General features: G+C 44.1%; 1 protein-coding gene and 1 pseudogene across 2 annotated transcripts; both read right to left on the bottom strand.

Annotated features, from left to right (window-relative positions):
* Positions 1-7,038: 7,038 nt before the first annotated feature.
* On the bottom strand, positions 7,039-24,515 carry LOC311136243 (magnesium transporter NIPA2-like; annotated as a pseudogene). The gene is made up of 6 exons (XR_014615444.1): positions 24,478-24,515; positions 24,120-24,377; positions 23,592-23,648; positions 22,900-22,990; positions 8,035-8,169; positions 7,039-7,777 (listed from the first exon to the last, which is right to left on the bottom strand). The product of XR_014615444.1 is annotated as a magnesium transporter NIPA2-like (transcript).
* Positions 24,516-43,265: 18,750 nt separating this feature from the next.
* Positions 43,266-47,094, bottom strand: LOC311136441 (insulin). Its single transcript, XM_084170568.1, has 3 exons — positions 47,037-47,094; positions 45,496-45,682; positions 43,266-43,556 (listed from the first exon to the last, which is right to left on the bottom strand). Exons 2-3 carry the CDS (start codon positions 45,668-45,670, stop codon positions 43,414-43,416), a joined length of 318 nt encoding a protein of 105 aa, XP_084026694.1. The 5' UTR covers positions 45,671-45,682; positions 47,037-47,094; the 3' UTR covers positions 43,266-43,413.
* Positions 47,095-67,068: the final 19,974 nt, after the last annotated feature.

Here is a 67,068-nt window from a genome sequence, read left to right as displayed (position 1 = left end):
TTCTATAACATCCACAAAGGATGTATATGACATGCATTGCAACTATCCTTACTGCCTTTATCATATACTGTAGTTGCAGTGCCTTCTGAAAGTATTCACACCCCTTTACTTTTTCCACACTTTGTTGTGTTACAGCCTGAATTTCAAATTGATTAAATTGAGATTGTGTGTGACTGGCCTACACACAACATAGTTGTATTATGTTTGATTATTATTATTTTATTTTTTACAAATGTATAAAACATGAAAGGCTGAAATGTCTTGAGTCAATAAGTTTTCAACCTCTTTGTTATGGCAAGCCTAAATAAATTCAGGAGTAAAAATATGCTTAACAAGTCACATAATAAGTTGCATGGACTTTTGAATGACTACCTCATCTCTGTACCCCACACATACAATTATCTGTAAGGTCCTTCAATCGAGCAGTGAATTTCAAACACAGATTCAACCACAAAGATCAGGGAGGTTTTCCAATGCCTCGCAAAGAAGGGAACCTATTGGTGAGAAAAAAAAATCTATATACCTATTCACTACAAAGATACAGGTGTCGTCCCTAACTCAGTCACCGTAGAGGAAGGAAACCGCTCAGGGATTTCACCATGAGGCCAATGGTGTAAAACAGTTACAGAGTTTAATGACTGTGATAGGAGAAATTTGAGGATGGACCAACAACATTGTAGTTACTCCACAATACTAACCTAATTGACAGAGTGAAAAGAAGTAATCTTGTACAGAATAAAAATATTCCAAAACATGCATCCTGTTTGCTACAAGGTCCTAAAGTAATACTGCAATAAATGTGGCAAAGCACTTCACTTTTGATCCTGAATACAAAGTGTTATGTTTGGGGCAAATCCAGCACAACACATATTGAGTACCACTCTCCATTTTTTCAATCATAGTGGTGGCTGCATCATGTTATGGGTAAACCTGATTCAGCCTGCAATAAATGTGGCAAAGCAATTCACTTTTTATCCTGAATACAAAGCATAATTTATTTGGCAAATCCAACACAACACATCACTGAGTACCACTCTTCATATTTTCAAGCATGGTGGTGGCTGCATAAGGTTATGGGTATGTCATCGGCAAGGACTAGGGAGTTTTTTGTGATAAAAAGAAACATAATAAAGGTAAGCACAGGCAAAATCCTAGAGGAAAACCTGGTTCAGTCTGCTTTCCAACAGACACTGGGAGACAAATTCACCTTTCAGCAGTACAATAACCTAAAACACAAGGCCAAATATACACTGGAGTTGCTTTCCAAAACGACATTGAGTGTTCCTTAGTGGCCTAGTTACAGTTGTCACTTAAATCGGCTTGAAAATCAATGGCAAGACTTGAAAATGACTGTCTGGCAATGACCAACAATCAACTTGACATAGCTTGAAGAATTTCAAAAATAATAATGTGCAATCCAGGTGTAAAGCTCTTAGAGACTTACCCAGAAAGACTCATAGCTGTAATAGCTGCCAAAGGTGATTCTAACATGTATTGAATCAGGGTGTGAATACTTCTGTGAATGGGATATTTCTGTATTTCATTTTCAATAAATTAGCAAACAGTTCTAAAAACATGTTTTCACTTTGTCATTATGGGGTATTGTGTGTAGATGGGTGAGATAATGTTTTATTCAGGCTGTGACACAACACAATGTAATAAATCAAGGAATATGAATACTTTCTGAAGACTCCGTATATACAGTGCATTCGGGAAATATTCAGACCCTTAACTTCTTCCACATTTTGTTATGTTACAGTCTTATTCTAAAATGGATTAAATTGTATTTTTTTCCTCATCAATCAACACACAATACCCCAAAATGACAAAGCAAAAACTGGTTTTTAGAAATGTTTACAAATGTATAAAATAAAATAAAACTGAAATATCACATTTACATAAGTATTCAGGCACTTTACTCAGTACTTTGTTGAAACACCTTTGGCAGCGATTACAGCCTTGAGTCTTCTTGGGTATGACGCTACAAGCTAGGCACACCTGTATTTGGGGAGTTTCTCCCATTCTTCTCTGCAGATCCTCTCAAGCTCTGTCAGGTTGGATGTGGAGCGTCGCTGCACAGCTATTTTCAGGTCTCTCCAGAGATGTTCAGTCCGGGATCTGACTGGTCCACTCAAGGTCATTCAGAGACTTGTCCTGAAGCCACTCCTGCATTGTCTTGGCTGTGTGCTTAGGGTCATTGTCCTGTTGGAAGGTGAACCTTCAGCCCAGTCTTAGGTCCTGAGCACTCTGGAGCAGGTTTTCATCAAGGATATATCTGTACTTAGCTCTGTTCATCTTTCCCTCGATCCTGCAAGTCTTCCAGTCCCTGCCGCTGAAAAACATCCCCACACCGTAGGGATGGTGCCAGGTTTCCTCCAGATGTGACGCTTGGCATTCAGGCCAAAGAGTTCAATCTTGGTTTCCACTCTATGATAAAGGCCTGATTGGTGGAGTGCTGCAGAGATGGTTGTCCTTCTGGAAGGTTCTCCCATATCCACAGAGGAACTCTGGAGCTCTGTCAAAGTGACCATCGGGTTCTTGGTCACCTCCCTGACCAAGGCCCTTCTCCCCCGATTGCTCAGTTTGGCCGGGCGGCCAGCTCTAGGAAGAGTCTTGGTGGTTCCAAACTCCATTTAAGAATGATGGAGGCCACTGTTTTCTTGGGGACCTTCAATGCAGCAGAATATTTTTGGTACCCTTCCCCAGATCTGTGCCTCGACACAATCCTGTCTCTGAGCTATACGGACCATTCCTTCGACCTCATGGCTTGGTTTTTTCTCTGACATGGACTGTCAACTGTGGGACCTTATATAGACAGGTGTGTGCCTTTCCAAATCATGTCCAATCAATTGAATTTACCACAGGTGGACTCCAATCAAGTTGTAGAAACATCTCAAGGATGATAAATGGAAACAGGATGCACCTGAGCTCAATTTCGAGTCTCATAGCAAAGGGTCTGAATACTTATGTAAAGAATGTATTTCTGTTTTTCATTTTAATACATTTGCAGAAATGTCTAAAAAACTGTTTTCGCTTTGTCATTATGGGGTATTGTGTTGCTGAGGATTTTTATTTATTTAATCCATTTTAGAATAGGGCTGTAACGTAACAAAATATGGAAAAAGGCAAGGGGTCTGAATACTTTCAAAAGGCACTGTAGGTGTACGATTTTCCACAGTCATGAGACACCAGAGAGAACAAAAGTGCATGTAATGATGGCAAGCTGTGGTAACAGAGAGGTAAGGGTACCTGATAAGGGCTCTGAATTTTACATTTTTAGTCATTTAGCAGATGCTCTTATCCAGAGCGACTTACAGTTAGTGCATACATGTTTTTTTTCTCATACTGGCCCCCCGCGGGAATCGACCCCACAACCCTGGTGTTGCAAGCGCCATGCTCTACCAACTGAGCTACATGGGAATACTTTCCGTGTGCGTCCTTCATTTGCGTGGGAGGCAGCTGAAACCCCGAGTGGGACTCAATGGTGAGTGATCACAGTAATTAACACAACACACAATGAGCGATGAACAAAAGGCATTTTACAAAAAGGGAATGAGCACAGACTTATGAAGGCCAATGCATTTCATCATTTGCCACTTTCAGTTAATAACATGTTTTTGTCACTATATACAACTAGAACGACGAAGGGAGGGAAGCACAACATACTATATTACTGTGACCAAAATGTTGTTTCAAGTTGAGTGGCAGCGAGACAAATCCCTGTGACAAGATTAAGGATTGAAACGGCCATCAAAGGCAGAAACCAACTGGTTGATAAGCACGAGGAGGAACAGGGTGTGATGAGCTCACTGACGCACTGGCTGATGGATGACTGAGCCTAATCAACTCCATCAACACTACATTATGGTCAGTAAAGCAAACAGCTATATCTCCTTCCATGTTCTCTATTACAAAACAGAATGAGTCCTGCTCATCCTCAACCTTCCACATAACCAGCCCTTCTTCATAATCATAATACCGATGATTGGAGTAGAAAAACACAGGATGATCATCTCTTAGCTGTACTGATTGCGAATTTAAGGAACGTTTAGAAAAGTCATATATTTCCGTATTGCTTGTGCGCCACGAAAAGTAATCCTCAAGTGCATACAGTAGTCCTGTAGTTTACTTTTTGTGCCTACGCTTATCAATGTGAGCCTTGTGAATTTATGACTCTTTCTAATCCTTGTCGGATCCCTGCAGGTGATTTATCCCCTCTGATTCCCACAACCCCTTCATTGTGTTTCTCACAGAGGGTGGAACTATCAGACCTTGACAGGTCAGGAAGAGATTCTGGGACATTATCACACAAGGATAAACTCTCTTTACAGTCAAAGAGCTGAATAACTAAATGGTGAACAAGAATTCTATTGACATCTGTGTTGCGGTTAAACTAGACCTTTGACTGATGCTGACTGGTTCATAATGTCTGTCACTAATGTGTAGGCTACTTATGCGTCTATATTACGATAGTACATTAGTCTCTAATACACCCGAAGTAGACATTTCTCTTAAGAGTCTAAGACGTTTTTGTATGATATCTACTAACCTAACACATCTGTTATTCTGCATGCTGGTATTGTGTTCTTGTCGTCTATGGTACTATGTGTGATAAGTAGCCTAAACCAGAGGAGGAATGGTTAGACTTGTCTATAAATGGGTGCATATCTCCATCTAGTGGACATCTTGTGTATTGCTTGTGACATCATCACGTCTTGGTGCTTTTGTTGGAGCTATTAAGCTCGGCTATCAGTCAAGCTTTATTTTCTACTGTGTGCTTAATAGTAAATGCACAATGTGAAACATGAACCATTAATGTTCTAAAACTCCAAGGCAGTCCTTAGATTATCTTTTAAAAGTCATACAATAAATGTGAAGAACAGAACATGACCACGAGTGTTTTAACAAATTATTGGTGGTATTATTTTGAATCTCTCTATCAGATAATTGGATATGATGAGGATTTTCCTAAGGGAACAGGGATTGAAGTGTGATGACGGGGAAACGTGCTCTCCTCTCCACGGTACACCTTGCTGAGACTGGGTTAGTGATACACAAGGAACCAGAGCAGGCTTAGTTTACCATATGATAGAATCAAGCTCTTAGTAACACTAGGCTACCCATTAACCCTTACATGACCTGGGGGTTTTCGATACTTCAGTGATGTTGTAGCCACACTGAAACCTTCATTTGTGTATTTGCATCCCACATTGCTATAGTATACTGTAGTATTAATGATCTATTTTTTTTCTTTTTGGGGCTTTCTCCTTGATGAAACTTACTGTACAAACACTAAAAGAGCGAATTTTCCATAGCATGTAGGTAGGTGGGATGGTGGTCTGACCGGTTAGGTTTAGCACTTCTGCTTTTTTTTCTATAACATGTAGGGAACACAATATATGGTCTATACTTGGCCTGTAGATTTTTCAGTCATGGGTGGCACAAATTGGGTTAAGGGGGAGGGAAACGGGCAGTTGTGGTCCTCTGTAGCTCAGCTGGTAGAGCACGGCGCTTGTAACGCCAAGGTAGTGGGTTCGATCCCCGGGACCACCCATACACAAAAAAAAATGTATGCACGCATGACTGTAAGTCGCTTTGGATAAAAGCGTCTGCTAAATGGCATATTATATTATTATATTATTATGTGATATTAGCATATCAATACAGTGTGTGGTATAGTATTCTATAGTATACTACAATATTATATAGTAAACACTACATGATCGAGGGATACTACAGTGTGTAATATAGTATTCTATAGTATACTACAATATTATATAGTAAACACTACATGATCGAGGGATACTACAGTGTGTAATATAGTATTCTATAGTATACTACAAAATTATATAGTAAGCACTACATGATCGAGGGATACTACAGTGTGTAATATAGTATTCTATAGTATACTACAAAATTATATAGTAAACACTACATGATCGAGGGATACTACAGTGTGTAATATAGTATTCTACAGTATACTACAATATTATATAGTAAACACTACATGATCGAGGGATACTACAGTGTGTAATATAGTATTCTATAGTATACTACAAAATTATATAGTAAGCACTACATGATCGAGGGATACTACAGTGTGTAATATAGTATTCGACAGTATACTATGAAATTATATAGTAAATACTACACATATTGTAGTATATTATTCTGCAGTAAAATGTAGTATTTTTTATGTAGGGTTGATATTATGTTACTCTGTTACCTTTCTGAGGGCTCTATAGCAACCTGACCCATGGCTCTGTCTGAGAGAGTACGGTCCCGCTCTCTCAGCTCAGCAGTTAATAACCAACCCACATAATTAGTCTGCTCTGCTCCTGACAAAGCTCAGTGCTTTGTACACTGAATAACTTACTGAATACTAATTCATGTTCAACTACACTGTTACAGTTTAAGGGGTTCTGTGTTGACATTCGATCAATGGTCCTGTAATAAGGAGCATTGTTGAAAAAGGATAATTACTTCATATTACAGTAATTATTTAGCTTTTAAATGGGACTGGATCCTGTAAACAAAGAGGAATACCATATAGTGTTCATATTGTAGCAAAATGATTAGATCCTACATACTGTGGATTGAATTATTAGACTCCAATTCCTAAAACAAAACACACACACACACGCATTTACAGGCATGCACACAAGTGTGCGCACACACACAGGCACACGCACACACGAACACACACACACACACACACACACACACACACACACACAATGAAGTCACTCAGACAAAAAAATGCCTCCACAAAAGATAAAGGAAGTAGCAAGTAGTTGCTAATTAGCTCAAGTTGTCCACGATGAGATTCGAACACACAACCTTTGAGTTGCTAGACGTTTGGCGTTATACAACCACTCATCCTCCCCAACCACCTCCCTCCTATTGAGATAAAGACAGTAACCTACTGTCTTTATCTGTGATTGAAATGCACTGTATACAACATCGTGTACTGCACACAAATAATTTTCAATAAGCAATTTGTGTCTATTTCACAATAATCTGTGACACTGGGTTTGAAATAACCATAGTATTTTTAAATACCTTGATGCATCATGAACAGGGGTCCTCAGCAGCTGTCTACATGGCCTGCAGGATCATAGCCCAGAGTCATCACCAACCGCTAATATCATTACTTTATCTGTAATTGAGGTTTAAAAAAAAGACCACAACTATAATCAACTGTATAAAAATAAATCTCTTCTCTGGTGCCTTCATAGACAGAGGTCCTCAGCATCAGGCTTCTTTGCAGCATGTAGCATCATAGACCACAGTCACCAGCAGCTTTGGTCACAAATCTATATAAAACAAACATTATAAAAACGAACACATACATATTGACATAAGTTAAAGTGCTAATAGTCCTCTACGGTGCCAGCCTCTCAGCTGATGATGAAGACCCTGGGGGCGTCTTCTCTCAAGGGAGGCAGTCTCTCCATATCCTCAATGAGGATGTGTTTGTCTTCCTGTTTCTCCTCAAGCGGCTGAGACAGGCTGCTGGTCAGGCCCTCCAGGGTGACGATGGAACTCACCAGGGAGGCCAGCAGGATCCAGGTGAGCGGGTGGCGCACCACAGCCGGGTCAGAGAACACTGTGTGGATGGCGATGCCCAGGCCCTTAACGGAGGAGACGGTGAAGGCCCCCAGCAGGGAACAGATGCCGATGTAGACCAGGATGTTGGTCTGGCCCACACGGGGGGAGAAGTAGAAGATGAGCAGCAGGCAGACCACCAGCAGGATACTGGCAAACACAAGGAAGCCTAGAGATACAAAGCAGATACACAGTAGCCATAAAAGTGAGGCTTGGCACAGAGGAGAGAGAGAAGTGTTGCTCTAGGGTGTGGTGGATGGTGGTTAGGGAACAGACAGGTGTTATTCCCTGGTGCAGAAGTATAGTCTGTCATTATGTCTACATATTTGCTCAACAACGACGTTAGCATTCTGTTATCTTTTAAGTTCTCTCCTCTTAATTACATGCTCATTACCTTTTGTACTTCAATGAATATAAATAATGTACCTGGGTCAAGCAGTTTGTCAGTCATCTGCTGCAGGGTAGTGACTTCCTCTTCTTCGGGTGCGTGAATCACCATGAGGGTGCTGCAGATTCAACAGATTCAGTGTCTCCCCCAACAGGTAAGAGGAAAGCACTGCACTGTGTCGAGAGAGAAGCCACAACTACAGTCATTTGAACATCAATGCAAACCACAAACAGCAGATTGCTGTAGAACAATGACTTACACAGAACAGCTCCTGACAGTTAAATAGGTTTTTAGGTCAGTTTTGGCCAGAAATATTCTAAAAACTTTAGACTTTCTGAGTACACGTTAGTTTTTTAAGCAACTAATTGACAAACCATTTTGTTCCGTTTTTTTTCTGTGAGTTCAATATACACGTTTCTCTAGAGATAAATCAGATCAAGTCTGAACTGTGTAATGTCGTAGGGAGCTGTAGTTTCCAACAGGCAAATATTCTACACAGTTTAGCGCAGAAAACATGGTAATTGTAAGGGTTGGTGTGAGGTGTGGCCCAGGTGCGGTGCAGGATAGGCAGTAGGCAGTAGGCAGAGATGGTGAAACAAGGATCTTTACTGGTTGTCCCGAAGCCAGGATACAAAATAATGGACTTATCACGAAAAAGAAAGGCGGAGCAAATAAGACTTCAAAAACAGGCTGACAGCCAAAATACGAAATAATAAAGAAACAGGGAGAACACTTCTCAAGTACCTGTCCATATGTCTCGTGATCAGACACTGCTTGGCATAGTGAAACAAGCAGAGAAAACTGAGCAAGGGAACACAGGGAAGTGAGGGCATCAATACATAGGTGAACAGGTAGACACAGGTGACACCAATAGGATCATGATTAGTCCAGACTGTGAGTGAGGAGGTGCCTAAGGTAGTTGGAGGAGGACACCTAGTGGATCGCTCTGGAACTGCGACCCCCTCCTGTAACAGTGCCCCCCCCCCCCCCAACGAACGACCCCAGCCATTCACTTCGGCACCTCCGAGTGGAGGCGACGGAATGTTGTTATCAGCCCTGGATCCACAATGTCCCTCCTGGGCACCCAGGATCGCTCCTCCGGCCCATAACCCTCCCAGTCCACCAGAAATTGGAGAACCCTCCCCACCTGCCGGCAGTCCAGGAACTGGTCCACAGTAAAAGCTGGCTGCCATCCGACGAGGCGCAGTGGGGGAACAGGACGAGGAGGGGGAGCCAGGGGACAGGTGGCGACGGAATTGAGGAGGGACACATGGAACGTGGGATGCACCCGCATGGTGGGGGGAAGTTGCAGGCCACTGGGTTGACTCGCTGGACCACTCTGAATGGCCAGACAAACCGGGGAAACAGCTTCCTGGACTCCACGCAGAGAGGAAGATCCCGCGTGGAGAGCCACACCCTCTTTCCAGGGCAAAAAAACAGGGCTGGGCAACGCCTGCGGTTGACCTGATGTTGAGACCTGACCGAGGCCCACTTAAGCGCTGCACGTACCTGCCTCCAGGTGCGGCAACAGCGACTGATGTGGGCCTGGAACGACGGGACTGCCGCCTCCTCCTCTAGCTCGGGGAATAGGGGGGGTTGGCACCCGTATTGGCACTGGAAGGGGGACAGGCCGGTGGACGAGCAGAGAAGGGTGTTGTGGGCGTACTCTGCCCACGCCAGTCGCTGACTCCACGTAGCCGGGTTGCTGGAGGCGTAGCACCTCAGCACCCCCTCCAGATCCTGGTTGACATGCTCCGTCTGCCCGTTCAACTGGGGATGGAAGCCGGAAGACAAGCTGACAGAGGCGCCGAGGCAGGTGGAGAACGCCTTCCAGAACCTGATCCGACACCACATCTTAGGGAAGGCTGTGGACAAGGAAAACTTAGCCGTCTCCCTGGCCGACGGGAGTTTGAGAAGGGTAATGAAGTGGACATGTGTATCCATCAGAGGGGGGTAGGGCGGAAATGAAATCCAGCGAGAGGTAGGACCAGGGGCTCTTGGGGATAGGCAGGGGTCGGCGCAGCCCTGCCACGGGCTGATGTGAGCTCTTCATTTGCGCGCACACCGGGCAAGCAGCCACGAAGGCGCGCCACCAGAACCTCCTACGCAGGAACTCCAACATCCTGACGCTGGTGAGGTCGGACACGTGCACCCACTGAAGCAGTCGCGAGCACGCAGCCTTGGGTACGTGCATCCTTCCCGATGGGCCTCCGCCCGGATCGGGCTCCCAACGTAGCGCTGCTCTGACCAGTCTATCGATTCCCCACAAAACTGTGGCAGCAATCAGGGCGTTGGGGACAATGGGGTCGTCCCTCTCCACCAGGTCCATGGGGTCGAACTGCCGGGAGAGTGTGTCAGGCTTGGTGTTCTTCGACCCCGGACAGTATGAGATGGTGAAACGGAACCTGGTAAAGAACAACACCCACCTGGCCTGGCGCGAGTTGAGCCTCTTGGCCCCCTGAATGTAGGCTAAGTTCTTATGGTCAGTCCATACGACGAATGGATGGGTTGCCCCCTCTAGCCAATGTCTCCACTCCCCCAGGGCGAGCTTGACCGCTAGCAGCTCACAGTTCCCCACGTCGTAATTCCGCTCCGCCGGGGACAGCCGACGGGAGAAAAACACGCAGGGGTGAGTCTTACCGTCCGTGAAGAACTGCTGGGACAAGATTGCTCTCACCGCAACGTCTGAAGCACCCCCTCCACAATGAACGGCAGGGAAGGATCAGGATGCCCTAGGACCGGGGCCGATGTAAAGTGCCATTTAAGCGCATCAAATGCGTTCCCCGCTTCTGGGTTCCAGGCGAAGGAGGGCATGTTCGTCTGGGTGAGGGATGTCGGGGGAGCGGCTAGGGAGCTAAATTTGCGAATAAATCGCCTATAAAAGATTTGCGACCCCTAAAAACCGTTGTAGTTGCTTGAGGGAAGACGGTTGGGGCCAATCCAGTATCGCGCTGACCTTGGCTGGGTCCATCCGTAGGTCCCCCTGGGTGATAATGAACCCCAGGAAGGAGACTCTCTCCGTGTGGAACACGCACTTCTCCGCCTTGACGTAGAGCTGGTGACGGAGAAGGCGTTGGAGGACCTGTCGAATGTGCTGCTGGTGTTCACTCATGTCCTTTGAAAATATTAGGATGTCATCCAGATACACAAAGACACGAGGAGGTCCCGGAGCGCGTCATTGATCAATGCCTGGAACACCGCAGGCGCATTGGCTAGACCGTACGGCATGACTTGCTACTCCTAATGCCCACTGGGTGTGTTAAAAGCCGTCTTCCACTCGTCCCCCTCCCGAAACCTCACCAGGTTGTAGGCATTTCATCCAGCTTGGTGAAGACCCGGGCTCCCTGCAACGACTCGAATGCCGTCATCATCAGTGGGAGTGGGTAGCGGTTCTTAACCGTGATGTCGTTGAGCATCCGGTATTCAATGCACGGCCACTGCCCACCGTCCTTTTTCTCCAAGAAGAAGAAGCCTGTGCCCGCGGGTGAGGTAGAGGGGCGGATGATACTCCCTCATGGCCAGCATCTCCGGCCGGGACAAGGAAAACAATCGCCCTCGTGTGGGCATGGCGCCCGGCAGGAGATCTGTAGAGCCTTGGCACGCCTCTTACTAAACACCTCCCCCAGATCCCAATGGGGAAAAGGTGAGGACTGGTAGGTGGTCTGGGACGGTGGTTTGGGCTGATGAGTGGTCGGTGAAGACTGGAACAGAACGGGGACGGATCCTCCCTCCAGGATGAGCCGCCCCGTGGACCAGTCTATCCGGGGTTTGTGGGCGACCTTACAGGGATGTCCAAGGACAAGGGGACACTCCGTAGAGTCCACAATGAAAAACTGGATATCCTCCCATAGCCCCCCTGCCACCCGGACACGCACGGCCGGCCATCCAGGCCCATGACCGGAACCAGCTCGGAGAGGGAGAGTAACGGAACACTCCACCCTTGAGCCAGCCCCGCGTCCATCAGGTTTCAGCGTCCCCAGAATCCACCAGTGCATGCGCCCGACGCGCAGTGCTGGCCCACTGAACACTGACGGGGAGAAAAGTCTGGGAGTCTCTGGAGTTGGCGTTTCGGTTCCGGCTCGCTAGCACCCCTCCCGATACTAGCGAGCCCTCCCGTTTCCCGGCTTCTCCGGGCATAAGTCGCAGTGGTGACCTGCCTTGCCGCAGTACAGGCAATATCCCTGGCACAGATGCCTCTGCCTCTCCAACCTGGACAAGTGCGCCGCACCCAGCTGCATAGCCTCCTCCTGAGGCGTCTCCTCCCTGAATCGGCAGAAAGACTCCAGGCTTATAGGGGGACGCAGAGGCGCGCCTTGCGTCATCCCTCTCTCGTGCGCCCTCTCACGACGCCGATTCTCTATTCACACCGACACAGCTCCCTGAAGGAGAGTTCGTACTTCATCCCCTCCGATAGCCCCTGCGCGTAAAGGACGACCAGGGCAGCCGCCTCCCATCCTGCCTCTCGAGCCCGGGTCTGGAACTCCACGGAGTAGTCCTCCACCGAACGGTCACCCTGCCGACAGGCCGTGAGCCGCCTCCCGGCCTCGTGCCCCGACACCACCCGAGAGGTGTCGAACACCTTGCGTAGCTCCCGGGTGAATTCGTAGGAGTCGGAGCACACCGGAGTTTGGCTTTTCCCACTCCGTGGTAGCACAGGAAAGGGCCTGACCCGTCAACAGAGTGATGATGTAGGTCACCCGGCCCTGCTCCGTCGGGAAGGAGGAGGGTTGTAGGCTGAATACCAGGGAACACTGGGTGAGGAATTCCCTGCAGCCCTCTGGACATCCGTCATACCTCTCCGGAGGTGGTAGGCGTGGTTCCCACAATGTCGCAGTTGAGACTGGAGACGCCGCTGCCGCGGCTTCTGCTCCGCCAGCTGCCGGGGCTGGTCGTGTGTCCTACCGGCTCTGCACGGCGATTCTCCTTTTTCGTAAGGACTTATAAAGGATGCTACCCTCTACATCAAAACCTTCAAACCAAATCAAAATTCCATACCTAAAACCTTGATTTTGGACAAAATTACCTGAATGGATTCTTACTACCAAGGACTATCAAGAAAAAAAACTTCTAACCAACCAAAAACTGCAGAAGAAACACAGCGGAAACCTGGAAATACCATCCAACACAAACTGAGTGAGTAATGTTCAGTCTGAACCTACTTCTGAAGTCAAAAAGTAAAAGACAATAATCTCTAGGTAATTTTGTAATATAAAGCTTAGTAAATAAAATAACCAATCTACTAGGACAGAACAGACCTGGCTGCAACTTCAATTAGCACTGAAGTGTGAAGTGAGATGTTTGAAAACTCTTGAGTCTAACAATGGACACTGAGGTATTGGTAAATTTACAAACATATATAATGACAAATAGATTTGAAACTTGTATCTCATTATGGTATGTGGTGAAATAAGTATAGCCAGTTATAATTGTAATGGCTTAGCAGATAATATCAAAAGAAGAACAATATTTACATGACTCAAAGAGAAGGAATATAATATCTATTGTTTACAGGAAACCCATTCAATAATTCTAGATGAAGTTGGAAACAAATATGACTCATTAACCTTTACGGACCAAATAATGATGATCCACACTTCTTTGAAAATATATATAATAAATTATCGACCTTGCAAGCAATTCAAGACTCTATTATTATGGTGGGAGATTATAATACAGTTTTATAATCTTCGTAAATGATATTATTGGTAGGAATGGTGGAGTTATGTCTTACATGCAGCTAACAAAAACATATGGAAATGTCTGCTCTACCCAAAATTACAACCAAATAATTGCAGCATTACCGCAAAAATGGAAGAGGAAAGTGGAAGGAGGAAAAAGTAAGGAACTTGTCTGTCGGCCTTGCATTAAAGAACATCATTGGTTAAAGAAAATTGTGATAAATAAAAAAGTTTACCAGTTTCATTTCAGGACCAAAAGATTGACAGCAGCCCCATATAGATTGCAAAATAGTTGGGAAGAGATTTTTGACGTACCGATTCCATGGCATAGTGTTCATGAACTGATACGCAAAACGACGCCGGATTCAAAACTTAGAATTTTTCAATTTAAATTATTATATACAATTATTGCTATATACAATCTTCCCAGCTCTGCAGATTTGGCTGTGAAGAGACAGAATCATTAGATCATTTGTTTTGGTAATGTCCATTTGTAGCTTGTTTCTGGACAAAGGTCCAGGAATGGCTGAAGGATTGCAATATTTGCATGGAGCTGACCCTGCAGATAGCACTACTGGGTGATCTGAAAAGTCATACTCAATCGATCAATAATATAATAATACACAAACTGTAGAAACAATGAGAATAGAAAGGTTCAGAACTTTTGTAAAACATCACAGTACAGTTGAAAAATATATGGCAAATAGAAATCCAATATGGATGGTGTTAAGAGATAGATGGGAGGTGTTGAATGGAGCTGAAGGATGGGACTAATAACAACAACTAATAATAACAAGATAACTAGTGTAAGACATGCTGTGTCCATAATAAGTATATAGGTTATATATTGTGAGGTTTTGTGAAAGAGCACAGTTAGAAAGATATGGCATATAGAAGCATAACAGATGGACATCTTGAAAATTATCGGAGGAAGTTCAGGAGTAAAAACAAACAAAATATAATTATTGACCGTGTCCATAAAATGTATATAGTATGTATAAGCATGAAGTAGAGGCCTAAGCATTGTTGTTCACTAGTTTACTCCAATTAGGGAAGGGATGGTGGGGTTGGAAAGTAATAAAGGGAAATATATATATTTTTAAAGGATATGTATGTATATATATATATGTATATGCGTATATGTATGTATGTGTATGTATGTGTGTATATATATATATATATATATATATATATATATATATATATATATATATGCGGAAATAAATTAAGAAAAAAAAAACATATGGGGGATTGGAAGTGATGCAGACAATTACATTGATGGAAGTTACAATCTATCTGCAATATTAAAGCTTATCTACCCCCTAAAAAAAATAATAATACAAAAACAAAATGGCAGGAGAGTTTCACAGCCTCACCCACCCAAATGCAGAGGCCTTTAAAGTTCCCTGTGCAGATGTCATCACAGTACAGTACCCCTTCGATATTAAAAATAACACTTCACGGAGTAAGTACAAAAAGAAGCTCCTCAAGGACAATCCAGACACCATTTGCTGACTGCTATGAAGAGGTGAATGTAAGCAACTTAATTTCCCACACAGACCATCCCCTGGCATGGCACAGTGCTATATGAGCACACTAACCCAATGTCATGAGAGAGGGTATTGGCCCAGGGTGGAAACTCAGAATACTAGACATTGAGGAAATTGAAACAACCTCTGTCAACGTGTACCAGTCTGGGACAGTAATGGTGCAGGGCATCCTCATGCAGTTCCAGCAGGACTTTTACGGGATCAAAGAGAGAGCACAGCAGGAAAAGCTCACACTCTGTGACGAGTCCCCCATCCTGAGTGAATCTGATCACACCTCCTCAAACTGTCCTGCATGCGAGGCTAGTCACACCCCAGCACTGAACACACCCAGGTCTCACAACTGCACTACTCCTCCATCACTGAGAGGGATAAATTCACAGAGCTGGAGAGAGACATGGTGGAGCTCAGAGAGCTAGTCCACACAATCCAGACAGAACAGACCCACAAAACAGACCAGCACAACAACCCCCCCAACAAGACCCGGAGGGCTGAAGGTGGAGATGGACGGCTGTTTGAGAGAGCTGGCTGCACTCCGGACTGAGGTGAGAGAACTTAAGGAGGAGAGAGAGGAACACATGGCACAGCTAACAGCAGTGACGGAGGAGGGAGAGAAACACATGGCACAGCTAACAGTGGTGAAGGAGGAGGAAGAAGCACACATGGCACAGCTAACAGTACTGAAGGAGGAGGTGAGAAAGCTGAGGTGTGACAGAGAGCAGGACACTCCCCCAGAGAATCCAGCAGAACAGCCCACCTAAGACCCGGACTACAACCTCAACACCATAATGGGACAGACAACACAGGACCCACCAACCCAACAGACCCCACCCCCTCCTAACAGCCCCCCTGTCAGCTCCAATGATAGCACTCCTGACAACCCCCACACGTCCACTGAGGACACACAAAAGCCAGAAATTGTGCTCCTCATTGACTCAAATGGCAAATACATTCAAGAGAATAAACCTTTTCCCAAACACGAAGTGGCTAAACTCTGTTGCTCAAACACTAGACATGCCCTGGAGCTGTTGTCAGAGGACATACTAGGGTCCCCCAGCCACATTATAATTCACACAGGCACAAACGACCTGAGGGCCCAGCAGGAAAGGGTGGCCACAGCACTCAAGAGAGTGATTGAAAAAGCTTCTTGCACTTTCCCCAACGCACAAGTGGTTATCTCCACCCTGCTACCACGAAAATACATTCACCTTCCTTGTTCGGGCAGGCTTCGGCGTTCGTCGTCACCGGCCTTCCAGCCACTGCCGCTCCTAATTTCATCATTCCATTGTTTTTTGTTTTTTTTCATTACACACACCTAGTTCATATCCCCTCATCAGTACCTGTATAAGTGTTCCCTCTGCCCCCTTGTCTTTGTGTGTGATTGTTTATTGTGAGGACAGTGAGTTCCTTGTATATTGTATCACCGGGTTATTTTCCCCATGTGCCTTGTTGGTTACAGTGCTCCTGTTTTGCGCACTGGACTGTTTTGACGCATTACTGCGTAACTCTGTTTTCCGGAATAAATCCTATTATTCTGTGATTTACCCTCCTGGGCCTGACTCCTTCAACTCACCCATCACATCTGGGAAAATTGGAACACACTAAACAAACAACAACACAAATAGTTATCTATCCAAAACGGAGATGTGTGGATAAACCACTTCTCCAATCATTTTGGCTCTATAACAAAGAACAAACAGCAAAAACATACATATGATCAATTACTAATCGTAGAATCAGCTATTAAAGACTACCAGAACACACTAGATTCTCCAATTACATTAAATGAACTACAGGACAAAATACAAACCCTCCAACCCAAAAAGGCCTGTGGTGTTGATGGTATCCTACATGAAATGATAAAATATACAGACCACAAATTCCAATTGGCTATAGTTAAACTCTTTAACATCATCCTTAGCTCTGGCATCTTCCCCAATATTTGTAACCAAGGACTGATAACCCCAATCCACAAAAGTGGAGATAGATTTGACCCCAATAACTACCGTGGGATATGCGTCAACAGCGACCTTGGGAAAATCCTCAGCATTATCATGAACAGCATTATCATTACATTTCCTCAGTGACAACAATGTGCTGAGCAAATGTCAAATTGGCTTTTTACCAAATTACCTTATGACAGACTCCTGACCCTGCACACCCTAATTGACAAACAAACAAAACAAAGCAAAGTCTTATCATGCTTTGTTGACTTCAAAAAAGCTTTTGACTCAATTTGGCATGAGGGTCTGCTATAAAAATTGATGGAAAGTGGTGTTGGGGAAAAAGCATACGACATTATAAAATACATGTACACAAACAACAACAAAAAAGTATGCGGTTAAAATTGGCAAAAAACACACACATTTCTTTCCACAGGGCCGTGGGGTGAGACAGGGATGCAGTTTAAGCCCCACCCTCTTCAACATATATATCAACGAATTGGCGAGGGCACTAGAACAGTCTGCAGCACCCGGCCTCACCCTACTAGAATCTGAAGTCAAATGTCTTCTGTTTGCTGATGATCTGGTGCTTCTGTCACCAACCAAGGAGGGCCTACAGCAGCACCTAGATCTTCTGCACAGATTCTGTCAGACCTGGGCCCTGACAGTAAATCTCAGTAAGACAAAAATAATGGTGTTCCAAAAAAGGTCCAGTTGCCAGGACCACAAATACAAATTCCATCTAGACACCGTTGCACTAGAGCATACAAAAAACTATACATACCTCGGCCTAAACATCAGCGCCAGAGGTAACTTCCACAAAGCTGTGAACAATCTTAGAGACAAGGTAAGAAGGGCCTTCTATGCCATCAAAAGGAACATAACATTTGACATACCAATTTGCATGCATTACAATTTTTTAGGTTACAGCCTTTTCTAAAATGGATGAAATTGTTTTTTTTCCCCTCATCAATCTGCACACAATACCCATAATGACAAAGCAAAAACAGGTTTTTAGAAATTGTTGTTAATTTCTTAAAAATAAAAAACGGAAATATCACATTTACATAAGTATTCAGACCGTTTACTCAGTACTATACATACCTCGGCCTAAACATCAGCGCCAGAGGTAACTTCCACAAAGCTGTGAACGATCTTAGAGACAAGGTAAGAAGGGCCTTCTATGCCATCAAAAGAAACATAACATTTGACATACCAATTTGGATCTGGCTAAAAATGCTTGAATCAGTTATAGAACACATTGCCCTTTATGGTTGTGAGGTCTGGGGTCCGCTCACCAACAAATAATTCACAAAATGGGACAAACACCAAACACTCTGCAAGCAGAATTCTGCAAAAATATCCTCTGTGTACAACGTAAAACACCAAATAATGCATGCAGAGCAGAATTAGGCCGATACCCGCTAATTATCAAAATCCAGAAAAGAGCCGTTAAATTCTACAACCACCGAAAAGGGATTCCCAAACCTTCCACAACAAAGCCATCACCTACAGAGAGATTAACCTGGAGAAGAGTCCCCTAAGCAAGCTGGTCCTGGGGCTCTGTTCACAAACACAAACAGACCCCACAGAGCCCCAGGACAGCAACATAATTAGACCCAACCAAATTATGAGAAAACAAAAAGATAATTTCTTGACACATTGGAAAGAATTAACAAAACAGTGCAAACTACAATGCTATTTGGCCCTAAACAGAAAGTACACAGTGGCAGAATACCTGACCACCGTGACTGACCCAAAATTAAGGAAAGCTTTGACTATGTACAGACTCAGTGAGCATAGCCTTGCTATTGAGAAAGGTTGCCTTTGGTAGACCTGGCTCTAAAGAGAAGACTGAGCTGCACTTCCAAACCTCCTGCCAAATGTATGACCATATTAGAGACACATATTTCCCTCAGACTACACAGACCCACAAAGAATTTGAAAACAAATCCAATTTTGATGAACTCCCATATCTATTGGGTGAAATACCACAGTGTGCAATCACAAAAGGAAGATTAGTGACCTGTTGCCACAAGAAAAGGGCAACCAATGAAGAACAAACACCATTGTAAATACAACCCATATTGATGTTTATTTATTTTCCCTTTTGGGCGGCAGGTAGCTTAATGGTTAAGAGCGTTGTGCCAGTAACCGAAAGGTTGCTGGTTCTGATCCCTGAGCCGACTAGGTGAAAAATCTGTCGATGTGCCCTTGAGCAAGGCACTTAACCCTAATTGCTCATGTAAGTCGCTCTGGATAAGAGTGTCTGCTAAATGACTAAAAATAAATACAAATAAATACTATTTACACATCGTTACGACACTGTATATAGACATTTTAAATGTCTTTATTCTTTTGGAACTTGTGTGAGTGTAATATTTACTTTTTATTGTTTATTTCACTTTGTTTATCCATTTCACTTGCTTTGGCAATGTTAACATGTGCTTCCCATGCCAATAAAGCCCCTTGTATTGAATTTAATAGAAAGCAGTTGCTTCGCGAGGTATCTCTACCTGAAAATACATGATCTAAGTGATTGACAGTTTGTATTTAGCAGCCATAAAAGTATGCCTTATTTACTTTGAAGAACTACTAAAATAGTGATTTATTATCAGACAGCAGAGACAGCAGCTCTATAGAGATGAGATGATGACTTCGAATGAAATAATAAAGTCATCAATTAAAACATATGTGAATAAATGATGGTGTCACGGTCGTCTAAGGAGGAGGACCAAAGCGCAGCGTTGAGGGTGAACATATTTATTTAACGAATGATCACACGATCAAAACAACAGACGATAACGTGATGTCTACGGTTTTACACAAACCAAATACGAACAAAAACCCACAACCACAAAGGGAAAGACACAGTTTAAATATGGCTCCCAATCAGACCAACATAGAAATACAAACATAGAACTACACACCCTGGCTCAACATAACAGTGTCCCCAGAGCCAGGGCGTGACAGATGGGTTGATTGGTTTGATGGTTAATAAGTGATTAGCAGTATTGGGCAGTCACTACCATAATGAGACTTGTATTAATTGTTTTATTCTGTGTTGTTACAGCATTCAACCCACATAATGCATAGTGCATTTAATGTAAAATAATAATTGAAACCGAAATCGAAAATCGTGATTATTTTTTAACAATCAAACTGAAACCGAACAGACCACAAAAAGCACTAATCGCTCAGCACTAGTCCACATACACCAAAATAAGGGTACAACATGACAACATTAGCTAGGTTTCCATCTAATTGGCGATAGATTTTAATGCGAAAAATCTGCATAAAAACAATACATGCATTTTCCCACCATCAAATTGCCGTACCGAATAAAAATATTCCATCGCATTTTCAACTCTACTAACGGTTTTCTCACAAAAAAATTTGAATTATACACTGAGTGTACAAAACATTAGGAACATCTCAGAACAGCCTCAATTCATTGGGGCATGGACTCTACAAGGTGTCAAAGCGTTCCACAGGGATGCTGGCCCATGGTGACTCCAATGCTTCCCACAGTTGTGTCAAATTGGCTGGATGTCCTCTGGGTGGTGGACCATTCTTGATACACACGGGAAACTGTTGAGCATGCAAAACCCAGCAGCGTTGCAGTTCTTGACACACTCAAACCGGTGCGCCAGGCACCTACTATCATACCCTGTTCAAAGGCACTTAAATATTTTGTCTTGCTCATTCACCCTCTGAATGGCACACATACACAATCCATGTCTCAGTTGTTTTAAGGCTTAACAATACTTCAACCTGTCTCCTCCCCTTCATCTACACTGATTGACGTGACATCAATAAGTTTACTTCGATATTATGGTTATTATTATTATTATCAATATTTGCACATAAAAGCATTTCCACTGACATTTCTTGCATAATTCATTTTACCGACACAAAAAGATCCCATCTTGTCTAGCATATTTAGTTTTGTCGACATTTGGAAAGTTTACTGACAAATGTTCTGTTTCCATCAGGCCTGTCATGACATGTTTTATCCGACATGTACTTTACTCGCATAAAAAGGTTGGATGGAAACCTGGTTAGTGACATACAGTGCCTTCGGAAAGTATTCAGACCCCTTGACTTTCTCCACAATTCTTTAGGTTACAGCCTTTTCTAAAATGGATGAAATTGTTTTTTTCCCCCTCATCAATCTGCAAACAATACCCATAATGACAAAGCAAAAACAGGTTTTTAGAAATTGTTGTTAATTTATAAAAATAAAAACCCGGAAATATCACATTTACATAAGTATTCAGACCGTTTACTCAGTACTTTGTTGAAGCACCTTTGGCAGCGATTACAGCCTTGAGTCTTCTTGGGTATGATGCTACAAGTTTGGCACAACTGTATTTGGGGAGTTTCTCCCATTCTTCTCTGCAAATCCTCTCAAGCTCTGTCAGGTTGGATGGGGAGCATTGCTGCGCAGCTATTTTCAGGTATCCCCAGGGATGTTCGATCGGGTTCATGTCCAGGCTCTGGCTGGGCCATTCAAGGAAATTAAGAGACCCTTCCCGAAGCCACTCCTGCGTTGTCTTGGCTGTGTGCTTAGGGTCGTTGTCCTGTTGGAAGGTAAACCTTCGCCCCAGTCTGAGGCCCTGAGCTCTCTGGAGCAGGTTTTCATGAAGGATCTCTCTGTACTTTGCTCCGTTAATCTTTTCCTCGAGCCTGACTAGTCTCCCAGTCTCTGCCGCTGAAAAACATCCCCATAGCATGATGCTGCCACCACCATGCTTCACTGTAGGGATGGTGCCAGGTTTCCTCCAGAAGTGACACTTAGCATTCAGGCCAAAGAGTTCAATCTTGGTTTCATCAGACCAGAAAATCTTGATTCTCATGGTCTGAGAGTCTTTTGGCAAACTACAAGCGGGCTGTCATGTGCCTTTTACTGAGGAGTGGCTTCTGTCTGGCCACTCTACCGTAAAGGCCTGATTGGTGGAGTGCTGCAGAGATGGTTGTCCTTCTGGAAGGTTCTCCCATCTCCACAGAGGATCTCTGGAGCTCTGTCAGAGTGACCATCGGGTTCTTGGTCACCTCCCTGACCAAGACCCTTCTCCCCCGATTGCTCTGTTTGGCCGGGCGGCCAGCTCTAGGAAGAGTCTTGGTGGTTCCAAACTTCTTCCATTTAAGAATGATGGAGGCCACTGTTTTCTTGGGGACCTTCAATCCTGTCTCGGAGCTCTACGGACAATTCCTTCGACCTCATGGCTAGGTTCTTTCTCTGACATGCACTGTCAACTGTGGGACCTATATAGACAGGTGTGTGCCTTTCCAAATCATGTCCAATCAATTTAATTTACCACAGGTGGACTCCAATCAAGTTGTAGAAACATCTCAAGGATGATCAATGGAAACAGGATGCACCTGAGCTCAATTTCGAGTCTCATAGCAAAGGGTCTGAATACTTAAGTAAATACGTTTTTTCTGTTTTAAATTTTTAATACATTTGCTAACATTTCTAAAAACCTGTTTTCACTTTGTCATTATGGGTTATTGTGTGTAGCGTGCTGAGGATTTTTATTTCTTTCAGAATAAGGCTGAAACGTAACAAAATGTGGAAAAAGGCAAGGGGTCTGAATACTTTCCGAAGGCACTGTAGGTGTACGATTTTCCACAGTCATGGAAAGTGAGAAACCAGAGAGAACAAAAGTGTGTGTAATGATGGCTAGGTGTGTGTAGATAAAATAAGCCAGGTAACAGAGAGGTAAGGGTACCTGATAAGGACACTCAGAGCACCCAAAGGAGTCACCATAGTAGCTGGGGAAAACATGTATGCTGCAAAGTTGGTCGCTTCGCCAGCACCCACTGTGGGAAGCAGAAAATAACAAACATTTATGTAACCCAACAGAACAATAGTGAAACTACTCATAAAATACAAGTATTCCCACATGACATATAGTTAGTGATGGGGGGGGGGGGGGGGAACATTTCTACAGTTACATATCACAATATTATTTTTGGACAATATTATACTTTGACACCAGGTATCGATTTGTAAAAAAAAAACTAAATTGCTCAGTAGCGTTAGCTGGCACTAGTAGCTAGTCGGCTGTACCTGTGCCAGAACTCATGTATGTTTCATCCTATAGCTTGTTATCCTTTTTAAATAGTGAGCCAATATGTTTTCAGCACTTTTATTTCCATGACATAAAAAAAAAAATCATGCTCTCTCTCATCTCTCTGCAGCAGACATAATGGTGAGCATTATGTTTGGAACATCAAATTGCAATAAAATCGCAGTATCGAATCGCCATACACATAGAATTGTGAGAATCACTATACATATTGTATCGGCACCTAAGTATGGTGATAATATCGTATCTTGAGTTCCCTGGCAATTTCAAGCCCTACAGTGCTTCTGGCGAATATTGAGGATAGATTTTGCTACTTGACAAAACAAACTCACTGGTTAGAAGGCCACCCCACCATAGCCAGTCCTTTAAATATCCATGACCACCTTCACCTGCACAAACAAAGACAAGGCACTCATTAAAGTAGAAGACAAACAAATCAATAACATCAACCAATAACAAATAAAGTTGATTAATTGCTTGACATGAAACATCACTTAAGTTCCAACCTCCTGTGAAGGAAATAAAGTTGTTTCATGCCCTCAGGAAACCTTGATGCCAGTACAGTTTGTTCAATCAAATGTTATATAACTGACTAAGAGAATCCTTTATCAGACAGTGCATTGCTTCGGTCAGGGTTCATGTCCAGTTTCTAGTGCTACAACAACCTTTAAACAGTGGCTGGATGTACTGTTCTATTTCCCTTTTCTTATGGATAGCTGAAATATCATACTGTAAGGTCATAGTGTAAGAACTAATGTCCGTTGACACCACTTCATTTCAATGAACAGGAACAAAGCCCTGTACTGTAGATGTCTTTCTGTTTTTCTACATCCTTAAACATTGTTTCCTGAGAAACTCACCTGCTCTTGTCTATCCATTACAGGCTAGATGAAGCAGAGCCTTCTTCTTCAGCATCACACTTCCTCCAATCAGGAAGGCAGACAGCACAGCCAGAGTCAAACCAATCCAGAAGTTATAGCTGCTCCACTTGTTGCCGACGGCTGATAGCCCTGTCTCAGTGGCATTGTGATTGTCAGTGAACGAGGTGTTGAGGCCTGTCTCCCCATTGACTATACACACAGCAGTCTTAGACCGACACAGCAGCCTTATTATGGAACCTGGAAAAACAAGCAGAGTGCAATAACTTTTAACATTATAGCTTTATAAAAGCTATTATGCTATTATTGTGTATTTATCACGTAAGTTTTAAGTAAATACCTGGCATTTCTGTACAATAAAGTATATTGTTGCTATCAGAATATATGTTGAAAAGAAACCAATCCAAAACACCCAGTTCAAATGGAAATGAACAACAGAGGTAATGGCCTACATACAGTACAGATGCAGATTGCTTAAAGGTCCAATGCAGCCATTTTTATCTGAACATCAAATAATTTCTGGGTAACAAAAAAAGAAACAAAAATAGCTTGGCAAAGAGCAATTTCGTGGTCTGAGTGGGGAGGGGAAAACTGAATATGTGCTGTTATTGGCAGAGAAGTTTGGAACTCTCTTTCTTATTGGTCTATTAACTAATTCAGCACCTGGTGATGTCACACGGCAGGACATGACTCCATCCAACCAAAACAGGCTGACATTTCAGGCATTCTTTTTAATACTTTTTATACTAAAAGGGCATCATCATTTTCACAATTTCACAGTATTATTCCAACTTTATGTAAAACACAGGAAAATTGTGTTTTTGGCTGCACTGGGCCTTTAAAGGTAGAATCCTTAGTTGATGTCCATCTTTGGAATTATAAATTAATTATATATACCCATTGATTCTTGAAGAATATAAATAAATGCCTCATGAGCTTAGTTCAACTGTCGTACCCCATCAGAACCCAAAATATAAGCTTGTTTTACTCCAATGTTTGTAAACAATGTAAATGTAAACAAACATTGTATAGCCTCAAAACATGGTTAAAACTATAATTTGGATATCATGGTCGGTCAGTCATTGCATCCATAGCTCTGTCTATGAATTTGAGAATGGTTACATTTCTCTAGGCCCATCCCTCAGCTTTTTAACGAAACAGGGGCGGGGTGTCCGCATTGTTATAGTTTCAATTAAGGACACTATCTTTACTGAGGTCATTTGATGACTGATTGTTGTTATGTCACACCAGTTATAACCATGACAATTATCAGAATGATATCAGTGTATTCATGTTGTTTGTTATCAACACTAGCCTATCAACACAAAGCCCAATTAAATATTGTAATGATCAAATAAAATTTGGCTCAATTTCTTTGGATTTCATAAGGACAAAAATGTAAGAAGATACTTTAGAAATCCATGTGATATTTAATGTTAGTGAGACTGACAGTTTCTGTCATTCAACACATGACCTCACTATTTGAACAAGGACCACACTTTGGTATCATGATGCAATGACATGTTTGCTCTGTCAACAAAGGTGTTCTTAATCACACGGATTACTATTCTCGTGAGTTTATAAATCACCAATTATATGGACATTTCAAGTGGTATGACCTGAAAAAAACTGGCTTTTGAAATTGGCCTATTAAAATATTTCAAAGACATGAACAACCAAACTTGACATTCAAAACCATTTTTAAAACACTTTTAATATCTTCATAATCATCAATGTAGCTGCTTTTATCGCAAAATGTGTCCTGGTCAAGATTAAGACGTTCTGACAATATCCTTTTTTTTTTCTTCATGTAAGCTATTATGTGCATTCATTTATGTCAACCCAACGGTTCTTCTTGTCTAGGCTCTGCCAATAACGCTCTGCCCAAATAAGGCTACTGTAAATCAAAACCTTACAAGCATTCTAAATACTGTAGGCCTCCATTCGAAAATATAATATAGCCTACATGTAATATAATGATATAGAAGCATTAGCCTGTAAACTTACCGTTTCGGCATGAATCCTCAGATAAATGAATTGCATTGTGTTGATTAAGGCTATTATCCAACAGCTCTCGAAGTAGCAGAACTAATAGTGGGATAAAAAGAGAAAATAATCTGTTCCTATCAAATGTGCTCCTTCTCTATCCATACAGTTCGGATGGACTCTTCATTCCAAGCATAAATGAAATGTTTCACTGAAACAAATCGATGCTACAGGATGTCTTATGGTATCCAGTGTGGACAAACAAAACAAACAAGTCAACCTGACCTGCTCAGGTGTACGTCTGGCCGCCCAATTTTCTCCGTCTGTCACGCTCTGGCTCCGGGACTCTGTATGTTGAGCCAGGGTGTGTTCATTCATTGGGTGTATTTCTATGTTGGTATTTCTGTTGGGTTGTATTTCTTTGTTTGAAGGAGTGACTCCCAATCAGAGGTAACGAGTGTCAGCTGTTGGCTCGTTGTCTCTGATTGGGAGCCATATTTATACTGTCTGTTTTCACCTTGGGGTTGTGGGTTTTTGTTCCTGTACAGTCATTGTCACTGTGGACTTTACGATTCGTCTATTGTTTTGGTACTTTAATTAATAAAGTCTATCATGTTCGCTCAACACGCTGCGTATTGGTCTACTCCTTTGGAAGACGATCGTGACAGAAAAACCCACCATACAAAGACCAAGCAGCGTGTCCAGGAACACACGCAGGAGGTGACGCTGGTAGATGTCCTCCTCTCTTGGGGGCAGATTACCGAGGAGGAGGCCGTCCGGTACCGGAAGGCGATGAAGGGGGAGACCCAGGCAGGAGTGGAGAAGCGGCGTCAACCGGGCCGTGGTCGGAGAGGCGAGAGGCACCCCCAAGAATTTTTTAGGGGGGGGCACACGGCATGGGCGACTGGGCAGCAGGAGGCTGCCACAGGGCGGATTGGGAGATTAGGAGAGGAGGCCACCGGGTTTTGGGGGCCAGAAGGCAGGTTGGCGGAGCCTGGATGGAGAGCAGAGCCAACTCCCCGTACTCAGGCATGGCAGCATGAGACTGGGCAGGTTCCGAGGTATGCGGAGCTGCGTACTGTGCCACGAGTGGTCCGGCACAGTCCTGTACGTCCTGTGCGAGCACCCCGCACGTGTTGTGCGAAGGTGGGCATGCAGCCAGGACGGAGTGTGCCGGATCAGCGCTCGTGGCCTCCAGTGCCTCTCCTCGGTCCCGGATATCCTGCGCCAGTGTCGCGTGCTGTTATGCCAGTACGGGTACACAGCCCTGTACGTCCTGTGCTGATGCCTCACACAGAGTGTGTGAAGGTAGGTATTCAGCCAGGACGGGTTGTGGCAGCTCTTCACTCCAGGTCTCCTATCCGTCTCCATAGCCCGGCCCGGCCTGTTCCTGCTCCACGCACGAAGCCTACGGTGTGCGTCGCCAGCCCAGCCCGGCCTGTTCCTGCTCCACGCACCAAGGTGCCTGTCCCTGCTCCACGCACCAGGTCTGCGGTGTGCGTCGACAGCCCAGTCCGGCCCGTGCCTGCTCCCCGCACCAAGTCTGTGGTGCGTTTCATCAGCCCTGTCCGGCCCAGTCCTGCTCCCCGCACCAAGTCTGTGGTGCGTTTCGTCAGCCCTGTCCGGCCCGTTCCTGCTCCCCGCACCAAGTCTGTGGTGCGTTTCGTCAGCCCTGTCCGGCCCGGTCCCGCTCTCCGCACCAAGTCAGGGGTGCATTTCGTCAGCCCTGTCCGGCCCAGTCCTGCTCCCCGCACCAAGTCTGTGGTGCGTTTCGTCAGCCCTGTCCGGCCCGTTCCTGCTCCCCGCACCAAGTCTGTGGTGCGTTTCGTCAGCCCTGTCCGGCCCGGTCCCGCTCTCCGCACCAAGTCAGGGGTGCGCTTCGTCAGCCCGGTCCGGCCCATTCCTGCTCCCCGCGCCAAGGCAGTGGTGCGCGTCGTCAGCCTGGTAAGGCCCGTTCGTCCTCCACGCACCAAGCCAGGGGCGCGTGTCGTCAGTCCGGCTCCGGCCAGCGGGGCTAGACAGGACCAGGGGTACTTTGGGGGGTTGGAGAGGAGGTGGGGATCAAGGCCGGAGCCAGAGCCACCGCCGAGGAGGTATGCCCGCCCAGCCCTCCCTTGTTTAGCCCGTATTGAGGCGCGGTCGCAGTCCGCGCCTTTAGGGGGGGGTACTGTCACGCTCTGGCTCCGGGACTCTGTATGTTGAGCCAGGGTGTGTTCATTCATTGGGTGTATTTCTATGTTGGTATTTCTGTTGGGTTGTATTTCTTTGTTTGAAGGAGTGACTCCCAATCAGAGGTAACGAGTGTCAGCTGTTGGCTCGTTGTCTCTGATTGGGAGCCATATTTATACTGTCTGTTTTCACCTTGGGGTTGTGGGTTTTTGTTCCTGTACAGTCATTGTCACTGTGGACTTTACGATTCGTCTATTGTTTTGGTACTTTAATTAATAAAGTCTATCATGTTCGCTCAACACGCTGCGTATTGGTCTACTCCTTTGGAAGACGATCGTGACACCGTCAGAATACTGCGCTACTTTGCAGTTGTGGAGTATATTATGTTCAAGAATATATTGAAACATTTTCCAAATCAAAAATGGTATATTTTCAATGTTCATACATTTATGTAAGAATATACTGATATTACAGAGCAAGCTGTAAACCTCCATATGACACCAACTTTTGTTTTGTAGCACCTACAGATGAAACATTATGGTATCTTAAGTGAGACCTACAGTGCTATGAAAAAGTATTTGCCCCCTTTCTAATTTTCTCTACTTTTGCATATTTGTGATACTGAATGTTATCAGATCTTCAACCAAAACCTAATATTAGATAAAGGGAACATAAGTGAACAAATAACACAACAATTACGTATTTATTTCATTAACAAAGTTATGCAACACCCAATTCCCCTGTGTGAAAAAGTAATTGCCCCCTTACACTCAATAACTGGTTTTGCCACCTTTAGCTGCAATGACTCCATCCAAATGCTTCCTGTAGTTGTTGATCAGTCCCTCACGTCGCTGTGGAGGAATTTTGGCCCACTCTTCCATGCAGAACTGCTTTAACTCAGTGACGTGTGGGTTTTCAAGCATGAACTGGTCATTTCAAGTCCTGCCACAACATCTCAATTGGGATTAGGACTGGACTTTGACTAGGCCATTCCAAAACTTCAAATTTGTTGCTTTTTAGCAATTTTCATGTAGACTTGATTGTGTGTTTAGAATCATTGTCCTGCTGCATGACCCAGCTGCGCTTCAGCTTCAGCTCACAGACGGATGGTCTGACATTCTCCTGTAGAATTCTCTGATACAGAGCAGAATTCATAGTTCCTTCTATTAAGGCAAGTCGTCCAGGTCCTGAGGCAGCAAAGCATCCCCAAACCATCACACCACCACCACCATGCTTGACCTTTGGTATGATGTTCTTACTGTGGAATGCAGAGGTTGTTGTTTTTTGTTCCACTAGACGTCATCAGGCAAATGACATTTACAGAGATGTAATCCCAAAATAGTGAAAGAAAGTGCCATGGTTTGTTGCCATGGTGGAGACACCACAGTCTAGTGATGTTTGCCAGGTGCATGATCCAGATACCTTCACAGTGAAATAATACTTTGTGGCATTTATTGCTATGGTGATAAACTGCACTGCCAGAGTGAATAACATTTACATTTACATTTTAGTCATTTAGCAGACACTCTTATCCAGAGTGACTTACAGGAGCAATTAGAGTGCCTTGCTCAAGGGCACAGACAGATTTTTTACCTAGTCGGCTAGAGGATTCGAACCAGCGACCTTTTGGTTACTGGACCAACGCTCTTAACCGCTAGGCTTGTTCCTAACCCATTAGAGACCAACAATCTCAGACTTTCTTTGTGAGGAAACTGGCAGTGAGCCATACAGCCAGATCCACTACTTCTTAATGCAGGGACAATGTTTCAGACAAACTATAGCTAAACGGATGGCATCCCTGGGGCTGAAGAGTGAAAGCATCAGATCATAAATGTATCCATAGACAGTGCCTAAAGAGTCTAATTTAACATGGGGCTCAAAGTAAAGACTGGTGTTTGTGGTATTCCAGTCACAAGCTTGCCTTCCCGCAACACACTGCTTTATAGCATGGGGGCATGTCAATTTGAGTCATTTTGATGCACAAGTATACAACCAACATCTACAACAACACAGAGGAACAAATAAAATACGCCTGATACCATGAGGCAACACAGACAACAGCTGAATCCTGAATCCTAATAGCACCAGTTAGTATTGTGTATAAACCCAGCAGTGAAAAGCGGGACAGGATAACTTTTCAATGCTTATGAAGAGGGATGAAGTGTGACTACCACAGGAAGATGTAATAGAAGTCGTAACATGGGGATTGCTCCGAGGATGAAACTGTGACAGGTGGCAAGTACTCTCAGGAGAACTCAGTGGGGTTTGTTTATCCTTCACAACCTCTTCTTGAATCAAATACATGTACACACACACACACACACACACACACACACATCCCATAACTAGTAACCCAGTGCAAAAAACATTTACAGGCAATGCACTAGAGGATATATTAATATCTATACATTTCTCAATGTATAGATGGTATACAGAACTCAATAAAGATCGATATCATCATATCTGCAGCTGAATGCTTCTTGGGATTGAAGGATGTCATAGACAAGGAGCTGCATCCTCCCATACCCCTACGATGGCTATTTGTCGCTGAAGTTTTCAGGATCAGTAGTAGGTGTAGCAGAGACCATTGAAGCACTTGTGATGGTTTGTCCAGACACGGCCATGGAAGCGGAAGTCTCTATCCTGGTTGGTACAAACATTTATGTGGTAGGAATGCTAATGACGGCCTGCAAAGAGAAAGGAGGTGAAGATTGCCTGAGCACACTATGAGTTCATCCTGCCATCAAAGAGGTTTATGAGCAATGTTCCCTCTAAACTGCTCGTGAAATCAGCCCGTGCAGAGAAGCACGAGATTTAACTTCACTCAACTTTCTAGAGTTTTCCCCGTTAGTTAAGACTATCAACGTTTCCCTTTACTGTAGGAATTGTGATCGAATCAATGCAATATTAGCCACTTTCAATGCAACATACCGAAACAAAACGAACTATGCAAGACTTAGTATGCAAAACGAATAACTATGGAAGAGATTTTGTTGTAGGCAGAGCACATTGGAGTAAGATTCTATTTCATTGACAGGCACCACTCAGTCCCCTACTCTATACAGACCGGTGCATCATAACCAATCAGAGCTGCAGTAGGCCTATATGCAAATAGACCATTGCCATATATGGATTTGTGTCATTCACTTTGAACTGGACTGTTCCCGCATGAGCTGTCGCGATTATTATGCGCTTGTTTTGAGATCAAAGCTGCATGTAGCCACATGTGCACATTTGTTCATATTCTTTGCTAGTAAGTGAGTTATTAGCCCAGTTATAGCTAATTTGTAGTCAGCAATGTGGGAATGATTGCTTCCTACAAGAGCACAAACGTGTAAATTTCTAGCCATCTTTGAAAAGCGAGTCAGGTAAAGAGGTATTTTTTTGTCTTAAAGGGGCAATGTTGTATTTAAGACAGGCTTGAATAAGCTAAGTAGCCAATAGGCAGAGGGTAGCATAATTTGTCTGATTCTCTGTAATAATGGTATGGGAATAATAATACATTATATTCTGTAAAGTGGTTTATTGCATCAAACAACACAACAAAATGTTCAGTCACCTCCTTCTCTGAAGGACAAGTGGATAAATGTGTTAATGTCAAGCCCTGTATCTTTTTTTCAAAAGTCTAATGGAATGTAGGCCTACATTATGGTACTCACAGAAAAAATCTGTAACATTGCCCCCTGATGGACTAGCAAGAGTCACTGGAATTCCGAAGTTTCCTGGATCACCTTGTACCCAGACCATCCTGGTGGATAGGACTAAAGAATCCCAGTTTCCAGAAGATTCCTGTTTTCCAGAAAAATATCTTGTGAGACCTGAAATTCAGACGTCTACGGCTGTGTCGTCTCAAAGAATAACAGTTAGAGCCAGGAATGTGTCGTCGTGGGAAATCAACTTAAAACATGGCATGCCCATTGCTTACCTGTTTCCTGTAGATGCAGCTCCTGCTGCCCCTAAGGGGAGTAAGCGCAACATACCTGAGAAGCTGACTCCTTTTCATTCGACTTGAAGAATGGAAGAAGAGGTTTTAACGGACAAGATGATGGAATGAAAATACTTTTAATAAGTTTAACGTTGTTGTTCCAAGAGTACTCACCATACCATCAGAGTCACTGATGACACACCGTTTAGGATCTCAAAAGCTGGCTCCAGCTGACATGGAAGATGTGAGACAATACCTACTGTTAAAGCTCATCCCACCTAGAGCCCTAGAATTGTGAAATGGCCTTTGAGACACTGAAGGAAAGCCTTACAAAAGCCCTGGTGCTGGCTCTTGCAAGCCATACAGTTGAAGTCGGAAGTTTACATCTTAAACAAATACATTTAAACTCAGTTTTTCACAATTCCTGACATTTAATCCTAGTAAAAATTCCCTGTCTTAGGTCAGTTAGGATCACCACTTTATTTTAAGAATGTGAAATGTCAGAATAATAGTAGAGAGAACGATTTATTTCAGCTTTTATTTCTTTCATCACATTCCCAGTGGGTCAGAAGTTTACATACACTCAATTAGTATTTGGTAGCATTGCCTTTAAATTGTTTAACTTGGGTCAAACGTTTCAGGTAGCCTTCCATAAGCTTCCCACAATAAGTTGGGTGAATTTTGGCCCATTCCTCATGACAGAGCTGGTGTAATTGAGTCAGGTGTGTAGGCCTCCTTGCTCGCACATGCTTTTTCAGTTCTGCCCACACATTTTCAATAGGATTGAGGTCAGGGCTTTGTGATGGCCACACCAATACCTTGACTTTGTTGTCCTTAAGCCATTTTTCCACAACTTTGGAAGTATGCCTGGGGTCACTGTCCATTTGGAAGACCCATTTGCGACCAAGCTTTAACTTCCTGACTGATGTCTTGAGATGTTGCTTCAATATATTCACATAATTTTCCTTCCTCATGATGCCATCTATTTTGTGAAGTGCACCAGACCCTCCTGCAGCAAAACACCCCCACAGCATGATGCTGCCACCCCCGTGCTTCACGGTTGGGATGGTGTTCTTCGGCTTGCAAGCATCCCCCTTTTTCCTCCAAACATAACAATGGTCATTATGGCCAAACAGTTCTATTTTTGTTTCATCAGACCAGAGGACATTTCTCCAAAAAGTACGATCTTTGTCTCCATGTGCAGTTGCAAACCGTAGTCTGGCTTTTTTATGGTGGTATTGGAGCAGCAGTTTCTTCCTTGCTGTGCGGCCTTTCAGGTTATGTCGATATAGGACTCGTTTTACTGTGGATATAGATACTTTTGTACCTGTTTCCTCCAGCAGCTTCACAAGGTCCTTTGCTGTTGTTCTGGGATTGATTTGCACTTTTCGCACCAAAGTACGTTCATCTCTAGGAGACAGAATGCGTCTCCTTCCTGAGCGGTATGATGGCTGCGTGGTCCCATGGTGTTTATACTTGTGTACTATTGCTTGTACAGATTAATGTGGTACCTTCAGGCATTTGGATATTGCTCCCAAGGATGAACCAGACTTGTGGAGGTCTACACATTTTTTTCTGAGGTCTTGGCTGTGGGGTTCTATTTTCTAATAATTGGATCTGTATGTGATGAATAGCTTAGAAGGAATGCATTAATGATAAGCATAGGTTTGTACTGTACTGATATGAATTGTTTCACATAACAGGCTGTGATTCATGTAAGAACGTTAGGGGGAAGGACAGATAAGACTTGTATTTCTTACAGATACGAACACTGCCTCTTTGTTGTCTGTGAACCGTTGTCTGTGAACCATCCTTGGACGTAGGAATGGTGTCTAGGTGAGCTGGCTCTTCTCACCATGACAGGTTGTTATGATAAGAACTTATGCCTGGCAACAGGGATGCGCCAAGGGTCTGGGACAAGCCGGTGCGCCAACGGATTGGCTGAGTAAGTCTAAACCACGCTCAGTCTCTACTCTGATTGGCCAGCAGAGAGCGGGAACTGAGAACTGTCAAGAGTATTTGAAGAACAATCTGAAACAATGGATTAGTTCTCTGTCTGCCCTGCGTGGTATTTCAGGGAGCCCGTATATACGAACATCATATTTACCATTGAATGTTTTGCATTAATTTAAATACTAGTCTGTTTAGAAGACGTGTATTGACCTCTTTTGTTCCTAATACCAGATTTGAATTGACGCAACTTAACATGGCTGATTTCTTTTGATGGAGTGGAGTGGTTTGTGGAGTGGTTGAAAAACTAGTTTTAATGACTCCAACCTAAGTGTATGTAAACTTCCGACTTCAACTGTATATATATATATATATATATATATATATTTTTTTTTTTTTCCCCCTTTATTATTTTCCCCTAACCCTACCATCCCTCCCCTAATTGGAGTAAACTAATGGAGAACAACACTTAGGCTTCGACTTCCATCTTATACATACTGTATACATTTTACGGACATAACAATAGTTATCTTTTGTTTGAATTTAGTCCCATCCTCTATCCATTGGTGAAGTAATTTAATGTCGAGCTAAATTCACAGGTTTAAAAAGGAATAGAAAGGAACAATATAAACTGTTCGAAACGGTTCAGAACTTTATTTTTTTGCTGGTCGGAACAGCGGAACTGAACGGAAAAAAATTATGGTTATTTTCAGAACAAACAATTGAAAATAGATTTTGGTTCCAACCCCTGGATCAGACCGACTCCTCAATCATCTCAAGATAGAGTGGTACTGCAACCTGACTATGTTGAGTGCTCGCTCATCAGTTGCCAAAGATGAGTCCATGTGAGCTGTCAGCGTCTTAACAAGAAGATCCCTGCGTTGGTGAGGTGTGGTCAGCTCTGGCAAAATATGATGTCACGAGAGTCATGAACACAGGACATCCAGACATCTCTCTACTAAGAGAATGGGAGAAACTAAAGATTGAAGACTGAGTGCTATATACTTTACAAATCCTCCAAACAGACCTCATCGAACTCAGCTACTTCTGCCAGAGAAGTTCGGTGTTGAAGTCACTACATGTGTTGAAGTCAATACAAAATGACTCAGGTCATCTAGGATTCGACAACACTTATAGATTAGTAAGAGACAGTTTCTACTGGCCACGTTTGAAACCAGAGGTCAAAGACTACTGCAAGTCCTGTGCTCGCTGTATCCAGAGAAAGACTCTACCCAAAATAGTTGCTCCTTTGTCTCATATGCATAGTGATGGACCTTTGGATCTTGTTTGCATGGATTTCCTGTCCATTGAACCAGATTCCAGTAACACAGCAAATGTCCTGGTCATTACAGATCACTATATCAGATATGCTCGTCTTTCCTATTAAGGATCAGAAAGCATCCACGGTTGCAAAAGTGTTGTGGGAGAAGTATTTAACCCATTACGGTGATCCACAACCTGAGACATTTTGTACATTTGTACAATTGCACTCAGAACGAAGCAACTGAATATTCTCTGTACTTTCCCATGTTTGGCTGTGAAGCAAGGTTACCTGTAGATCTATGCTTTGGAGTCTCAAGTGATGGTGCATCAGAAAAGTCTGACATAAAGAGTTGCAAGCTGTATACAAACTCGCAGAGACCACTGCAGGAAAATTTTTACAAAGAGAACACAGGAAATGCTCAAGATTCGCTATTCCCATTTTATGCCTGAGACAGAGTCCTAATACGGAATCTAGGACTGAAAGGAAAGCACAAGTTGGCAGATGGCTGGGCTTCTACGCCGTATGTTGTTGAAAGTCAAATGCCAAACTTAACTGCGTTCCGGTTGAAGCCAGAAAATAGAGATGGACCCATCAAAATCCTTCATCGGAATCACCTGTTATTGCTAGCACAGCAAGTGTGCATATAATCTGTGGCTGACGTTGATCCAATACAGAGTCGAAGAACCCTGCAAAGAAGAAGATAGAAAGAAAATCAGAAGAATTAAGTAGAATTGAACAAGTCAGAAGGCTGTACTTCAAGTGAAGAAGAAAAACCTGAAGAGGATGTGGAAAATCCAGAGAAATCTAAAGATGTTGATTCAGAAGATGAATACAAATCTCAAGACAGAGAAGATTAAAAAAAACGTCAGAACCTTTCAGTTTGAACTTGGACATTACATGGAATGTAATGACTGGAGAACCTGAGGCGTGGTCAGGAGAAGAAAATGAAACAGAGTCCGCTGAAGAAAGAAATTAAGCTGAAGAAGCAACAGAAACAAATTACTTTTGTTGAGGAATCTGACCCAGTTGAAGAGAACCCAGAAGAAAGGGAGGAAGCAGAAACAGAGTTAAGAAGATCTCAAAGAACCAAGAAAGCTCCTACACTACTGACCTATGACACACCTGGAGTTCCTAATGTGGTGTCTGCTCCTATAGTGAGATATGTCTCCTTCATATACAAGTGGGTTGGGTAATACTCTGAATATCCCTTATTCCCTTTGAGATACTCTAAGCAACAGAAAACATTGACACATTTCCTGTGTTTGTACATTATGTTCTTTACCCTGGTTTACTTGTCATGAGGACATGCCTATTTTGGTAGGGGGAGAGTGTAATACCCTGTTAAAACCATGTGCAAGCTTCAAAGAAACAACATGTAAATCGTTTAAGAATCAATGTTGGTTTTAATTATTTAATCTACATTTTACATTTTTAGTCATTTAGCAGACGCTCTTACAGTGAGGGAAAAAAGTATTTGATCCCCTGCTGATTTTGTAAGTTTGCCCACTGACAAAGACATGATCAGTCTATAATTTTTATGGTAGGTTTATTTGAACTGTGAGAGACAGAATAACAACAACAAAATCCAGAAAAACGCATGTCAAAAATTTTATAAATTGATTTGCATTTTAATGAGGGAAATAAGTATTTGACCCCCTCTCAATCAGAAAGATTTCTGGCTCCCAGGTGTCTTTTATACAGGTAACGAGCTGAGATTAGGAGCACACTCTTAAAGGGAGTGCTCCTAATCTCAGCTTGTTACCTGTATAAAAGACACCTGTCCACAGAAGCAATCAATCAATCAGATTCCAAACTCTCCACCATAGCCAAGACCAAAGAGCTCTCCAAGGATGTCAGGGACAAGATTGTAGACCTACACAAGGCTGGAATGGGCTACAAGACCATCACCAAGCAGCTTGGTGAGAAGGTGACAACAGTTGGTGCGATTATTCGCAAATGGAAGAAACACAAAATAACTGTCAATCATTCTGATCCAGATTAAACGTTTTGAAAAACTGGGCCCAGGTGATTAAGATTTCAGAAGTGAGTAATTAATGACTTTTTAAAGACAGCAAAATGCATAATAATTAGCAAGACATGTAAACTAAATACTAAATAAAGTTTCATAAACCAAATGCTTGTCTGAGCTATAACATGACGGTGAAATCAACCAAGCACAGTAGCAAGGTGAATGAAGCTGTGTATAGGCCTATCTGCAAAACACTGACTGATATTAGCAAAGTGAAAAATAGATTTGAAAACACTGTAATATTAGTTAGAAAATGGCTTTGATTATGATAAGGTAGACAATCAAAAGAATGCAATACCGGGAGAAAAAGGTGGAACTGTCACGATCGTCTAAAGGAGCGGACCAATGCGCAGCGTTGCGAGTGAACATGACTTTTATTAAATAAAGTACTCACACGAGAAAACAAAACAACAGACGATACGTGAAGTCCTCTGTGACACCGACAGAACTAAGAACACTGGAACAGGAACAATAACCCACAATGCCCACAAGAAAACATACAGAATAAATATGGCTCCCAATCAGAGATAACGAGCCGACAGCTGACACTCGTTACCTCCGATTGGGAGTCAATGACAACAACACACAACAACCTAGAAATACAACCCATAGACCTGCAAACATAGAAATACACCCAACAGAACTACCAACCTAGAAAAACACCCAAATCCCCAACAAAACAACATACACTCTAGCTCACATAAACAAGTCCTAGAGCCAGAGTGTCACAGTACCCCCCCCTAAAGGTGCGAACTCCGGGCGCACCAACCCACAGTCTAGGGGAGGGTCTGGGTGGGCGTCTGTCCACGGTGGCGGTTCTGCCCCTGGTCGTGGTCCCCACCCCACCTTAGTCACCAACCTCCCTAGCCTCCTCCACATTACCACCCCCCAACTAAACCCCACTGGGTTAAGGGGCGGCACCGGACTAAGGGGCAGCACCGGACTACGGGGCAGTACCGGACTAAGGGGCAGTACCGGACTAAGGGGCAGTACCAGGCTAAGGGGCAGCACCGGACTAAGGGGCAGCACCAGGATAAGGGACAGCACCAGGATAAGGGACAGCACCAGGATACGGAGCAACACCGAGCTAAGGGGCAGCACCTGACTAAATGGCGGATCCTGGCTGGCTGGCTCTGGCGGGTCCTGGCTGGACGGCTCTGGCGGATCCTGGCTGGACGGCTCTGGCGGATCCTGGCTGGACGGCTCATGGCTGGATGACGGATCTGGCTGCTCATGGCTGGCTGACGGATCTGGCTGCTCATGGCTGGCTGACGGATCTGGCTGCTCATGGCTGGCGGAAGGCTCTGGCTGATCCCGTCTGGCGGAAGGCTCTGGCTGCTCCTGTCTGGCGGAAGGCTCTGGCTGATCCGGTCTGACGGAAGGCTCTGGCTGCTCCTGTCTGGCGGAAGGCTCTGGCTGATCCTGTCTGGCGGAAGGCTCTGGCTGATCCTGTCTGGCGGAAGGCTCTGGCTGATCCTGTCTGGCGGAGAGCTCTAGCGGCTCCGGTCTGGCGGACGGCTCTGAAGGCTCATGGCAGACGGGCGGCTTTGCAGGCTCAGTACAGACGGGCAGTTCAGACGGCGTTGGGCAGACGGGCAGTTCAGGCGCCGTTGGGCAGACGGGCAGTTCAGACGGCGTTGGGCAGACGGGCAGTTCAGACGGCGTTGGGCAGACGGACAGTTCAGGCCCCGTTGGGCAGACGGCAGACTCTGGCCGTCTGAGGCGCACCGTAGGCCTGGTGCGTGGTGCCGGAACTGGAGGTACCGGGCTGAGGACACGCATCTCAGGGCTAGTGCGGGGAGAAGCAACAGGGCATGCTGGACCCTGGGGACGCACCGTAGGCCTGATGCGTGGTGCCGGAACTGGAGGTACCGGGCTGAGGACACGCATCTCAGGGCTAGTGCGGGGAGTCGGAACAGGGCATGCTGGACCCTGGGGACTCCCATAACGCCTAGTGCGGGGAGCCGGAACAGGGCATGCTGGACCCTGGGGACTCACCTCACGCCTAGTGCGGAGAGCAGGAACAGGCCGGGCTGGGCTGGCGACGCGCACCGTATCCCTGGTGCGAGTGGCCGGAACAGGCCGGGCCGGGCTGGCGAAGCGCACCGTATCCCTGGTGCGTGGAGTAGGAACAGGCCGGGCTGGGCTGGCGAAGCGCACCGTATCCCTGGTGCGTGGAGTAGGAACAGGCCGGGCTGGGCTGGCGAAGCGCACCGTATCCCTGGTGCGTGGAGTAGGAACAGGCCGGGCTGAGCTGGCGACGCGCACCGCATACTTGGTGCGTATGGCAGGAACAGGCCGAACCGGACTGGCGACGCGCACCTTACACTTAGTGCGAGGGACCGGAACAGGCCGTACCGTACGGGGAACACACACTACTGGCTGCACCTCGGGACTAGGAACGGGCCGGACCGAACTGGTTACACACCCCAGTACCTCACGCCGTGCCTCAACACCTTCCTTCCCTGCTTTACCCAGTAGCCCCCTTGACCTGGTAGCCCACTGAATCCGTCCCTTCTCTGCCTCCGTCAGCCCCCTTAACCTGGCAGCCCTCTGACTCTGCCTTGTGGCAGCCTCCTGCTGCTCCGTCGCCCAAGCCATGTGCCCCCCCCCAAAAATTTCTTGGGGTTGCCTCTCTTCCACGGGCTTCCAGCCTCGCCTTCGCGCTGCCTCCTCGTACCACCTCCTCTCGGCTTTGGCTGCCTCCAGCTCTTCACGAGGGCGGTGATATTCCTCCGGTTGTGCCCAAGGACCCTTTCCAGCCCGAATCTCCTCCCATGTCCAAAAATCCTTAGGAGGCGTCCATAACTCCTGTGTCCAGACCCTTTGCTCCTGGACGCGCTGCTTGGTCCTTTTTTGGTGGGTTATTCTGTCACGATCGTCTAGGAGTGAAGGAGACCAAAGCGCAGCGCGTTGAACGAACATGACTTTAATTGAAAAAAGCACCGAAATACAAAACAAAAGACGACTCGTGAAGTCCACAGTACAACGACTGAAACACGGAACAATAACCCACAATGCCCACAAGAAAACATACAGAATAAATATGGCTCCCAATCAGAGATAACGAGCCGACAGCTGACACTCGTTACCTCCGATTGGGAGTCAATGACCAAACCTAGAAACACACACAACAGAACTACCAACATAGAGAATCACCCAAAACCCAACAAAACACAATACACCCTGGCTCAAATACAAAAGTCCCGGAGCCAGAGTGTTACAGTACCCCCCCCTAAAGGTGCGCACTCCGGGCGCACCAGCATACAGTCTCGGGGAGGGTCTGGGTGGGCGTCTGTCCACGGTGGCGGTTCTGGCCCTGGTCGTGGTCCCCACCCCACCTTAGTCACCACCCGCTTCCCTAGCCTCCTCCACATGACCACCCTCCAACTTACTCCACCTGGATTTAGGGGCAGCACCGGGCTAAGGGACAGCACCTGGCTAAGGGGCGGATCCTGGCTGGCTGGCTCTGGCGGATCCTGGCTGGACGGCTCATGGCAGGCTGAAGGATCTGGCTGCTCATGGCTGGCTGACGGATCTGGCTGCTCATGGCTGGCTGACGGATCTGGCTGCTCATGGCTGGCCGACAGATCTGGCTGCTCATGGCTGGCCGACGGATCTGGCTGCTCATGGCTGGCCGACGGATCTGGCTGCTCATGGCTGGCGGAAGGCTCTGGCTGATCCTGTCTGGCGGAAGGCTCTGGCTGATCCTGTCTGGCAGAAGGCTCTGGCTGATCCTGTCTGGCAGAAGGCTCTGGCTGATCCTGTCTGGCAGAAGGCTCTGGCTGATCCTGTCTGGCGGAAGGCTCTGGCTGATCCTGTCTGGCAGAAGGCTCTGGCTGATCCTGTCTGGCAGAAGGCTCTGGCTGATCCTGTCTGGCAGAAGGCTCTGGCTGATCCTGTCTGGCGGAAGGCTCTAGCGGCTCTGGTCTGGCGGACGGCTCTGATGGCTCATGGCAGACGGGCGGCTTTGCAGGCTTTAGGCAGACGGGCAGTTCAGGCGGCGTTGGGCAGACGGACAGTTCAGGCCCCGTTGGGCAGACGGCAGACTCTGGCCGTCTGAGGCGCACCGTAGGCCTGGTGCGTGGTGCCGGAACTGGAGGTACCGGGCTGAGGACACGCATCTCAGGGCTAGTGCGGGGAGAAGCAACAGGGCATGCTTGGCCCTGGGGACGCACCGTAGGCCTGATGCGTGGTGCCGGAACTGGAGGTACCGGGCTGAGGACACGCATCTCAGGGCCAGTGCGGGGAGAAGCAACAGGGCATGCTTGGCCCTGGGGACGCACATAAGGCCTAGTGCGGAGAGCAGCAACAGGGCATGCTGGACCCTGGGGACGCACATAAGGCCTAGTGCGGAGAGCAGGAACAGGCCGGGCTGGGCTGGCGACGCGCACCGTATCTCTGGTGCGAGAGGCCGGAACAGGCCGGGCCGGGCTGGCGAAGCGCACCGTATCCCCGGTGCGTGGAGTAGGAACAGGCCGGGCTGGGCTGGCGACGCGCACCGTATCCCTGGTGCGAGTGGCCGGAACAGGCCGGGCCGGGCTGGCGAAGCGCACCGTATCCCTGGTGCGTGGAGTAGGAACAGGCCGGGCTGGGCTGGCGACGCGCACCGTAGGCTTCGTATGAGGCTCAGGAACAGGCCGGGCTGGGCTGGCGACGCGCACCGTACACTTAGTGCGAGGGGCCGGAACAGGCCGTACCGTACTGGGGACACACACTACTGGCTGTACCTCGGGATTAGGAACGGGCCGGACCGGACTGGTTACACACCCCAGTACCTCTCGCCGTGCCTCTACACCTTCCTTCCCTGCCTTTCCCAGTCGCCCCCTTAACCTGGTAGCCTCCTGAATCCGTCCCTTCTCTGCCTCCGTCAGCCCCCTTAACCTGGTAGCCTTCTGAATCTGCCTTGTGGCAGCCTCCTGCTGCTCAGTCGCCCAAGCCATGTGCCCCCCCCAAAAAACTTTTTGGGGTTGCCTCTCGTCCTTCCGACGATGGCCCTGCCGATGCCGTTGCTCCTCTCGCCGTCGCCTCTCCACCGTCTCGTTCCATGGTCGGCGATCCATACCATCCAGGATCTCCTCCCAAGTCCAGGACCCTTTACCGTCCAACAGTTCCATCCATGTCCAGACCCTTTGCTCCTGGACGCGCTGCTTGGTCCCTTTAAGGTGGGTTATTCTGTCACGATCGTCTAAAGGAGCGGACCAATGCGCAGCGTTGCGAGTGAACATGACTTTTATTAAATAAAGTACTCACACGAGAAAACAAAACAACAGACGATACGTGAAGTCCTCTGTGACACCGACAGAACTAAGAACACTGGAACAGGAACAATAACCCACAATGCCCACAAGAAAACATACAGAATAAATATGGCTCCCAATCAGAGATAACGAGCCGACAGCTGACACTCGTTACCTCCGATTGGGAGTCAATGACAACAACACACAACAACCTAGAAATACAACCCATAGACCTGCAAACATAGAAATACACCCAACAGAACTACCAACCTAGAAAAACACCCAAATCCCCAACAAAACAACATACACTCTAGCTCACATAAACAAGTCCTAGAGCCAGAGTGTCACAGGAACAAAATGTTCATTGTGCAAGGCCGCTCTTAGCTGCATAGTAACACAATCTAGGATACTAAGAGGACATGACATGAACAAGTCTGCATTACCACAATATGCATTTACAATATAATGTGGTTTGAACCCAGGATTTCGTAAACTCAGAACCACAAATTGCACAGAAGTCATAGTAGCCATTCAAAAAAGGAAAACTCAAAGTCCTTGCTAATTTCATATAACTTTATTTTCTGGGGAAAATAAAACATGTCTAGACCATTTCTTGTTTGCATTTCTTGTTTGCAAATCTTTGAGACAAAATGCTGTCTCTGAGAATTGGAGCGTGGCAGTTGGTGAAAGCAGGCTAAGCAGTGCGACAGGCCTCAGTTGCAGTAGTTCTGCAGGTCGAAGATGTTGCAGGGCTTGTGACAGCACTGCTCTACAATACCTCGCTTTACCATCATCTCCATCTCGTCTTTGAAGGGGTACTCTTCGTTCTCCTGGACCGATTTTGGAGAGAGGAACCCTGCAGGAGGAGAAAGATATATTGAGTGAGTGCTATATCACAACATAAACCAGCGTATGTTGTATGGACTACTGTATATGCCTTTTCCTGTGTTTCATCATTGCCTTCACATTCATTTAAATATTTTTAGGTTCTACATTGTTCCACAACATTGTTCTTCATAGTGACCATGAGTTTCCTAAATGTCATTTCTACACACATAAAAACAGGAAAGGACAGTTGAAGTCGGAAGTTTACATACACTTAGGTTGGAGTCATTAAAACTCGTTTTTCAACCACTCCACAAATTTCTTCTTAACAAACTATAGTTTTGGCAATTTGGTTAGGACATCTACTTTGTGCATAACACAAGTAATTTTTCCAACAATTGTTTACAGACAGATTATTTCACTTATTATTCACTGCATCACAATTCCAGTGGGACAGAATTTTACATACACTAAGTTGACTGTGCCTTTAAACAGCTTGGAAAATTCCAGAACATGATGTCATGTATTTAGAAGCTTCTGATAGGCTAATTGACAACATTTGAGTCATTTGGAGGTGTACCTGTGGATGTATTTTAAGGCATACCTTCAAACTCAGTGCCTCTTTGCTTGACATCATGGGAAAATCAAAATAAATCAGCCAAGACCTCAGAATTTCTTTTTTTTAGACCTCCACAAGTCTGATTCATCCTTGGGAGCAATTTCCAAACGCCTGAAGGAACCACGTTCATCTGTACAAACAATAGTACGCAAGTATAAACACCATGGGACCACGTAGCCGTCATACCGCTCAGGAAGGAGACGTGTTCTGTCTCCTAGAGATGAACGTACTTTGGTGCCAAAAGTGCAAGTCAATCCCAGAACAACAGCAAAGGACCTTGTGAAGATGCTAGTGGAGACAGGTACAAAATGATCTATATCCACAGTAAAACGAGTCCTATATCCACATAACCTAAAAGGCCACTCAGGAAGGAAGAAGCCACTGCTCCAAAATCGCCATAAAAAAAAGCCAGACTACGGTTTGCAACTGCTCATGGGGATAAAGATTGTACTTTTTGGAGAAATGTCCTCTGGTCTGATGAAACAAAAATAGAACTGTTTGGCCATAATGACCATCGTTATGTTTGGAGGAAAAATGGGAAGGCTTGCAAGCCGAAGAACACCATCCCAACCATGAAGCACGGGGGTGGCAGCATCATGCTGTGGGGGTGCTTTGCTGTAGGAGGGACTGGTGCATTTCACAAAATAGATGGCATCATGAGGAAGGAAAATTATGTGAATATATTGAAGCAATATCTCAAGACATCAGTCAGGAAGTTAAAGTTTGGTCGCAAATGGGTCTTCCAAATGGACAGTGACCCCAAGCATACTTCCAAAGTTGTGGCAAAATGGCTTAAGGACAACAAAGTCAAGGTATTGGAGTGGCCATCACAAAGCCCTGACCTCAATCCTATTGAACATTTGTGGGCAGAACTGAAAAAGCATGTGCGAGCAAGGAGGCCTACAAACCTGACTCAGTTACACCAGCTCTGTCAGGAAGAATGGGCCAAAATTCACCCAACTTATTGTGGGAACATTGTGGAAGACTACCCGAAACGTTTGACCCAAGTTAAACAATTTAAAGGCAATGCTACCAAATACTAATTGAGTGTATGTAAACGTCTGACCCACTGGGAATGTGATGAAAGAAATAAAAGCTGAAATAAATAATTCTCTCTACTATTATTCTGACATTTCACATTCTTAAAATAAAGTGATGATCCTAACTGACCTAAGACAGGGAATTTGTATTAGGATTAAATGTCAGGAATTGTGAAAAACTGAGTTTAAATGTATTTGGCTAAGATTTTTGTAAACTTCTGACTTCAACTGTAGCTTGTGGTCTTAGATCAAGTTGAGTAGTCGAGCAGCTATGAAGTCTTTGAATTCAGACAGTGCTAGAGGTGTCTTACCTATAAGGGGATCCACATCTCTCTTTGGGTTGTAAAAGAATCCTTTCTCTCCACACACCAAATAGAGGGCGTCCACCAGGTGAGAGCCACACAGGTGCTGGGCAGCAGCAGCGTCTGCCCCGGGGGAGAGGGCCAGCAGCACCAGCAGAGACGCAACTTGGAGCCAGAAGGCCATGGTGATGGTGGGCTGGAGGAGGGAAACACAATGAAATAGGTAGGAGGTGAAGGCCCTGGGAGTGTGGTGCCAGGAAAATAACCTCTCCCTCAATGTCGACAAAACAAAGGAGCTGATCGTGGACTTCAGGAAACAGCAGAGGGAGCACGCCCCTATTCACATCGACGGGACCGCAGGTGGATAGCTTCAAGTTCCTCTGCGTACACATCACTGACGATCTGAAATCGTCCACCCACACAGACAGTGTGGTGAAGAAGGCGCAACAGCGCCTTTTCAACCTCAGGAGGCTAAAGAAATTTGGCTTGGCACCTAAAACCCTCACAAACTTTTACAGATGCACAATTGAGCGCATCCTGTCGGGCTGTATCACCGACTGGTACGGCAACTGCACCGCCCGCAACCGCAGGGCTCTCCAGAGGGTGGTGCGGTCTGCCCAATGCATCACCGGAGGCAAACTACCTGCTCTCCAGGACACCTAAAGCACCCGATGTCACAGGAAGGCCAAAAAGATAATCAAGGACAACAACCACCCGAACCACTGCCTGTTCACCCCGCTATCATCCAGAAGGCGAGGTCAGTACAGGTGCATCAAAGCTGGGACCGAGAGACTGAAAAACAGCTTCAATCTCAAGGCCGTCAGACTGTTAAATAGCCATCACTAGGCGGCTTCCACCCGGTTATGTAACCCTGCACCTTAGAGGCTGCTGCCCCATATACATAGACTTGAAATCACTGCCCACTTTAATAATGAAACACTAGTCACTAATAATGTTGACACATTTTTGCTTTACTCATCTCATATGTATATACTGTATTCTATTCTACTGTATTTTAGTCTATGCCACTCCGACACTGCTCATCCTAATATTTCTAATATTTATATATTCCTTAATTCCATTCTTTTACTTTTAGGTTGTGTGTATTGTTGTGAATTGTTAGATATACTGCACTGTTGAAGCTAGGAACACAAGCATTCCTCTATACCTGCAATAACATCTACTAAACATGTGTATGTGACAAATACAATTTGATTTGATTTGATGTTCACACTGCTTACAGTACACTATGGGAGCTTCATGCAATATATGAGAAAAATCTCTATTCTAGTTCTAGGATTGATATTACTCATTTTGTGTAATGCTGACGACCCATATCCTGTGGTAATATTGTCATTCAGTATGTTCTAAAAGAAACCATATCCCTACATCAACAAAACTACCGTTATTGGGTACTAGATGAAGCAAAGTACATAGTACATAGAAATACATTTGTTCAACAAAAACATCTATATCCCCAAGATCTACCACGCTAACCCTACTGTCGTTCCCCATCCTTCAGAGAAACACATAGACCCCCAAGCTCTTACCTATGGAGTTGGTGATGGTGAAGAAGAAGCTCTGTAGAAGAGTAGCAAAAGTTCTAAGGGAAGAATTAGTTGAGGCAGAACACCAGGTCCTCCCCCCATTTATACCCCTGGAGCAGACGGGCCTCGGAACAAGGGCCTGTGGTCTTTGCCAGTGTCAGCGAAAAAGAGAAGTCACTCAATGAAATCAAATGGTAAGTGGCAATCCAATTGTTTGCCTCATTAGGCATGTTTGTCTTACTAAGTGACATTAGTGGTCCAAGCAGAGGGCCGGTGAATTGGACATAACTGATGTGACCTGTGTCTGAGATGTACAGAGGATTCCAGGGATTGTTGGCCTGTGTATGGCCAACCTGCTGCTGATTCAGCCATGCTAAAGAGCATAGGAGGTGTTTGTTTGAAGAAGGTAGCTAGTGAGAGACAGCTGGTGGCTCAATAAGTGTCCTATGCATCCGTTTTTTGGAGGTGAAGGTACTTACCATGTCCTGTTGTGACGATAGTGGGATATTTCATGTTGACACATTGCCCATTAACAGAGTTAGATCTTTTTGTGACAACTTTTTCCATGATGCACTCACTAAGTTCTTGTCATGGCTTGCTTTACAATGATGGCAATATAAAAAAATTACTCTTGGATCAGTCAGCATGACGAGAAATGAACGTTCCAAGAACATTCATTTGTATAATGTTTCAATGTCGTTGTCATAACTACATTTAGTTGGTTTTGATGAGGCAACAGCAATATTGACCCAACAACTTCCTGTATTCTGATGAAAAGGTGTGCAGTGCATAATATTTTATTCTGTATTTGCCAGCCTCCTCTCTTCTACAGAAAACTCTAAATTGCACAATAATATCCCCAACATGCGACACAAGCTAAAACGACTGCAAGTGTGCTGCATCGCATCAGCATCCCCTCCAGTAGTACTGCTAAGTACCAGTAGGTGTTACACTTGTCTCACATAACACAACCTAACACAACACCCCCCCCCCCCCCTTCCTGTAGAAGCCCTGCACACAATTTTCTACCCAGGGCATGGCCATCCTAGCTTCATTACACATCACCCCTTGTTACTATTGCCAAGCCCATCAAGGCCCTGAATGGTGAACCACTGATCTATTCACAGCTTAGTTTTCAACTTACTCTATTTTATACACATTTTATTTTTCACTTTGACATACATTAGATTTTGTGTTTATTTATTCAGTAATTATTATTCAACATGTCCTCACCTGGGATTTGAACTCACAACCTCTATGGTTTACAGCATTTTGAGATTTCTGCGACACCACCATGCCTCTATCAGTGACTGACTTCAACTGTATTCCTAAACTTTGCACATGTTGAGAATACACTTAAAGGCCCAGTGCAGTCAAAGATTTTCCTGTGTTTTATATGTATTTCCACACTATGAGGTTGGAATAATACTGTGAAATTGTGAAAATTATGATAATGCCCTTTCAGTATAAGAGTTGTTTGAAAAGACTGCCTGAAATTTCAGCCTGTTTTGGTGGGATGGAGTTTTGGCCTGCTTGGTGATGTCACTAGGCGGTAAATTAGTTAAAGACAGAGAGTTCCAAACCTCTCTGCCAATAACAGCTAGTTTTCAGTTTTCCGCTCCCAAGTCAGACCACTCCCAGATTGTTGCTTGAGATATTGCTCTTTGTTAAGAAGCTATTTTTGTTTCTTTTTGACCATTTTAATTGAAAACAATCACAGTAAGGTACTTAACCCACTAGAGTCAATCTAAGTAACATAATAAAAAATTCCCCATCAAAATCTATCAGTTTAAGCTAGAGATATCTGCGTTAAAAGGTGACAGAGCTAAAGCGGTGTTTGTCAGACCATGAGACATCCCGAAAATCGGTCTTCTCACGAAAACGTCTATAGCGTCTGAACGGTTTGACCTATAAAACTATTAACTACCACTCCCACTCCCACGATGGTGGTCTCCATTTGCTCTACGACCCCCACAAGTGTCGCCTAATGTGCTTAGGATCCTTCTTGAGACTAGGGGAGACACAGGCTCAGGAGCAAGCTAAGCAATCCACAGCTGGTATCAGAAAAAGGACAAAGCATATGCAACAATTTTCTCGCCAGTCACTTCTATTTCAAATGATGCGGTTTGTAAGAGTTGGCCTGCTGGCTGTTTAGAAGCAGTTAACTGTTGTTGACTGATATAGGTGGAAGCAGTAGCTAGTTAGCTGGCTTCACGAATAGTGACAAACCAAAGGACAGAAACGACTCACGCTTGTGAAATAATCACTCTGTATTTATTGCTGTTATAGTAAAGGGCCCTAGTAGTTCCATTGTGCGTTTCCAAATCCTGAATCCATCCTTACTATTTGACTTGGTGCAGCCGGTCTCGGGCAGTCTGCCCCAGTGCCCCCACGTGGGAGCTAATTTGAATAACCAAGGGTATGCACGTCTCATTGGCTAAGCTGTCAAATCAGTTCTTTTTTATTTTTTTATTTTACCAGTACACACCCAAACCACTCTGTTGTTTTCTAACCGACCAAGCAGGGGTACAGAGAAAAGCTGCTTTTTAACATAATTAATTATAATGTTTTGGAGGGACATCTATTTCATTCATAGTGTAATACATTTTAGGTAATATTTCATAAAAAATATGGAACAATGGACAAATACTTTAAGACATTGTCGAAAGCTCAAGGACTAGAGTCTCAGTTGAGTTCTCAAAAATGACATCTTCTCAAACCATCGTAGTCGGGTATGTGCTTCCTTATTTCTGGACAGACATCTATGTGAATTAAAGGCCAATAAAGCCCATTAGGTTGTCGTTTTCAGCTTTCCGAAGGACTCAGACTTTACAAAAGCCATTAACCCTGACTGATGTACTTTATGAAATGAGTTCAGGGAGGGAGAACAAAAAGTAGACTTTTGCTATAAGTTTCAAAAGCAGTGTCTGATAACAATGGGCAAGATTAATAATGTTTGCTCTTTAAAGTGCTGGCAGTCTTGTAAACATAATGAACAGCATAATGGAAGGAGGACAGAACTAGAAAAGTTTTTCTGCAAGAAAAATGTGCTTGATAATCACTGGGTTGATTAATGTACTCTATCTCACAGTGAGACCAGCGTACAGAGGCTCATCTTTAATGTTTATTTTTGTCTTGAAAGCTCAAACTGAGCAGCGCCTGTAATTTAGCACCGCTCTTGTGATGTGTGGCTGATTAGTGTGTGGGCATGAAATCTTGGAAAATAAAAGAAAGCAGAGTGGATTATAAAAAAAGGTTCCTTTGAATAACCATTTTTGGTTCCAGGTATAACCCTTTTGGTTCCAGGTATAACGCAAAAGAGTTCTACCTGGAACCAAAAAGGGTTCTACTTGGAACCAAAAATGGTTCTATCTGGAACCAAAAAGAGTTATCCTATGGGGACAGCCAAAGAACCCTTTTGGAACTCATTTTTTTCTAAGTGTATTATACAGTAGATTTACATTTTCTAAGAACAATATCCCTTTTTAACACTTAAACTGCCAGGCCTCGCTATGCCCCTTACTACGTCAATTAGCAAACATTTTTACTGCAACATTCTAACAGTCTAATAAATACATTTAATATATGCTATTGGGAAAATAATCCTTTGGTTGTGTTTATGAAGGTCTTGGGTAATATAAGAATAAGAAAAAATATATATTTCAAGGAACACAATAGTATTGTCATTAGTTTATTTTACTGTAGGCGATCTGCTGCTCTGTGCTCATGTGGAGCACAAAGGAACAGCGGTTATTCGTGGAAAAGTTATATTTTGAAATAGAGCTCATATCTTCAATTTCTTTGCGTTATTTGGCAAAGGTAAGTGTTTTGGAAAACTCAGAATCTGCTCTGTCCTCTTCAAACAGCTTATAACACAAATTATGTTTGTGATATTGAAATTCTAACAACATATTTCTGTTAAATAGACTTTTTAGGAAAAGTCAAGGATGGAGGGCTGCATGACTTAAAAAATTGCAGAGATATTTCTATTTTAAATTCATATGCAGTCAAAAGGACTGCATCTGCGCTTCTAGTGTTAAACTCTCAAGTGTAACTTTAAAACAGCAAACAAACAATAAAGAACAGGTAAGATTTGAATCCCGATCTTACTAATAGTCCTGTAGGTACAGTACAGTAAATGTGAAACTTGCGTTTTCATGTTTTCCACTAATGCTAGGTGTATAGCTGATTGTTTACCTTGGAACTTTGAGGCTTTCTAGGATGCTAGAATGATGATAGGATGTTCTAGGATGTTAACAGGCTTATGGAGCTAACCAGAAGGTGGAATGTTCTTCAGCTTTGGAACATTTGCATGTACATAACATGCAATCTTCAGAGATGCTATCTGGGTATATTACCTCCACCATAGTCCACGTGAAATATAATGGGCTTTACTTGGATCTCTGTGCTTGAGAACAGAAAAATAATGAAATTGTGAATAGGCTCTTAACCCTCAGTTCCTGTTAGTGACAGTGGGTACTGCACAGTATGAGAGACTACAGTAATATAATGTAGATGTGAGTTCAGCCCATGGCAGCCCGTATCAATTCCAAGAATACCTGTTATGTTATTTGTATATCAAAGATTACTGGCAAGTAGCAAATGGTGGAAATGGCTGAGAGACAGCTCAACTCAATATCCTGAAGGAACTTTTTAATGGTAATATGGGCTACATGTTGATTAGATTAATTTCAAATAGACTTTTAAGAGTTTTAAAATCCAATTTAATTAATGTTATGCTTGGCATGAGACAATATGAAGCCCCACACAAACCTTTTGGGACAAAAGAGGGACTTAAATACAACTTTATTAATTAATTCAAGGGCAGATTGAATAAGGTTATACATAATTACTTATTGAAATGGACAGTGGCTTTTTCAAATGGCACTAACCAGGTGGAGACAAATATTGACATATCTCTCATTTAAATGAAATAGCAATTTTGAGTAATGACTATTTCAAGTAATTATTTCAATTGTATTTTATTATATTTTCTGTAATTCAACATTTCAGTAGTGTCACGCCCTGGCTCGGGGAACTCTTAAATGTTGAGCCAGGGTGTGGAGTTTCTGTTAAATTTTCTATGCTTTTGTTCTAGATCGTTTATATCTATGTTGGCCAGGGTGGTTCCCAATCAGAGACAGCTGTAGCTCGTTGTCTCTGATTGGGGACCATACTTAGGCAGCCTGTTTGGCACTAGTATTTTGTGGGATCTTGTTCCGAAAGGTTTGTGTTGTAACCTAGGACTTCACGTATCGTTTGTTTATTGTTTTGGTTCGTGTTGTGTACACAAATAAAGAATGTACGCTTATCACGCTGCGCCTTGGTCCGCTTCATCTGTCGACGATCGTGACAAGTAGTTCCAAAGTACTTTCTCTTTTTTATGCCTCCCTTACCAATGATAGACCCACTCAGGATCCACTGGTCTTTATATACCACTTCTGAATGAAGTCCTGAAATGAGAGAGAAGAGGTGGGTTGAAATGAACTCTGATTATATAGTTGGGTAGATTCATTGGCACCAAGGAATCTGCTCTACTAAAGTAGCCAACTGTAAATGATAAAATGATTTGTCTTTACATACATTCATTTTCTTATTTCCAACTTGAATTACTAAAATGATCCTACATGATATGAAATAGTTCTCTGGGTGATATCTGTTTTGTCTCTTTCCTTATGCGTCATCTGTGGCTCTAGATTACCTTATATGATCATGGGGACATATAGCATTGACATTTACATGGCAGCACTTTTTTTCTGATGAGAGAGAGGAAGAGAGAGAGATGGAGGGCTTTATTTTCAGCTGGTGCTGAGGCGCAAGTGTCAAGCACACGTTAGTTGCAATTTCGTCATGTAAAAACTGGCGCACTGGCATTTTCCAGCCCTAATGCCAGGTTCGGCAATTTACCTGTCTAACATCAGCTTGTTTGCACTGAGGTGGGAGGGGTGGCAATATTTGAGGTGTGTCCTTAAAAACAAGCACAAAAGTGACAATTTAATGCAGCGCTAATGGGAATGCTTTTTCATTATTCATAATTGAGAAAAAAAGAAGAAACACGCACACTGCTCTTGCCTTCGTCAAAGCTCTGAAGAAGGCCTTGAGGCCGATACGTAAAGCTTAATAAAGAGCAGTGATACTAACAAGAGCAGTGTGCGGGTTTCTTCTTTTTTCTCATCTTATTTAACTGTTACCATGCATCTGCAACAAAGATGGCTCAGATGTGCGAGTGCCTTCTGAATTTTGAATCATTATTCGCTTGTTCAAGTAGGTTATCCATCCCCATTTTCAAAGAGTGCCCCTCATCTGTTTACCAAAGACATGCTCCTCCAAACTATTGTATTCAGTCCTCCAATAATGCCTCGCACATACAGTGAGGGAAATAAGTATTTGATCCCCTGCTGATTTTGTACGTTTGCCCACTGACAAATAAATGATCAGTCTATAATTTTAATGGTAGGTTTATTTGAACAGTGAGAGACAGAATAACAACAACAAAATCCAGAAAAACGCATGTTAAAAATGTTATAAATTGATTAGCATTTTAATGAGGGAAATAAGTATTTGACCCCCTCTCAATCAGAAAGATTTCTGGCTCCCGGGTGTCTTTTATACAGGTAACGAGCTGAGATTAGGAGCACACTCTTAAAGGGAGTGCTCCTAATCTCAGCTTGTTACCTGTATAAAAGACACCTGTCCACAGAAGCAATCAATCAATCAGATTCCAAACTCTCCATCATGGCCAAGACCAAAGAGCTCTCCAAGGATGTCAGGGACAAGATTGTAGACCTACACAAGGCTGGAATGGGCTACAAGACCATCGCCAAGCAGCTTGGTGAGAAGTTGACAACAGTTGGTGCGATTATTCGCAAATAGAAGAAACACAAAATAACTGTCAATCTCCCTCGGCCTGGGGCTCCATGCAAGATCTCACCTCGTGGAGTTGCAATGATCATGAGAACGTTGAGGAATCAGCCCAGAACTACACGGGAGGATCTTGTCAATGATCTCAAGGCAGCTGGGACCATAGTCACCAAGAAAACAATTGGTAACACACTACGCCGTGAAGGACTGAAATCCTGCAGCGCCCGCAAGTTCCCCCTGCTCAAGAAAGCACATATGCAGGCCCGTCTGAAGTTTGCCAATGAACATCTTAATGATTCAGAGGAGAACTAGGTGAAAGTGTTGTGGTCAGATGAGACCAAAATTGAGCTCTTTGGCATCAACTCAACTCGCTGTGTTTGGAGGAGGAGGAATGCTGCCTATGACCCCAAGAACACCATCCCCACCATCAAACATGGAGGTGGAAACATTATGCTTTGGGGGTGTTTTTCTGCTAAGGGGACAGGACAACTTCACCGCATCAAAGGGACGATGGACGGGGCCATATACCGTCAAATCTTGGGTGAGAACCTCCTTCCCTCAGCCAGGGCATAAAAAATGGGTCGTGGATGGGTATTCCAGCATGACAATGACCCAAAACACACGGCCAAGGCAACAAAGGAGGGGCTCAAGAAGAAGCACATTAAGGTCCTGGAGTGGCCTAGCCAGTCTCCAGACCTTAATCCCATAGAAAATCTGTGGAGGGAGCTGAAGGTTCGAGTTGCCAAACGTCAGCCTCGAAACCTTAATGACTTGGAGAAGATCTGCAAAGAGGAGTGGGACAAAATCCCTCCTGAGATGTGTGCAAACCTGGTGGCCAACTACAAGAAACGTCTGACCTCTGTGATTGCCAACAAGGGTTTTGCCACCAAGTACTAAGTCATGTTTTGCAGAGGGGTCAAATACTTATGCTAATTCAATTTATAACATTTTTGACATGCGTTTTTCTGGATTTTGTTGTTGTTATTCTGTCTCTCACTGTTCAAATAAACCTACCATTAAAATTATAGACTGATCATTTCTTTGTCAGTGGGCAAACGTACAAAATCAGCAGGGGATCAAATACTTTTTCCCCCTCACTGTAGGCAACGATACAATTGACAGAAGCCTAGTATTTTGTAGTGTGAATGTTATGTGTAAAGACATTTAGGCCTACCTGTGCACGCAGTGCCATGGAACGAGAGAAGCGATTTAAGATATCATGCTTCTGACTCTATCCTATTTAGAAATGTTGTTGTTGGTTGACATTTTTTTTATTTGATTAAAAAACAAACTTATTTGAAAGATTCACCAGTCCATGGGTTTATGGTGAGAACGTACATGGCTCGAATGCAATGACATTTCGTCTGCTATTTCTGGAAAAGTGTGAATATGATCTGTAAGATGGTTCCATGATGTTATAAAACATTACATTTGCGAGCAGCACATTCAGCCTTTCTCTTAACATTGGATCTGTATCCAGCAAAAGTTTGGATGTGCATAAAACTGTGTGGATGTGTGTAAAACCATCCATAGTCTAAGTTGCCTTGTCTTTACTATATGCCAACGGGGAGCAATTATGTTGCCTGTAACTGTATTTAGACATAGCCTATTCAAAACAAGTTATTGTTTTGTTTTTAATTGAATTTGATTAGAAATATACATTGTCTTTTAAGGCCTTATTAATAGCCTAGTGAATTTAATCTTGCTTATTGATTACGTTTGGCATGTCCATATCCAGACTACAATTTGCAGTAGGCATATCCCTTATATCACTGTGAATGCTATAGGCTATGTTGCACAATGTATTTCCATTTTCAAGCAATGCAATTAGAACAATGTGGACTGCAAACATGTTCAACATTTTTGGCAAATATGGGGCAGGCTATTTAACAAACTAGGCTATGACGGACTAACATTCAAATTGGAGTTGATGACCATGCAATGCATAAAAGATCGTAAATACACAACTTGAAGCAACCGCATATTTAGCCATGGAGCACATTCTGATTGGCCAGTGAGGGGCCAAGCCTTGACAAACCCACAACTTATTAATTCATCAAAACCCAGCCCTTTCGCGCCACTGTCAGCTACTGTGAACATAATTCATCTAATGAAAATATTTCTGACACCCCCCCCCCGGAACCTATAACACTACCGCCAGCACTAAGATTTACCATTGCATTAGGTTTGTTCAAATAGAGCCAGGAGAGAGAGATGGTACGTGCTGACGTGTCATCTATACCTCTGTGTACACACGGCTAGGATGCAATAACTGATGGCCTACCCAGTCAGCTATGGCATGTTTAAAAAAAAAACCTGGGATGACATGTAATTAGGCACCTCTTCACCTCAAACAGAGAGCACATTATTATTCCCTCACAGTCCCTCATATATTGAATATAAACAATATGGTTGGTTGTGGTAGTTGTAGGTATAAGTTACTGTATTTTTAAATCATGATCCAGTTAAATGTACTGTAGGCTATCTGATTCAGATTCAGAAAACGTAAATGTCCTCAATTTATTTTGCAGCAACACAAACAAACAAATGCTGCAGTGCAACCACAGGACAGTGCCTGGAGTATCTGCATTTGGAATTGATGGTGTGTTTACTTGTACATATTATTATAGAGGTTCAGATACGGTATATTCCTATGTACTTTATACATCGGACTGGTAGTGCAAATATCCTGACAGACCAAATATTTCCAGTTCCAGTTACCATTGATAGCAGCAGATATGGACAAAGCGTTAAAATTGACCTACCTTTGCCATGTGCTGTCACACTTACAAGTAATTACAAATGATTGAAGTGGTCTCTTTCATCCTTCGAGTTGACAGTTTCTGCGTTAGAACAATAGACCCAAGTTTTAATTGGTTTTGAGAAAACCAACACAGCAGTCAGTGCTTTGAACTGCAAATGTTGAATAATTCAATGATAATTTTGAACTTTAGCGAAAGATAACATATTTTCTAACAAAACAAAACACGCACAAAAAGCTCTCTTTAAAAATTGAAATGGTTCATTTATCGTTAATTGTCTCGCATAAGCAACCGTTTGATGGAGGATATTATAATACCAGATGAGAGAAAGATGACAGAGCATTTCATAAGCATCTTGCATTTTGACTAGATTATCACTCCCACATCGCACACAGTAACCAAGATAATAAAATTATATGATCTCATATCATTGGATCTTTCCATTTAAAGGGAATGGCATTTTTATATATAATGATAATCATTGGATTCTGCCCAGGGGTTTAACCAGAAATAATATGTGTGTGTCCAAAAGCTAAATGACAAATATATCATTGAATAGAGAGATGGGCTAAGGCTATTGTAGATGGTTTGAGGGGAAGGTATATGACTTCAGGAAATTAGTTGTAGAGATGTTGTTGATCATGTTATTCTGCACAATAATCTCCACAGTGGGTGAGGAGACTGTGATTGACATTTCATCAATACCAGGAACTTGTGATGATGACTCCTACAGTAAATGAGAGATTTGTTCCTGTCAACATTTCCTCTTTTCAAGATCTGCTGCAGTTGCGATAAAAGTTTTAAAGAAAGTTGAACTGCCTGAACTTATAAGAGGTCACTTAATTCCCTTATCTAAGCCAAATGTGTACAGTATGACCTTAGATGTAATTTGGTTATTTTTCTTTAGGCCCATGCTTTCTTGATTTCATTGAATCCATTCTCAGTCCTTGGTAGCCTTGAACGTGGCACTCTTTGTTTAGCCACATGCTTGCATTTTCTGGATTTACAGTAAATTAGATGATCGAGAGTGCATCTGATGCTCTTGTCAGTCTTGTGAATGTAATACTACTGTAATTAGTAGTACCATAAGTACCAACATGTCTTTGTCAATGCTGCTTGATTACGCAATATGCATTAATTATTCAGCATCGTTCCACAACTTCCACAGTGATTAGAGTTCTGCTTAAACTTGCTTGGCAAGATGTGACTAAGTAACAGAGACATTATTTTGACAGCGTCAAGGTGACTCTACACTACAGGATCTCTATCTAATATATTTTTCTTCAGTTTGAGGCAGAAAGTCAGTGGCTTTAGCAGCATATCCAAAACAATCTATCTAAGCAAAATGATCTCAGTGTCACTTTATGATTTGCATATAGATGGCACATTTCTGGGAAGTTAAGCCCCTAATGTCTCAGATTGTAAATGTAACCATTTTAGGACTGTTTTCTTCCCTGCCTTTATTGTGACGCAGCTTGATTATATTTTCAGATGTCTCATTTGGAGAAAAAGTATGGTTAGGTTGTTTTTGTCAAACTTGCAAATATGTACAGTATATATTTGTCTTGTAAGACTATAACATTAAGGGGAGATTAATGTTAGCTGCTAACTCTTAGCATCATTGGTGCTACAGTATACTACTGTAATACTATCTTAACTATTTTAATACTATGTTGTTTGCTATTCCTTTTTATATTTCAAGAAAATGAATTGATGTTCATCCTCATATTCCACAGTATTCTGCAGTATATCAACTGGCAATCCAAATTAGGACATCAGTGCAATTCAGCTTTTCATGATGAGCCTCGCTTTCACTTGGCATTCTGCTGTTGGCCATCTCTCTTAAGTGTCAGGGAATTGAGCAGACTTCAAGGAGCCTATCATCAATGATTTTCAGCACATCAAATGAGAATTTTCCCTCACCCGCACCCTCACCCTTTCCCCCTCTCTCCCTCTTCTCTCGCTCCCTTTCCTTTTCCCTCTCCATCTCTCTTTACCCACTCCACATCCCTGGAGATTGACGTTGTGTAGCTTGACCATTTTAATAAACCACTTAACATACTTTAATTTAGAAAGGAAGTGACATTGAGAACAGGCTATGCTTAAATCAAGGTCCATCACGGCAGACTTTGTCAATATAGAGAACAAGGGTGGTCTTCTAGGTTAGATGTCACTGTCACTGATCAGTCACTGAAGTCAGAACACTGTTTGCGAGGTCAGCACACAGACAGGGCATCATGAGAGGAACACACCATTGATTAAAGCATTACTCTACAGCTAAAAGACTATGGAAAGTGTCTAGATGCTTTCCATTATCAATTGTGTTGAACAGCTTCATTCTAACATGGACGTACAGCAGGAAACCTATAGAAATGTCAGGGAGGGATGTTTTTCAAATGTCCGATGAGGGATGTTTTTCAAATGTCCAATTTCACAACTTGGTTTGTAACAGTGCTACCTTTCAAAGGGTCAACTCTAAGTTTTTTTTTTTACAAGAAGATTGGTAAAAAATGTGTCTGTTTGCTAAAGGAGTTTTCAAGTTTATCTTTTGAGTCTGAAGTCCTCTCATATACAGTTTATTTTTTTTATTTAACTAGGCAAGTCAGTTAAGAACAAAATCTTATTTACAATGACGGCCTACACCGGCCAAACCCGGACGACGCTGGGCCAATTGTGACCCGCCCTATGGGACTCCCAATCACGTCCGGTTGTGATACAGCCTGGAATCGAACCAGGGGGTCTGTAGTGACACCTCAAGCACTGAGATGCAGTGCCTTGGACCACTGCGCCACTCGGGAGCCTATTCGGCCAATGGGCCGGGTCGGCCCTGCATAATGGCATGCCATTCATTTAAAACCCTTGCCTGCTGAATAATCCCAAACCCTCATTGGCTGTCCGTCTCAGATGACTCATGACATGCCTTCTCTTTCATGTGTAGCCTAGTAGAGTCCACCCTGGTAAACACTGCTTTAATACAGCAGTAACTATGACACAAGACAGTAAGTCTAAAAGTGATTAAGACTTGTGATATTTTCAGAGTAATGCTTGCCCTAAAGTAATTTGGATCATTTAAAATGTTAGTCACTAGCAAGTATTTGGCCCTGGCATTATACAATTTAAAATAAAATCACAATTGTTCTACACTGCAAAGCTAAAACCACTGGAAAATGTTGGGCTTGTGTCCTTGCAGTATAGACACTGTGAGATTTAAAACAGACAGGTACACACTAGGCTGACCTTTTTGCTCTGGCACGTATTGTGAGAGTGTTTACAGCAACATAAGCCATTCTCCAGCAGAGGGCAATGAGCAGGTGTACATTTTGTGTCCGTTATCATCTTCCCAGTTACGCTTGAGCTGAATTCTCCAAGAAAACCATATTGTTTCCATTGGTTAGATATTGATTGGACTCCTCAATGCTATTACATCTTCAGCACTATTATGCTTGCCTGAGTAAGCAAAGTTATTTCACAGCTTGTGTTGTAAATGCTAAAGTAAGCTGCATTTAATGTAGCTCTGCATGTTCAAGTCCATTGCCTGAGGGGTTAGACTGGTGTACTCTACAGAAATCTCTATTTAACTGGGCAAAGATGGCTGCTTACTCTCCTAAGGCCAGCATTGTGGTGCATGGTGGCAGGGGTGTACCGGGGGACCTAGGCGAGAGCTCGGTTCTGGTGAGCCATTCTAGTTTACAGTACTTGAACAGCATCATTAACAATGAGTACTGGAATAGGCTTACACAAATGAGGTTTAAATATGTACTCTGGAGCAGAATTGAAATCATAAAACAATTAAAGCCACTAAATGCCAGCTCATTTTCATAAAGCTGAGGGATGGGACAACAGAAATGTAACCACTCTTGAATACATGGAGCCCCTCCCTACTCCCTCTCTGTGGATGACTTCGTCAACCATTTTGAAAAGAAGGTTGACGACATCCGATCCTCATTTATTAAGTCAAATGACACCGCTGGTTCTGCTCACACTGCCCTACCCTATGCTTTGACTTCTTTCTCCCCTCTCTCTCTATAGATGAAATCTTGCGACTTGTGACGGCCGGCCGCCCAACAACCTGCCCGCTTGACCCTATCCACTCCTCTCTTCTCCAGACCATTTCCGGAGACCTTCTCCCTTACCTCACCTCGCTCATCAACTCATCCTTGACCGCTGGCTATATCCCTTCCGTCTTCAAGAGAGCGAGAGTTGCACAAAAACCTACACTCGATCCCTCCGATGTCAACAACTACAGACCAGTATCCCTTCTTTCTTTTCTCTCCAAAACTCTTGAGCATGCCGTCTCTAGCCAACTCTCCTGCTATCTCTCTCAGAATTACCTTCTTGATACAAACCAGTCAGGTTTCAAGACTGGTCATTCAACTGAGACTGCTCTTCTCTGTGTCACAGAGGCTCTCCGCACTGCTAAAGCTAACTCTCTCTCCTCTGCTCTTATCCTTCTAGACCTATTTGCTGCCTTTGATACTGTGAACCATCAGATCCTCCTCTCTACCCTCTCCGAGTTGGGCATCTCCGGCGCTGCTCACTCTTGGATTGCGTCCTACTTGACAGGTCGCTCCTACCAGGTGGCGTGGCGAGAATCTGTCTCCGCACCACGTGCTCTCACCACTGGTGTCACCCAGGGCTCAGTTCTAGGCCCTCTCCTATTCTCTCTATACACCAAGTCACTTGGCTCTGTCATATCCTCACATGGTCTCTCCTATCATTGCTACGCATACGACACACAATTAATTTTGTCCTTTCCCCCTTCTGATAACCAGGTGGCGAATCGCATCTCTGCATATCAGTGTGGATGTCGGATCACCACCTCAAGCTGAACCTCAGCAAGACGGAGCTGCTCTTCCTCCCGGGGAAGGACTGCCCGCTCCATGATCTCGCCATCACGGTTGACAACTCCATTGTGTCCTCCTCCCAGAGTGCAAGGAACCTTGGCGTGACCCTGGACAACACCCTGTCGTTCTCCGCTAACATCAAAGCGGTGACCCGATCCTGCAGGTTCATGCTCTACAACATTCGCAGAGTACGACCCTACCTTACACAGAAAGCGGCACAGGTCCTAATCCAGGCACTTGTCATCTCCCGTCTGGATTACTGCAACTCGATGTTGGCTGGGCTCCCTGCCTGTGCCATTAAACCCCTACAACTTATCCAGAATGCTGCAGCCCGTCTGGTGTTGAACCTTCCCAAGTTCTCTCATGTCACCAAGCTCCTCCGCACATTCCACTGGCTTCCAGTTGAAGCTCGCATCTACTACAAAACCATGGTGCATGCCTACGGAGCTGTGAGGGGAACGGCAACTCTTTACCTTCAGGCTCTGATCAGACCCTACACCCAAACGAGGGCACTACGTTCATCCACCTCTGGCCTGCTAGCCCCCCTACCTCTACGGAAGCACAGTTCCCGCTCAGCCCAGTCAAAGCTATTCGCTGCTCTGGCACCCCAATGGTGGAACAAGCTCCCCCACGACGCCAGGACAGCGGAGTCACTGACCACCTTCCGGAGACACTTGAAACCCTACCTCTTTAAGGAATACCTGGAATAGTATAACAGTAATCCTTCTTACCCCACTCCCCCACCCCCCATAAAAAAAAAAAAGACAAAAAAAGTGGTTGTCCCACTGGCTATCATTTTGAATGCACCAATTTGTAAGTCGCTCTGGATAAGAGCGTCTGCTAAATGAATTAAATGTAAATGTAATAGTCCATTAGATCAGCATCAAAAATATGGGTGATCAAGACTATTCAGAATTTCCTCTGCAGATGGCACTATTTTAAGCCTGTGTGTGTTGGGTAGTTTAATTTGGTTTCATTTACAGGTGCAACAGTCTACACTCACCACATCTCAACTGACCATTGAAAAGCAGTAAATATTGCATATGAAACCCTTAAAAAGAACACTGGCTTGAGCTATCACTAATGATCAGCTGACAACTGGCAAACTAGCTAAGTAACTAATCAAAATCATAATTTGGATGGGTTTTATCCTCTTCCTCTTCTCTGCACCCGACGGGTATGGCCTTTTATTATACGCCATGACAGACACATTCCCTCCTCCTCCTCGCTCTCTCACCAGCAGCACCGCTTCTGTGTAACCTGCACCCATCCATCCCACTCCCTAACACCACATCTGTAACTCTCCAATGGCGCAGGTTGCGTGAGGGCCACCTGAACATGCGACTACATTCTCCCTGATACAAAAAACCCGATAACATTTGAATTGTAATTTTTGTATGTCACATTTGGGGGCCCCTTTGACATTCTGGGGCCCTAGGCGGCCTCCTATTCGGCCAATGGGCCGGGTCGGCCCTGCATAGTGGCGTGCCATTCATTTAATACCCTTGTCTGCTGAATAATCCCAAACCCTCATTGGCTGTCCGTCTCAGATGACTCATGATATGCCTTTTCTTTCATGTGTAGCCTAGTAGAGTCCACCCTGGTAAACACTGCTTTAATACAGCAGTAACTATGACACTGGACCAATTCCCCACAGTGCTAAAGGCCTGGAGTGTAATAACCTTGTACATTCCCAGAGCCAAACAGTGGACAGAAGATGATGGACAGTTTCTCACCGAGGTCCATCAGCAATGCCTTAAAAGGCCTCCCATGCTCTTCTCACAGATACTGTATCTGTGCGGCAAGCAGGGTGCGAACAGCTGGCCGTTTTTATAGTCTTATCTCCTAGCCTTCCCCATCTACACCTACAGTATTTGCATTATTTTATCCCCTTCCATAGACAATATTGCTTTTTGTTCAGGCAATTAGAGGAGTGCAGCTGTTCTTCTGATTAAGGTATGCCCCCTCCCCCTCCCCCCTCCCCCAGATGGACTGTGCTGCAGGGTAACCTGAGTTTAGCTGTCAACTGTAGCCTACCTGTATACTATATGGCATTGTAGGTCATACGTAAAGTAGGCTAATCTCGGTTATCCCAGAACAAATTTGGGTACCATTTATGTTTACATAGTCTGTCCACAAGATATTATATATAAAGTAGATCTGAATTCTTGTTCATGATGATGATGACTTTATTGAATCTGTTCATCCTGTGTCATACGTAATGGCATACAGATGTTCGCGTAGACAGACCTTCCATCCACACACCATTTACACATTTATTATTATTATTATTATTATTATTATGTGATATTAGTGATGGGGGGAAAAAATCGACACATTTACATATTGCAATATTATTTTGGACGATATTATATCGATACTTGTATCAATAAAAAATTAATAAAAAAGCATTAGCTAGTGCTAGTTGGCTGTACCTGCACTAAAACAGTTCTTTTGAAATAGTGAGCCAACCTGTTTTCAGCACTTTTATTTCCATGACTGATCAAAACACATTTTCTCATGCTCTCTCTTGTCTATCTGAAGCAGACATATAGTGAGCAAAAGGTTTGGAACATCAAATCGCAATAAAATCTCAGTATCGACTCGCTATACATATAGAATTGTGAGAATTGTGAGAATCGCAATACACATTTGAACTTGGCACTATAACGTTATATCTGCAATCCAATCACAAGCCTGAACAAATACAGACGGACCATCTCGATCTTTGCCATCTCCCTCCAAGTATGGTATAGGCTAGTCTAGCCAGCAATAATCAAATCAAATCACATGCGCCGAATACAACAGGTGTAGACATTACCGTGAAATGCTTACTTACAGCAATGCATTAATTTTTTTATAAAAAAGTAAAATAAGCAGAAGTAAAATAAAATAACAGTAGGGAGGCTATATACAGGGGGGTACCGGTGCAGAGTCAATGTGCGGGGGCACCGGCTAGTTGAGGTAGTTGAGGTAATATGTATATGTGGGTAGAGTTAAAGTGACTATGCATAAATAATTAACAGAGTAGCAGCAGCGTAAAAAGATGGGGTGGGGGTGGGGGGGCAGTGCAAGTAGTCCGGGTAGCCATGATTAGCTGTTCAGGAGTCTTATGGCTTGGGGGTAGAAGCTGTTGAGAAGCCTTTTGGACCTAGACTTGGCGCTCCGGTACCGCTTGCCGTGCGGTAGCAGAGAGAACAGTCTATGACTAGGGTGGCTGTAGTCTTTGATAATTTTGAGGTCCTTCCTCTGACACCGCCTGGTATAGAGGTCCTGGATGGCAGGAAGCTTGGCCCCAGTAATGTACTGGGCCGTACGCACTACCCTCTGTAGTGCCTTGCGGTCAGAGGCTGAGCAGTTGCCATACCAGGCAGTGATGCAACCAGTCAGTATGCTCTCAATGGTGCAGCTGTAGATTTTTTTGAGGATCTGAGGACTCATGCCAAATCTTTTCAGTCTCCTGAGGGGGAATAGGCTTTGTCGTGCCCTCTTCACGACTGTCTTGGTGTGTTTGGACCATGATAGTTTGTTAGTTCTCAACCTGTTCTACTACAGCCCCGTCGATGAGAATGGGGGCATGCTCAGTCCTCTTTTTTTTCATGTAGTCCACAATCATCTCCTTTGTCTTGGTCACGTTGAGGGAGAGGTTGTTATTCTGGCACCACACAGCCAGGTCTCTGACCTCCTCCCTATAGGCTGTCTCATCGTTGTCGGTGTTCAGGCCTACCACTGTTGGGTCATCGGCAAACTTAATGATGGTGTTGGAGTCGTGCCTGGCCATGCAGTCATGGGTGAACAGGGAGTACAGGAGGGGACTGAGCACGCACCCCTGAGGGGCCCCTGTGTTGAGGATCAGCATGGCAGATGTGTTGTGTTGCAGATGTGTTGTTACCTACCCTTACCACCTGGGGGCGGCCCGTCAGGAAGTCCAGGATCCAGGTGCGGTGGGAGGTGTTTAGTCCCAGGATCCTTAGCTTAGTAATGAGCTTTGAGGGCACTATGGTGTTGAACGCTGAGCTGTAGTCAATGAATAGCATTCTCACATAGGTGTTCCTCTTGTCCAGGTGGGAAAGGGCAGTGTGGAGCGCAGTAGAGATTGCATCATCTGTGGATCTGTTGGGGCGGTATGCAAATTGGAGTGGGTCTAGGGTTTCTGGGATAATGGTGTTGATGTGAGCCATGCCCAGCCTTTCAAAGCACTTCATGGCTACAGACATCAGTGCTACGGGTCGGTAGTCATTTAGGCAGGTTATCTCAGTGTCCTTGGGCACGGGGACTATGGTGGTCTGCTTGAAACATGTTGGTATTACAGACTCAGTCAGGGACATGTTGAAAATGTCAGTGAAGACACTTGCCAGTTGGTCAGCACATGCTCGGAGTACACCTCCTGGTAATCCGTCTGGCCCTGCAGCCTTGTGAATGTTGACCTGCTTAAAAGTCTTACTCACATCGGCTACGGAGAGTGTGATCACATAGTCATTCGGAACAGCTGGTGCTCTCATGCATGCTTCAGTGTTGCTTGCCCCGAAGCGAGCATAGAAGTGGTTTAGCTCATCTGGTAGGCTTGTGTCACTGGGCAGCTCGCAGCTGTGCTTCCCTTTGTAGTCTGTAATAGTTTTCAAGCCCTGCCACATCCGACGAGCGTCAGAGCCGGTGTAGTATGATTAAATCTTAGTCCTGTATTGACTCTTTGCCTGTTTGATGGTTTGTCGGAGGGCATAGAAAGCGGTAGCTCTACCCTTTAGCTCAGTGCGGATGTTGCCTGTAATCCATGGCTTCTGGTTGGGGTATGTACGTACGGTCACTGTGGGGACGACAGGCAAGCAAAAAAACAACACTGTCAGAAAGTGAATGATGTTGTCACATCGTTGTTCAGTAATGACAGTAATTCTGATTAACATAAAAAAATGTCTTAATGTATTTGATGATGTGTTCTGACTCTATCTTGGTAAAATAGTGTTATTCTATCACATATGTATTCAAATAGCTACAGTTTTCTTAAAAACTTAACATGTCTAATTCAGAAGTGTCAGATAGAACCTTATGGCTGAACCCAGATTAACATTTTAGATACTCTGCAGATTAGGTATCTTTAAGGTGAGGACCTTAATGGGTTATGAAATAAGAATTCACTGCAAAACATTTCTGAGATCTGGGAAGTGAAAACTTTGATGCTCAATATCTCAGAACTATGCTTCGCACAGATAGATCCTTATAGTCCCAAGGTCACGATGGATTGTGATTGATGGAAAACACACAGTAACAATAACTCTGAAAATGATAATGATGTACAATTTAAAGAGATTTGCTAGATCAGCTCTCCTGGGGACATGGAATGGGATTGAGCAGCATGGAGGACAGACAGGTTTATAACTGCTTTCTACATGACCTTGGGAGGGTAACATTCACATACCAAGGCAATATCCACACTTTATCTTAATAATAATATGCCATTTAGCAGACACTTTTATCCAAAGCAACTTACAGACATGCGTGCATACATTTTTGCGTATGGGTGGTCCCGGGGATCGAACCCACTACCTTGGCATTACAAGCGCCGTGCTCTAC

The sequence above is a fragment of the Coregonus lavaretus genome (assembly GCF_964263955.1).
Source record: "Coregonus lavaretus genome assembly, chromosome: 10".
NCBI lineage: Eukaryota > Metazoa > Chordata > Actinopteri > Salmoniformes > Salmonidae > Coregonus > Coregonus lavaretus.
The sequence above is the reverse complement of the archived record's forward strand: the minus strand, read 5'-3'. Positions and strand labels throughout refer to the sequence as shown.

What these genes read in the sequence shown, in the direction of transcription:
- LOC311136441 (XM_084170568.1), bottom strand. Translation starts at nt 45,670, where the DNA reads ATGGCCTTCTGGCTCCAAGTTGCGTCTCTGCTGGTGCTGCTGGCCCTC. An exon ending in AGATGTGGATCCCCTTATAG is followed by an intron (nt 43,557 to 45,495) that starts GTAAGACACCTC and finishes CTCCTCCTGCAG; the next exon opens with GGTTCCTCTCTCCAAAATCG.